The sequence below is a fragment of the Narcine bancroftii genome, chromosome 7 (genome assembly GCF_036971445.1).
Source record: "Narcine bancroftii isolate sNarBan1 chromosome 7, sNarBan1.hap1, whole genome shotgun sequence".
Lineage (NCBI taxonomy): Eukaryota > Metazoa > Chordata > Chondrichthyes > Torpediniformes > Narcinidae > Narcine > Narcine bancroftii.
This window is the reverse complement of record NC_091475.1, coordinates 206,408,777-206,480,865: the sequence shown is the minus strand read 5'-3', so window position 1 is coordinate 206,480,865 and position 72,089 is coordinate 206,408,777. Positions and strand designations below refer to the sequence as shown.

General features: G+C 43.3%; 1 protein-coding gene across 1 annotated transcript; it reads left to right on the top strand.

Moving 5' to 3' along the window:
* Positions 1–14,618: 14,618 nt before the first annotated feature.
* pnpla4 (patatin-like phospholipase domain containing 4) lies at positions 14,619–60,786 on the top strand. The gene is made up of 6 exons (XM_069892076.1): positions 14,619–14,792; positions 25,807–25,901; positions 27,795–27,930; positions 31,333–31,398; positions 55,419–55,571; positions 60,651–60,786. Exons 1-6 carry the CDS (start codon positions 14,619–14,621, stop codon positions 60,780–60,782), a joined length of 756 nt encoding a protein of 251 aa, XP_069748177.1. The 3' UTR covers positions 60,783–60,786.
* Positions 60,787–72,089: the final 11,303 nt, after the last annotated feature.

Below are 72,089 nucleotides of genomic sequence, written 5' to 3'. Positions count from 1 at the left end.
GGGATCCAATCTTTTATAAATTCTCTCATATTCTTGCCTTCTTCATCTTCCTTAAGGCCCACTATCTTTATATTATTTCTTCTATTATCGTTTTCCATTATATCTATCTTCTGAGCTAACAGCTCATGTGCCTCTTTAACTCTTTTATTAGATTCTTCTAATTTCTCTTTTAAGTCCTCTACTTCCATTTCTACGATTATTTCTCGTTCTTCCATATTTTCCACTCTTTTTCCTATCTCTGATATGACCATTTCTATTTTATTCATTTTTTCTTCTGCATTCTTAATTCTTCTTTTTATCTCATTAAATTCTTGTAATTGCCATTCTTTCACTGATTCGATATATTCTTTAAAAAAAGATACATCCATTGTCTTGCCTTTCTCTTCTTCCATTTCTTTCTGTTCTTCTTCTTCCTCTGGATTGACCATCTGTTGTTTCCTTGTTTTCTTTTTACCCTCTTCTTTCTTGTTCTCGTTATTTTCTATGTTCTCTTCCTGTTGCTGTGTTGTAGCTGTCACTCTCAGCTGTGGAGATCGACTCCGCAGCTGTTCCCCCCTCCCGTCAGTGTGTTTTTTTTCATGCGCGGTTGCGCACTTTTACTCGGCTCTGCGAGCCATTTTTGTAGTCCCGAGCCCGGGACCTCCACTGACCTGCGGGAGCGGGCTTCTCTCTCCGTGGCAGACCTCCTCGGACAGGTAAGGCCTTCACCTTCTTCTTCCGACGTTCTTTCTTCTTCTCTTCTTCCCGTTGTTTTTGACTTTTCTCTCTTCGCTGCCATTTTCTTCTCACCTTTATTTTTACTTTGTTGTAAATTTTAATCTTGTACCTTTTTGTTTTGTGCGTTTTTTTAAACTTTTCGGGAGAGGGCTGGAATTCCCTGACCGGCCACTACTCCATCACGTGACTCTCGCTCTGTCAACCTTGCTTCATAAGATTGTGTTCTCCAAACTCGGCAAATTCTTAGTAAATCTCCTCTTAGAAGGTTTACCAGGATGGAGGCTGGTAGAAAAGGGGCATCTAGAAGACTCTTAGATGCAAGAAAAATAGAGGATTATGGGAGGGAGGTAAGAAAGGAAAAACAGATATACTGGAGGAACTCAGCTGATCTCACAGCATCCATATGAGGTAAAGATATACAACTGATAGTTCAGGTATGAGCCCTTCTTCAAGGTATGGTCTCCCTGCGGTAGATATGGTTTAGTTTGTTGAGTAGGTTTCTATAGGTCAGCCCAAACTTATGGGCCGAAGGGACTGTACTGTGCTGCAATGATCCATGTATCTGTGTATCCTCTCCAAAGTATCCACAACCTTCATGTAATGAGGCAAGTGGAACTGAATGCAGTTCTCCAAGTCTGATCAGATACTTTTATTGTCATGTAATAAAACAAAAATGTTATATCACACAAAATTGCTTTTAAGTCTGCCATAAAGCCGACGAGGATTCGCCATTACAGTCAGAGAAAGAGAAGCAAGAGAGAGTCCCCCCCCCCCCCCCATCCCGACCCCACCACCTCCTCCAGAGTCACTGAGTGACCATGGATTTGCCTCCAGCTCTCCTGCAGCTGCTCAAGACTAGTTCAATTTAAACCATCGGCACTCCGAGCCACCCAAGTGGGGTCTAACCAAGTTTTATAGAGCTGCAACATGACCTCACTGCTCTTGAACTCAATACCCCCCCCCCCCGAATAACGAAGCCAAACACATATGATTTAAATTTTCTTAGTCCCGTATGGACTTTGTGAGCTTGGCTTCCGGAGTGGTATTGAACATCCAACCAGGAACTGGTCCTGACCTTTCTCTGCATTTCAAATTGAAGTAAAGTAATTTAGTAGGAAATCAAACTTGTCCTTTTAAACTACTTTGCATACATCTGAATTAAATGACTATTACCCAGGGACTGGGAGTAATGATCCAGAGACTGGAGTTGTGATGTTTTAACTGCTGGGGAATGTAACTGCAATTAATGAAGTAAGAATAAATAACTAATATCGATAATAAAGACTTTGAAACTGAAGGGTTATTTGGTTAACCTTTGAAGGAAGATAATCATTTGCCTTTGGCTTGTTTCAGTCCTACAGCAGTATTGTTTACACTTCGCTTCTGAAACATCCAAATGAAACAATTGACTCAATGACCAAACCAGAGAGTTTGCAGACACCTATGATTGCAGTTTACACAAAAAATGCTGCATGAGAAACTCAGCAAATCACACAGCGTTCTTTAATTAGCAAAGATATAAACATCAAAATAAACCCAACATTTTGGACCTGAGCCCTTCATCAAGGTGTGAGGAAAAAGCAGACAGGCCCTGGGTTAAAATGGTGGGGGGGTGGGGGGTGGTGAAGGGCAGGGAGAGGAGCATAAAGACACAGGAAAGAGGGCATAGGTGGTAATGAGAGGGGTGGGCACAAGAGAAAGAAGCTGAGGAGATGGGGAAGGGATGGCTCTGCATGGAGAGGGAAAGGGGTGGAGAGCTGGAGACAGAGGGACAGGAAGAGTGGGAGATAGAGGAATGGCCTCACGGAACCTGGAGAAGTTGATGTTAATGCCATCCGGTTGGAGAGTGCCCAGATGGTTTTGCTCCTGCAAGTTATTTGGGTTTGGCAGTGATCGGGGCCATGAAGAGACACGTCAGCATGGAAATTTAAATATGTGGCCGCTGAGAGAGTCCTGTCATTGTTGCAGACAGAGCAAAGGGGCTCAGTGCAGCGATCTCCTAGTCTGTGTCCAGTCCCTCTGATGTAGAGGAGACCACAACAGGATATTTGCAAGTGAAGCAACGAGCTGTTCAAGACCCTGGTGAGGGAGGTGTGGATTTTGGGATCAATTACAAGTGCCATTCTTGTGATCGTCATAAGCTGTGCAAGAATAAAAGAATCTCCCCTTTCTAAACTGAGTGATCCAGGTTCTCAGAATATTGTAGTAAGCAAGTTTCTTTGAATTGGGTATTATTATATTTCCCCTGATCTGTTAACAGAGAACACTAAAATGGCATGGAACATTCTAATTGTGACCTTGACAAAGTATTGCTAATGGACAAAATAGGATTTTAAATTTAGCCATACAGCACTGTAACAACCCTTCTGGCCCACAAGCTTTTGCCTCCCAAATACACCAACTAACCTGCAATCCCCATCCATTTTTGAAGGGTGGGAAGAAACCAGAGCACCCGGAGGAAACCTCCTTTGGACACAGGTGGAGCAGACTGTGACAGATTTAATATATAATTTTAATTTTTTTTTATTTTTCACTATAAACCATATTGTCCAAGATACATACAGACATTTTTCTTGAATATATACAGTGTCATTTTCTCCCCCTTTTTCCCCCCTCCCTTCCCTCCCTCCCTCACCCCCTTTCCCATTTATTTGAAGTTCAATCTATAAGATACATTAAACCCGTTAAACAATGTTGTCACTTAATAAAAATAAACAAGAAATTTTAAGTCAGTTCTTTTTGTTCTGTCATTTTAGGTGGTGGAAGTCCATGGTAGGATTTTTCTATTGTATTTCATGTATGGCTCCCATATTTCTTAAATTAGCAAAATTATTTCTTAAATTATATTATTTTTTCTAATGAAATATGTTTATTTATTTCTATATACCATTGTTGTATTCTCAAGTTGTCTTCTAATTTCCAGGTTGACATAATACATTTTTTTGTTACAGCTAGGGCTATCATAACAAATCTTTTTTGTGCTCCATCCAAATCGAGTCCAAATTCTTTATTTCTTATATTACTTAGGAGGAAGATCTCTGGGTTTTTTGGTATATTGCTTTTTGTGATTTTATTTAATATCTGGTTTAGATCTTCCCAAAATTTTTTCACTTTCTCACATGTCCAAATTGCATGAATTGTTGTTCCCGTTTCCTTTTTACAGCGAAAACATCTGTCTGATACTGTTGGGTCCCATTTATTTAACTTTTGAGGTGTGATGTATAGCCTGTGTATCCAGTTATATTGTATCATGCGTAACCTCGTGTTTATTGTATTTCTCATAGTTCTGGAGCATAGCTTTTCCCATGTTTCATTCTTTATGTTTAAATCTTGTTCCCATTTTTGTTTAGGTTTACCGTTTGTTTCCTCGTTCTTCTTTTCTTGCAGTTTGATGTACATGTTTGTTACAAATTTTTTGATTATCATTGTGTCTGTAATCACATATTTAAAATTGCTTCCTTCTGGTAACCTCAGACTGTTTCCCAATTTGTCCTTCGAGTAGGTTTTCAGTTGGTAGTATGCAAACATTGTATCGTGAGTTATATTATATTTATCCTTCATTTGTTCAAAGGATAATAATTTATTTCCCGAAAAACAATTTTCTATTCTTTTGATCCCTTTTCTCTCCCATTCTCTAATGGAAAGGTTATCTATTGTGAAAGGGATTAGTTGATTTTGCGTCAATATTAGTTTTGGTAGTTGGTAATTTGTAATATTCCTTTCTACGTGAATCTTCTTCCAAATGTTGAGCAGATGATACAATACTGGTGAATTCCTACGTTACACCAATTTTTCATCCCATTTATATCGTATATGTTCAGGTATCTTCTCCCCTATTTTATCTAGTTCTAATCTGGTCCAATCTAGTTTTTCCCTTGTTTGATAAAAATCTGATAGGTATCTTAATTGTGCAGCTCTATAATAATTCTTAAAGTTTGGTAGTTGTAAGCCTCCTTGTTTGTACCATTCTGTTAATTTATCTAGTGCTATCCTCGGATTCCCCCCTTTCTATAAGAATTTCCTTATTATTTTCTTTAACTCCTTGAAGAATTTCTCTGTTAGGTGAATTGGTAATGACTGAAATAGGTATTGTATCCTTGGGAAAATGTTCATTTTAATACAGTTTATCCTTCCTATCAGTGTTAGTGGTAAGTCTTTCCAATGCTCTAAGTCGTCTTGTAATTTTTTCATTAATGGATGATAATTTAGTTTATATAGATGGCTGAGATTTTTATTTAGTTGTATACCTAGGTATCGCATTGCTTGTGTTTGCCATCTAAATGGTGATTCCTTCTTGAACTTTGTGAAATCCGCATTATTCATTGGCATTGCTTCACTTTTATTTGCGTTGATCTTGTACCCTGATACTTCTGCATATTCCTTCAATTTATTATGTAATTCTTTTATTGATATTTCTGGTTCTGTTAAGTATATTATAACGTCATCTGCAAATAGACTGATTTTATATTCCTTCTCTTTTATTTTTATCCCTCTTATTTTATTTTCTGTTCTTATCAGTTCTGCTAGTGGTTCTATAGCTAACGCGAACAGTGAGGGAGATAGTGGGCATCCCTGCCTTGTTGACCTGCTTAAGTTAAATTGCTTTGATATATATCCATTTACTGTCACTTTTGCCAATGGCCCCTTATATAATGCTTTAATCCAATTAATATACTTCTCTGGTAAACTGAATTTTTGCAATACTTTGAATAAATAATTCCATTCTACTCTGTCAAAGGCCTTCTCTGCATCTAAAGCAACCGCTACTGTTGGAGTTTTATTTCCTTCTACTGCATGAATTAAGTTAATAAATTTACAGATATTGTCCGTTGTTTGTCTTTTTTTAATAAATCCAGTTTGGTCTAGATTTACTATTTTTGGTACATAGTCGGCCAATCTGTTTGCTAATAGTTTAGCTATTATCTTATAATCTGTGTTAAGTAGAGATATTGGTCTATATGACACTGGTGCTAGTGGATCTTTCCCTGTCTTTGGTATTACTGTAATTATTGCTGTTTTGCATGAATCTGGTATGTTTTGTGTTTTATCAATCTGGTTGATTACTTCCAGGAGGGGAGGAATTCTTCTTTGGCTTGGCTTCGCGGACGAAGATTTATGGAGGGGGTAAAATAAGTCTTTAAATGTTTTATAGAATTCTATTGGGAATCCATCCTCTCCTGGTGTTTTATTGTTCGGTAGTTTTTTTAATATCTCCTGTAATTCTTCTATTTCAAATGGTTTTATTTATTTATTTTGCTCCTCTGTTTGTAATTTCGGTAGTTCAATTTTAGTTAGAAATTCATCTATTTTGTCTTCTTTCCCTTCGTTTTCAGTTTGATATAATTGTTGGTAGAATTCCCTGAAGTTTTCATTGATCTCTGTTGGATTATATGTAATTTGTTTGTCCTTTTTCCTTAATGCCAATACCATTCTCTTAGTTTGTTCTGTCTTAAGCTGCCACGCTAGAATTTTGTGCGCTTTTTCTCCTAGATCATAATATTTCTGTTTTGTCTTCATTATGTTCTTCTCCACCTTATGTTTGTAGTGTTTCATATTTTATTTTTTTGTCTGCCAATTCTCTTCTTTTAGTTGTATCTTCCTTTATTGCTAATTCTTTTTCTATATTTGCTATTTCCCTTTCCAACTGTTCTGTTTCCCGATTGTAGTCCTTCTTCATCTCAGTTACATAACTTATTATTTGCCCTCTGATGAATGCTTTCATTGCCTTCCAAAGTATAAACTTATCTTTCACTGATTCAGTATTTATTTCAAAGTACATTTTAATTTGTCTTTCAATGAATTCTCTAAAATCCTGTCTTTTAAGTAGCATGGAGTTTATTCTCCATCTATACATTCTTGGTGGGATGTCCTCTAGCTCTTGCCAATAACAGGGGTGAGTGGTCCGATAATAATCTAGCTTTATATTCCATTTTCCTAACTCTCCCTTGAATATGGGCTGATAACAGGAATAGGTTTATCCTTGAGTATGTTTTCTGTCTACCCGAATAATATGAATATTCCTTTTCCTTTGGGTGTAGTTTCCTCCATATATCCAATAGTTGCATTTCTTGCATCGATTTAATTATAAATTTGGTTACTTTCTTCTTTCTGTAAGTTTTTTTCCCAGTTTTATCCATGTTTGAATCCAAATTAAGGTTGAAATCCCCTCCTATTAATATGTTCCCTTGCGTGTCTGCTATCTTCAAAAAAATATCTTGCATAAACTTTTGATCTTCTTCGTTAGGTGAATATACATTGAGTAAATTCCAAAACTCCGAATATATCTGACATTTTATCATTACATATCTCCCTGCTGGATCTATTATTTCCTCTTCTATTTTTATTGGTACATTTTTACTGATTAATATAGCTACTCCTCTAGCTTTTGAATTATATGACGCTGCTGTTACATGTCCTATCCAATCTCTCTTTAATTTCTTGTGTTCCACTTCAGTTAGATGTGTTTCTTGTATGAATGCTATATCAATTTTTTCTTTTTTCAGTAAATTTAACAGTTTCTTCCTTTTGATTTGGTTATGTATTCCATTAATATTTAAAGTCATATAGTTCAACATAGTCATTTCATACTTTGTTTATCTTTCCTTTCCGTTTCCTCATCACCACCTTCCCTTCTTATCCATTTCTGCTTTATTTTTTTGAACACATTATAAGACAACATTTCTAAAACATAAAATATTTCCACTATTCTCATATCTAAAATTCCTTTAACCACAATAGTCCCTCCCCTCTCTGAGTTGCCTTTTGTCCCTTGTCGGGCAACGACATCTCCCTTCTCCATTTGTATTTGCGCATTCGCGCATGCGCAGTTGCGCACTTTTGTTTGGCTCCGTGAGCCATTTTTGTAGTCCTGAGTTCGGGGTTTCCACTGACCTCAGGGAGCGGGCTTCTCTCTCCACGATGGGCCTCCTCGTATCGGTAAGGCCTTCACTTTCCTTCTCCGACGTCCTTCCTTCTTCTTTTCTTCCCATTTTTGTTTTTTTTTTCTTTGCTGCCATTTTCTCCACACTTTCACTTTCAATTTGTTCTGGTTTCTGTGTTAGTGCCTTTGTTTTTTCTCTACCTTTTTTTTTACTTTTCTGGAGAGGGCTGGAGTTCCCCTACCTGCCACTACTCCATCACGTGACTCCTGACAAATTTAATATTTTATATTGTATATGGATATGTTTTAAAGGAGATAAATTGTGGCGGGTTTTTTTTTAGTGTAGGTCACATACAAACATTTCAAAACCGATTTCATTTAAAATGCCAGAGCTCTGCTCAAGCCAGACAGTTCAGGCTCCGAGTGCCTATGCACAAGCTTTGAAGAAGGCCTATAAGGACTTCACAAGTAGGTGTTAATTGGACATGCTGTGGAGTAATGGATTAGGGTTAGGATGAACGAACTCGGAAGATTAGGTTCGGAACTCCTGTCTGTCTGATTACAGTTGGCTGTTGTAAGAGGGTCATATGGTTTTCACTGAGAGAGAGAGAGAGAGAGAGAGAGAGAGAGAGAGAGAGAGAGAGAGAGAATTGAGTACTAGAGTTCAGCAGCAGCAGCTGGGACTGGAACAGGTCAAGCTGACAAGCTTGTGGAAAAACCCCATTTTGAAGACGGGTTGTGACCTCTGAGTTCAGCCTGGTCAAAGCCCTTTTGATCTATACAAGAGGAGAGGACTGGCTGTATAATGGTTCACTTGAAATAAGGGAAACGGAAACAGTAAAGGAACTTTGTGTTGATCTGAAAGAAAGAGGTTATCATCTGGAAATCCCTGATGGGGCATGTTTCTTCGGCAAGACATTGAAATGGCTGATCTAAAGGAATCAGTTATGGGTGTCCAACGAGCAACAAATCTCTCTCTGAAAACCGACAAGAACCTTCCTGAGCGGTAACCATTTACCTTTCAAGCACCCAAGCCATATATTCATAAATGATCAATTCTGTGCACATTATAAGAATTGCCTGATACTGGTGAACTTAGAGAAGTGAGGTTGAATTGTGAACCAAAGAACTTTTCTGAACTTATATACACATATACACGTGCGCTTAGAATTAGAAGGGGGTTAAGTTAGGTTAAATAAGTTAATAGCAATAAGTTAAAGTTTGATCCTGTTTTCATGTTTAAAGATAATTAAAAGCAACTTTTGTTTAAGTAACCCTTTGTCATGGTGAATTTCTATTGCTGCTGGGTTTTGGGGTCCTCTTGGCCCATCACAATACAAACTCTTAACAAACAGCACCAGATTTGAGCCCAGGTTGGTGGTGCTGTAATAGCGTTGCAATAACCCTTATGCTAAACATGGCACTCTGTACCAAACTGATCACTAAGTTTATTTGTCACTGGGGTCAACAGCTACTCTCCTCACATTTGGCACTGTGAGCAGTCCCAACAGGTTATCTCTAATGTACAGCAGTGTAGAGAGCACAATTTATAGAGTATAGAGTTGCAATGAAAAGAAGTATCAATTGGCACCAAGCAAGGGCAGCATGAAAGCACTGTTTTTGGGTTCATTCAGGAGCCTGATAGCTGCAGAGAAGTTGACTTTAAAGCATGTTGTTGCCCGCGTTCACACGCTTGAGCCTTTTCTCCCCGATGGGAGGAAAGAGATGAGAGTGTGGCTGGAGTGCATCGGTTGCCTTTCTTGGACAGCAGGAGATGTAGATGGAGTCCATTCGAGGAGAGTGAAGTTTGCTTGATGTTCTGAGCTACATTCACCATTCTTTGGCGGTTTATTCTCATTTTCAGCAGAAAAGCTCCATCCCACACCATGATGCATCCAGTAGGTCTCCTTTTGCTGGTGCACTTGTGGAAGCTGTTGAGTGACAAGGGGGACATGCCAAATTTACTTAGTCTTGAAAGGAAGTAACGGTGTTGGTGCACTATCCGGTCCATCACAGCAACATGGTATTGAAGGCAGAGCCATAGTCTATGAACAGTAGTACAGTCCTTGGCATGCAGGAGTTCCAGGGCTGAGCAGAGAGAACATAGAATATTACACCCTTCCTACCTTGTAACCATCTATTTTTCTTACATCCACGTTACTGTCGAAGAGTCTCTTAAATGCCCTGAATGTTTCAGCGTCCACCTCCTCCCCTGGCAAGGCATTCCTGGCACCCACAACTTTCTGTGGGGGATTAAAAAACTTACCCCCGATGTTTCCCCTAAACATTCCACTTTCATTTTGTAGAGATGTCCCCTGGTACTTGCTTACCCTGCTCTGGAAAAAGGTGCTAGCTATCCACTTTATCTATGCCTCTCAGAATCTTGTAGACCTCTTTTTTGAAGTGTCATCTCATCCTTGTTCTCCTCAAAGAGAAAAGTCCCAGATCTGCTAACCTTTCCTCATCAGACTTATTTTCCAATCCAGGTAACATCTTGGTAAATCTCCTCTGCACCCTCTCCATAGCTTCCACATCCTTCCTATAATGAGGTGACCAGAACTGATCTAAGTGAGATTATTATAGAGTTCCAACATGACCTTTTGACTCTTGATTTCAATCCCCCTATTAATGAAGCCCAGCATCCCCATCAAACTGCATGGCAACCTTGAGATATGTATGGATCTGGTCCCTCTGTTCCTCCACACTGTTAAAGTATCTGACCATTAACCCTGTACCCAGCCTTCTGGTTTGACCTTCTAAAATGCTTCAAGCTAGGGAAATTGCATCTGTCATGGATCTGTTGGACGGCCAGGTAAATTCAAAGTCCAAAGTTCATAATTTATTGTTAGAATACATGCATGACATCACATACAACCAACCGTGAGATTCTTTTTCCTGCAGGCCAGGCAGAATTTCTACTTATCGATATTGCAAAGAAAAACTACTCAAGAAAAGATAGGTGCACAAGAAAAAGAAATGTAAACAAACTGTGCAAGGCAGAAAATAAATATTCAGTGATCAATAGTATGGACAGTGAAAGTCCTTAAATGAGTCTGATTGAGTTTGTTGTTGAGGTGGACAGGTAGCAACTTCAGTATGTTGGCTGCTCATCCCAAGCAGTGGGAGATATAGATGGAGTCCATGGAGGGGAGAGACGTTTGCATGATGTTCTGAGATGCATTCACTACCTTGTACAAGTCTGTGGCACCTTTGCCCATTTCCTAATGGCAGCAGCAAGTATAGAGCATGTCCTGGATGATGCAGATCCTTGATGATTGCTTCTGCTCTCCGACGGCATTGTTCCATGTAGATTTTCTCAATGGTGGGGAGAGTTTTGCCTGCGATGTACTGGGCTGCATCCACTAACCTTTGCAAGGCTTTCCATTCAGAGGTATTGGTGCCTCCATGCCAGGCCGTGATGCAGCTAGTCATGATGAGGTGATTTAAGGCAGGTTGGTAGGCTGTAAGCCATAGCCAGCATTTTAAAGCACTTCATGAATGTGGATGTCAAAAGCAATCAGTTGGTAATCATTCAGGCCCTTTATGATGGTTTTCTTCAGCATGATGGTGGCCTTCTTGAAGGAAGTAAACACTGTGGCCTATTGTACGGAGAGATTAAAGATGTCAGTGACTAACTCTGCACTTTTTTTTTACGGTATCTTGCTTGTCCAACTGATCTGCTTGCAAACCAACCACTCTCACTGCATCTTGGTACATGCGACATCAAACTTAAAAGTGTGATTCCAATTTTTATGAAGCTTCAATCTCTTTGATCCCTAAGAAGAAGAAAGATTTGACAGATTGAGCCTCCTAGAGGCCAATCTCATAACTGAATGTTGATGAGAAAATACTTTTTAAAATGTTAGTTAATAGATTGGATTTTTTTTTACCTTTAATCATCTCTAATGATCAGGGGTTTTATTAAAAATCATTAATCACATTTTAATATTCACCGTTTATTGAGTATTATTTATTCACCATCAGCTAAAATGACAGAATGTGTAATCCCCTGGACACAGAAAAGGCTTTTGATAGGGTAGAATGGCAATACTTGTTTGACTTTGGTTTGGGGTTTGTTTCCTGGATTCATTGATATATCATTCTCCCATGGCTTCTGTCCTCACTAACATTCAGTAGTCTGCTTCATTTAGATTATACCTTGGCACTAGACAGGGATGCCCTCTGAGACCGTTATTGTTTGATTTAACTTTGGAGCAATTAGATATAGCTTTTTGGGACTCAGAGGAAATTCCATGGATTTGAAGAGGGGGCAAGGTTCATAAGGTCTCTTTGTAATGGTGACGATTTGCTCCTATACATTTCTGATCCTGAGAAGTCTGTCCCCACTGTGTTATCATTATTGTTGCAGTTTAGGTTTTTTTGTGACTATAAATTAAATCTTCACAAGAGTGAGCTATTCCCTTTTAATGTTTCCAAGCCTGTTTATGATAATATCCCACTTAAGGTAGTTAATAATTTTTTTTATGTACTTGGGTGTTAAAGTTATAAAGAATCAACAATTTAAGGAAAGTGTTATCCCCTTGATTAGACAGGTGAAAGGATCATTGACTAAATGGTCACCCCTTTCTATGACATTAGTTGGTTGAATTAATGCCATTAAAATGAATGTTCTTCCCAAGTTACTTTTCTTTTTCAGGCAATCCCAACTTTTATCCTTAAAACCTTTTTTTTTAATCTTTGAATTCCAATATTTCATCTTGTATCTGGCAAAATAAGAGTCCAAGATTGAATAAAATCTTTTTACAAAAAACCAAAAGGGATGGAGGGTTGGCTTTGCCCAATTTTAGATTTTATTATTAGGCTATTAATATTTGCTATGTTACTTTTTGGATAAGTTAGATTGCCCTCTATGGACTATTTTGGAATTGAAATCAATTAATAACTTTAGTATCGTTGCTTGATGCTGCACTTCCTTTTTCTTTAATTAAACTAATATGTATAATAGCCCTGTGGTAAAACATATATTGGTATCAATTTCGCAGATTTTTTTCGACTGAAGAATTTCTCTTTATCCAATTTTATATCATTTAATTATTGTTTTTTCTCCTTCCTGGGTCGATCAGGACTTTTCTAACTGAAAAGAGAAAGGTAACGGTTGTTTACGAGATCTATTTGTTGATGGTTCTCTCATGTCTTCTGAGCAACTACCTATCTTCAAAATTCACAATTTTTAGGTATTTGCAGATTAGGAATTTTTTGAATACCCATTTAATAACTTTGCCTCATAATCAGGAAGTAGATGCTGTCGATGGAATTTTTTTCTTGCATCCCTCCTAGAATGGCTTAATTGCTCACATTTATGATATTATATCAAAATTACGTCAGTTCCAATTGATGAGATTAAAAGACCATGGGAACAGGATTTACAATTAACTATTTCTGATGATTTGTGGGAAAGGATTTTTAAATTGTTAATGCATCCTTAATCTGCGCCCATTGCTCACTCATCCAATTTAAGATTGTACACACAGGTCTAAAGATAAATTGGCACAAATATTTCTAGATGTCAGTCCTCGTTACAACAGGTGTAACAATGGGGTAGCATCCTTTGTTCACTTATTTTGGAATAGCCTGGCATTGGAATTCTATTGGAAAGACATTTTTAAAACTTTTATCTACAATTTTAGCTGTTAATTTAAACCGAATCCAATTACAGCATTGCAGTGTTGATGGAAGATGTACACCTGTCGTCATCCGATTGTCATGTTGTTGCATTCACAACGCTTATGGCTAGAAGATATATATTTTGCTTCGGTGGAAAGATTCGATTCCGCCTCCCTCTATCCAATGGATGTGTTAACCTTTAGCTTGTTTAAATTTTGAGATCAGATGTGCTATAACTGATTCGAACATTACGTTTGATAGAATGTGACACCCATTTATGAATTTTTTAAATGATTTTTAAATCTGCTTTAATAAAATATCATTTATTATTGTTTTTCCCTTCATGTCAATTATTTTTATTTATGTTACGGAACATTTTCTTGTTTATTATTGAACTTCTAATTTCTACTATTCGGTTAGGGGGTTAGGCTACTTTATTTAGTTCAAGATTAGTTTGTTAGTTTAGGTTATATATCCTCTCTACTGTGTTTATTATTTGAACAATAGAGCTGTGGGGAATCAATTACTATATAGCCACGCGCTACTCGAACACACACGTATTGTAGTCAGGTTAAGCTTTGAGTTTTATTAGGGCACAGGCCCGACTTTTATACTTGCACTGTTCCCACCATGGCCCCCTGAGCTGGCATCACAACATGCAAAACGAAAGTGGATTTTCTGCGCACGGGTACTTTTCTGCATAACAATGCCCTTCTTCCCCACACACTGTCCCTGTCTGCTGGCTGCACAGTAAGGCCAGCGCCATTTTGGGGTTACTGGCCTTGCCATTCAGCCAGCGGTTCACCTGTTGGGGCCAGTGCTGCTGCGCGGGCTGCTGGCCTTTGATTGCGCTCGCTGCCCGCAGCGCCAGCTTGATCGCTGCGGAGGTAGGCCACCACAACTGTTTGAATATGATGCATATCCATTTGATTTATATCTGTAATCTTGAATTCTATCCATTATTTCTTTTTTGGGTGCTTAGAATTAATAAAAAGATTGGAAAAGAAAGAAAGTGAGATTCCAATGATGTCATAATTTTTTTTTAACCATACAGCATGGTTACAGGCCCTTTTGGCCCACGGGCCAGTGCCGCCCAATCACATCCAATTGTCCTATAACCCCTCCCCCCCGGAACATTTTGAATGGTAGGAGGAAACTGGAGCACATGGAGGAAACCCATGCAGACATAGGGAGAATGAACAAACCCCTTACAGACATTGTGGGATCCGAACCCCAATCCCGCTCGCTGGTACTGCAACAGTGCTGTGCTGACCATAATGCTGACTGGGCTGCCCCCTGTAAAGTCTATGCCTATTTGGTAAAAAGGCCACTAGGTCACCAAGGGGTGGTGCTATTTATAATTTAACCCCTTCCGTTCTTTGTCTCTGCAGCGGGCATGATCCACCTGACTTTCAGTGCCTGTGGATTTATGGCAATCTACCACCTGGGAGCAGCAGCTGCTCTCCACAGACATGGCGGCAGACTCCTCCGTAAGGTGCAGAACTATGCTGGAGCCTCTGGTGGAGCTTTGGTTGCTGCTGCCCTTCTTACGCAACCTGAAACACTGGAGGTGAGCAAGAATGGTGCGACTCGTGTGGTCCTCATAATATCCTGGTTCCGCCACTGGTGTTTCAGCAATTCTAATTCATTTACATTTAGTTACAATAGGGTAGAAGCTGATTCCAGCCATTGAACCACATGCTGCCCAATTACACTTAATTAACCCACAACCCCATGTGTTTTTGAAAGGAAGTCAGAGCATATGACGAAAACCCACAGAGGACATGAGGAAAATGTAGAAACTCCTCATAGACAGCGCCAGATTCGAACCCTGTAATGCTGTAATAGCATTGTACTAACCACTACGCTAACATTTTGGACCAGCACTGAATCTCTAAATTTTTATAAAAACATGGACATGCAACATGGGATCAGGCCCTTCTGGCCCATGAACCCATGCAGCCCAAATACACCAATTAATCTACAAGCCCCATATGTTTTTGGAGGGTGGGCGTAAACCAGAGCACGAGGAGGAAACACACACAGACACGGGGAGAACGTACAAATTCTTCACAGACGGCTAGATTCAAAGCCCGGTTACTGTAACAGCGTTGTGCTAACTGCTATGCTAACTTTGTCGCCAATATCCTGTGCCACTGGATATAATATCTATCTCATAAATGATACATATTGCTAATAATAGTGAGTTTATTGTCATACACACAGTACAATGTTGTAATAGAGAGGCAGCGTCTACTACCTGGTGGCGCTGCTGCGCTCCTGTTCGGAGGACACACTACCTGCCAATCAGGGTGAAAGACTCACCCCAAACCATCAAGGTGACCCTTGCGATTGGCCCACCTAAATCACCAGGTGCTGCAGTCCAGGCAGCCTGACCTTCACCCAATTGGCCCAGGTGAATCACCTCAGCTGAGCCCCTGCATTTGGCTTTGAGCCATTGGCCACAGCAGCCAACGGGGCCCAGCCTGCCCCGAGTGATTGGCCCCCCCAGTACTGCCCGCAGAACTATAAAGGGCCATGTGCCCCGTTGTTCTGCCTCTTTTGGACTCCTCATGGCATGCTACACCTTTCACACTGGGTTGGGGTGAGTCCTGAGGTTAGGTAGCAAGAGCTGTGTCCGTACCGGTCAAGGGGTGGGGGCACGTGGTATCACCTGGATCCTGACTGTTGACTGTGTGTATTCATGTAATTTCCCCCAGTCTTCTGTCCGTTTCTCCCTCGTTATTTACCCCTTGCATATTATCTATGTGTGTAGAGGTTTGCCCAACATATTGAGCCTGTCTTCCTGTTTGCATCCCCGAAATAAATGTGTGGTTTGTACCTCAACTTTGGTCTGGTTCTTAACCTGTGGGACCCATATGAACCCTGACAATAAATGTACATATGCGTTTGAAATTTTTGCTGCCGCAAAAACAGGTACCATGTTACAAAATCAACTTCAATAATGTGCATTAAATTACTGGACAGTAAAAATAATAAATATAAGAAAGCTAGATAATGAATTTATGGTTATTTACGTTTACAGTAATGAACAGCATTTTAGTGGCGCAGATGGACTTGTGTCCATGATTAGTGTAAGAAGGGGAAGTTCAAAAGCCCAATAGTTGTTGGAAAGAATCTCCTTGAATCTCGAACTACTGGTCTTCAGGCTTCTGTACCTTCTGACTGAGAAATGAGGTGGTGACCAAGGTGATTGGGGGGGGGGGGGGGGAGGTCCTTTAAGATGTTGGCAGCCTTCTTGTAGCAGAAGCTTTCAATAGATGGGAGGTCAGAGCCCGTGATGGTCTTGGCAAGATTTGTTGCATTCTGTAGTCTTCTGCATTCCAGAACATTCAAATGACCTCACCAGGCTGTGATGTGATCTGTCAATATACTTTCTACGGTTCATCAAAGGGAGTTTGTTGACATGCCAAATCTATTCCGGCTTCTCAGAATGTTGAGGCATTGGTATGCCTTCTTCATGATTTCCTCTATGTGCGGTCTTCGGGAGAGGTCTTCCGCTAGGTGGACTCCCAAAAATTAGAATTTACTGTCATGAGCAAGTCACAAAATTCATTGTTTTTTTGTGGCAGAAACATTCATTTAAACCACCTTACCAAAAAAATAAATAAAATAGTGCATGAAAAGTCAAGAGTATGGTAGCAGGGAAGAAGCTGTCCTTGTGCCACTAAGTGTTACGCCTCTCCTTTTCCCCAATGATAGCAGAGTGAGGAGGGCATGACCTGGGAGGTGGGGGTTCTTGAGGACATCGAATGCTGTAGATGCCCTCGATGGAGTGAAGTCTGGTGCCTCTAATGTTGCAGGCCAAGTTAACAACCCTCTGGAGTTTATTCTTGTCCTGAGAGTTGGGACCTCTACACCAGGCAGTGATGCAGCCAGCCAGAATGCTCTTCACGGTCCACCTGTGGAAGTTTTCGAGAGTCTTCGGTGACTTAAAATTAACTACCCCTCCCCACCCCCTTCCCATCAATGCAGACAGGTCTCTCAGCCTCTCCTTCCTAAAGTCCACAGTTCTCCCTGGTCTTGGTGATGTTGAGAGCAAGATGGTCGTTCTGGCTCCACCCAACCAGATTCTTGATCTCCCTCCTGTATTCTGCCTTATCGAATCCCGTTGTTTGGCCAACCGCAGACTCACAGATCTTGCTTCCACCCTGACCTTCCATGATGCCTGTGTGGTCTCATGGAGCCGTACAGCACGGAAACAACCTTTCGGCCCATTGAGACTGGACTGACCAGCATCCAAAGTGCAAAGTTATTGTCAGAGAAAATGCATGGTATTGCATACAATCCTGGGGTTCATTTCCTGCAGACATGGCAGAATTTCTAATTACCAGTGACTGTAAACTACTCAATAAGAAAGAATTGTAAACAAGAGACATGTAAACAAACTGACTGTGCAAATACCATAGAACATTACAGGACAGAAAACAGGCCCTTCAGCCCTTCTAGTATGTGCCAGTCTAATCTGCCTTGTTCCATTGACCAGCACCCATAACCAGAGCCCTCCCAACCATGTACTTGTCCAGATTTTTCTCCATGTTAAAATTGAGGCTGCCTTCACCACTTCAGCTGGGAGCTCATTTCACACTCCCACCGCTCTGTATGAAGAAGTTCCCCCAAAATTCTTCCCCTTTTACCCTTAAACTATGACCTCTGGTTTATATCTCACCTGCCCTCAGTCAAAAAAGCTATGTGGCATTTACTCTGTCTATCCCCCTCATAATTTTGTGTACCTCTGTGGTCAGAGTGCTGTGAAGAAAAACCACACAGAAGCTGCGAGCTGGAACTCTGTGAGAACTTATCAATATGACTTCCGTGATCCTTTACGGACCCCCCCCCCCCCCCACCCTTCCCCCCAAAACCAGGACCATTGTGATGTCAACCCAGTGCGAGCCTGCACCTCTGTGATCGTTCTGCTTGTGGATCAGTGCAGCCCGCTACATTTCTATCAAATCTCCCCTCATTATTCTATGCTCAAGGGAAATCAGAAATAAATATTCAGTAATAAGTAATGAGCAAAGTAGGAGTCCATAAATGAACCTCTGATTGAGCCTTTTGTTTAAGAGTGGAGGGGTAGCAATTGTTCTTGAACCTCAAGGCACTCGTCTTATGGAACCTGTACTCCCAATTTACACCATATCCCCACTTTCTCACCAGATTCTACTATTCACCTGCACACTAGAGACCAAATGGCGGCACGATTGGTGTAGTGGTTAGCGCATTCCCTGCAATTGGGACCGGAATTCGAATCCCACGTTGTCTGTAAGGAGTTTGTATGTTTTCCCTTTGTCTGCGTGGGTTTCTCCAAGAGCTCCAGTTTCCTCCCACCATTCAAAATGTACCGGATGTGTAGCTCGTGGGCTGAAATGGACTATAATCGTGCTGCATGCCTAAATTAAAATGTACCGGGTGTGTAGCTCGTGGGCTGAAATGGACTATAATCGTGCTGCATGCCTAAATTAAAATGTACCGGGTGTGTAGCTCGTGGGCTGAAATGGACTATAATCGTGCTGCATGCCTAAATTAAAATAGTTGTCAATTTGAGACTCAATATCAAATTCAACACCTTGGGTAACACGTTCTGTCTAAAGAAATTCAGCTGATCCCAACATTCCTTATTTTACAAATGCACCGCAGAAAGTATCATGTCCACATGCGTCACAGCTTGGTGCAGGAACTGCTCTTTGTAAGACTGCAAGTAACTGCAGCGTGATGTGCAGACAGCTCAGGACATCACTCAAACCAACCTCTTCTTTATCTTCATCTCGTGCTGCTTGAAGAAAACAGCTAACATGATAAAGGACACATCCCATCCCGTCACACTCTTCTCCCCCCACCTCCCCTTCCATGAGCTTGAAATGTCCAGATTCAGGGACAATTTTTTCTGTTATCAGGTTCTTTTTTTTAAATATTTTATTTTTGATTTTCAAAGATTAATCGATTCAGACAACAATACACTTTCTTTCAACACATATATAACACACAGAGTCCATTTTTCGCCTCCCCTCCCCACCATGCCCCAATAACACCGAGAATAAAATTATATAAATTATACAAAACATGACCACCCTTGCAAAATATTAAAGAAATCCCAGGTACTTAAAGGATAAGTAACAAAAAAAAGAGAAACGAGCATGTTGTCTGCGACACGTCCCACTTCTTTGATCCTAATTGTTTCCTGCTGGGATGGTTTGTTTCATTTCCTTTATTCCAAAGGGGTGAATTATATCTGTGTACCTATGTGTTTCAGATAAGGTTGCCACACTTTTAACGAATGTGTCATATTTCCTCCTTAAATTGTATGTAATTTTCTCCAGGGGAATACAACTCTGCATTTGCGTATTCCATCGTGTAATATTTAGTTGGGAGTCAGAGTTCCACGTGACCGCGATACACTTCCTGGCTACCGACAAGGCGACCTTCATGAGCTGAATTTGGTAGTTGAACAGTTTAAAACGCACATCCATAATGTTTCCCAGAAGGTACAATACCGGATCCTGTGAAAAATCTACCTTTGTAATTTCTTTCAGAATGTCCCCCAAGTCCTCTCAGAAGGATCTCACCTTTATACCCAGCCAGGTTGATTGGATAAAGGTTCCAATCTCCATACCACACCTAAAGCACATTTCTGAGATTTCTGGTTTGGATTTATGTAATTTCTGTGGTGTGAGGTACAGTTGATGCAGGAAATTGTATTGCACCAACCTGTACCTGGCGTTAATAACGGCTGTCATGCTGTCCAGACACAAATCTGACCAGCACCACTCATGGATTGTTATGCCCAAGTATGATTCCCACCTTTCCTTTGACCTGAGTAAGCCTGGCTTCAGGCTCTCACTTGGAATATGAAATACATTGTAGAGATAAACGTGAACATTCCCCCTTCGAATTAGAATCCCCATGTCATTACACATGAACAAGGTTTAATGGGTCAAGAGGATTTTGGGAGATATCCCCCACCTTTAATCCAATACACTGACTTATTCTTTGCCATGTCTGAAGAACGTGCTTTAGTATGTAGTTATCTGTTTTTTTAAAAATTAATTTAGTGTCCCATTTATATATAAACTCAGTTGCTATCTTTTCACCTATGTAGTCCAATGTAGTCCAATTTGTGCCCAGGGAGGAAGGGGCCCCCCTCCCTCAAAGAATTAGGTGATAAATCTCGCGAAGGAATCTAACCAGGACAGTGCGGGATAGTTGTTTTGGATGTGGGGGACCGGGGGTGGGAAGCGTGAGAGACCGGTGGACTCTTTCTATTTCCAATTTGTCTCCAATGTTATCCCTCCCCAGCTCACTTGGGATCCATTAAAAAAAAAACCCACCAGGTCTCTTTCCTCCATACCCTCCTTCACTCCCACACTCTTGAGGTTATTCCTCATACTGTAATTCTCTAACGTCCTTTTCCTCCCCCACACATCCATTTCATTTTCCCTCTTATCCAACCTTTCCCCCGTTTCTGTCACCCTTTCTTGTTTCTCCTTAATTACCCACTGGCCTACCACCATTGTTTTCAGTGTTCTTTTTATCTCGCCAATTGCCTCCATTATATCCCTGGTAGAGGGCATCAAGCCCTCTACCTCCTTTTCTTTTCTGTCCATCTCTGTTCAATATACTTCTCTTTCCCCCATGTTCTTCCTCCTCCATCTTCCTCTTCCTCCTCACTCTCCGACATCGAGTCTCTTGACCCTTCGTCTATCCCTCCTATTCCAAAATCTTCCTGGCCTCGCTGCTCCTGCCACCCGCCAGGCCCAATGCCTCAAACTCTTGACGTAGCTCCGTTCTTCCTCCTCTTCTCCATCTTCCTCTTCCTCCTCACTCTCCGACATCGAGTCTCTTGACCTTTCGTCTATCCCTCCTATTCCAAAATCTTCCTGGCCTCGCTGCTCCTGCCACCCGCCAGGCCCGATGCCTCAAACTCTTGACGTAGCTCCGTTCTTCCTCCTCTTCTCCATCTTCCTCTTCCTCCTCACTCTCTGACATCGAGTCTCTTGACCTTTCGTCTATCCCTCCTATCCCAAAATCTTCCTGGCCTCGCTGCTCCTGCCACCCGCCAGGCCCGACGCCTCAAACTCATGACGTAGCTCCGACCCCAGGAAGAAACAGCCTTAAAAGGTAGGTCTCTTGTTTTCCTGCTGGCCCATGGTATTTCTATTGCTATCACCATCTCAGTCTCAGGTCAGTCCCCTTGTCCACAGGCCTCCACACTGTCCATGCCTGACAGCACTCCTGCCACCTCGATTGCAGTTCTCCATCAACCTCCTCTTGGGTCACCTCCACCAAGGCTGCCCTCGCTCAGCCTTCTGGGTGAGTTCTCCTCCCGATGGGTGCCCCGAGTTTCCAATCCCAATGCCTCTGGGAAGGCCCACAGTCGGCCTCTCCTTCCCAACCATGAGGTGAGTTCTTTCCATTCTTCATTTTTCCTTTCCCATTCTTCTTTGACTTTTTTTCTTGTGTTATCCTTTTCCTTTCCTCATAACTTTTCGAGGGATCTTATTTTTTCTGTCTTTTATACTTCACTATCTCAGGAGCTCTAGAATCCTTCTATTACCCTTCTTCTGTCATCTTGGATACCCCCCCCCCCAGTTATCAGGTTCTTGAATGGACCTCTCATTGGTAAAATTAATGACTTTGTACTGTTTAACTTTATACCCTGCACTTTGTTGTATATGCCAGTGTAGAGAACTATCCTCAAAACTTAAAAACGTCACCTCAAAATTGGGTTGCCCTATATGCTAGGTCTAAAATCTAAACCTTGATAGCGAAGTCTCAACACCTCTACCATCTTCACCCTCACCCTCCATACCCTATCCCCATTCCACCAGTTCTGAATCAAGTGTCTCAACAGGCCCAAGGAGGACTCTACCACGTTTCTTTCACTGACAACCCGACTCATCTCCATGCAAATATCCCAGTCAGGCCCTTGGCGCACCTTCCTTGCGCTGACAACCCTGACTCATCTCCACGCAAGTGGCATCAGTGAATTGAATGAGTGCGCATTGAGGGTCATGGTTAGTTCAGTGGGCAAACCTGTGTGTGTGTTCAACGAAGTCTCAGTGCTCCCCCACAGGATCCATTCACCCAGTCTGACAGCCTTCAGCTATGTACCGGCTCTAAACGGCCTGTTACAAGAGCCAATGGCACTTCATTCTTAAATTTGCTTATAAAATTAAAACCTTTACAGGGTAATTAGGAATTAAAATATTGTGACAGCATCATTCCACTGTTCAGTGGTCAATGCCAGACATGGGGATGGATCATCTTAAACAAAGAGTATAGCTGAAAACTTACAATTTGGGTGGAAAATCTGGGGGGGCGGGGTTGTGTCCTATACACAAATCATCCTATCACCAGCAAATACGGTATATTCTGCACGTTTTGACTTGCTACAACACTACACCCTGCACTTTTGTTTTATTATTGTACTATCTGCCAGATTTAAGTAATGGGTTGATTCGCTGGATAGCACACAAGTCAAAGTAGCAAAAAAAAAGCTGCTGGAGGAACTCGGTGGACTGAATAACGCCAGTGGGATTAAAAGACTTCACAAATTAATGGGGTTATAAGTTAAATGAAAAGCTTCAGGGTTCCAGCCGAAACGTTGACCATTTGTTTTCTCCCGCTGATGCTCCTCTACCCTCCAGCTCATGGGCTAGAATCTGGAGCAAAAATAAAAGGCATGGAATCTGTGTCACCATCAGCTAATCCTACATTAATCATTTTTTAATTAATGACTCACATTTTATCATCTCGTAATTTATTACATACTGTTGTTATTTATTTTCTTAATGAAGTTCCTGTTCAGCTGGAGCTAGTAAGAATTACGGTGTGTATGTACATTGTCCAATAAATATAAACTCATTACCATTAACTCCTTCCAGAATCGAACACTTGCCCACACTCTGGGGGAAATTAGTGGCCAATTAACCTGCCAATCTGTCCCTGCTGTCTTAGATGACCCATTTCCTATCCATGAAATTTCACCTTTCTTTGCCATTGTCCCAGGTCTCCTGCTGCCAATATCTTGACCCATGCCTTTTCTATCTCAGGACTGCAAGTTGAAGTGGTGAATGCCGGCTTAATTTTAACATTTAAGAAAAATTAGACAGGTATATGGATGAAAGGTGTATGGAGGGTTATGGACTAGGTGCAGTTTACTGGTCAGAATTATAGTTCAGCCAGACCAGAAGGGTCGAGGGTCCTGTTTCGGAGCTGTAATGTTCATAGTCCTAGAGCTCTAAAGGAGGCTTTTCAGCATAACTTGTCCATGCTTGTCATGTCCAAAGGTCGATGCATGCTCTGATAAAGCATTATGCTTTGGCTTAGCCTGGCTCAGTCCTTTATTCTCAGCCAAAATAATTTCTACATGACTTGATCAAACTTGTGCTTTATCCTCAATATGACCCATATCATGTTTGAGATCTTTGTACTTGCGATGATGGCTTGGTCTGGAATTAAAAACTAATCTCGAACATTGCAGCAGACAACAAGCCCTTTGGCCATGATGTTGTGCCGACGTATATAAACCCACTCCACAATCCAAGCTTCTCTATTTCACACCCATAATCCTCTATTTTTCTTGTATCCATGTGCTTGACTAAGAGTCTTTTAAATATCCCCATTGTATGAGACTCCACCACCACTGCTGGCAATGCATTCCAGGCACCCACTACTGTCTGTGCAAAAATACCTAACCCTTACTTCTCCCCTAAAGGGTGGCACGGGTTGGCATAGCGGTTAGCGCAACGCCTTTACAGTGGCAGTGATTGAGACCAGTGTTCAAATCCCACGCTATCTATAAGGAGTTTGTATGCTCTCCCTGTGTCTGCGTGGTTTTTCCCTTGGGGTTCTAGTTTCCTTCCACTGTTTGAAACGTACCAGGGGTTGTAGGTTAATTGGGTGTAAATTAGGCAGCATGGATTCGTGGGCTGAAATGGCCTGTTACTGCTGTATGTTTAAATTTAAATATAAACTTACTTCTCCTCACCTTGTACAGATATCCTCTGGCGTTTGCTACTCTGGCTCTGGGATAAAAGTGCACCCAACCTATGTGTCTCATAATCTGAATAGAGGGATTTAATATTCCATGGTTAGATTTTACTCCAACTGATGATAATCCCAAAGCATTTTTGGCCAGTCTCACTCCTTAATTATTCTGTGGCTGAAGTGATCAAAGTCTGCTGACCAACTCTGAACTTGCACCAAGACCTGTCACTCATTACTTCTACAGCTGCTGATCTGCGCCAACTCCCAGCATGACAAAGCTCACAGGCACAGCTTGTTCCCTTCTTTTTCCACAAGGGCCTGTTTCAGTACTGTATCTCTCCATGAAATTTGCATGCAGTCTAGTTCAGTCATTCTCAATGGGAGCCCTTATGACCCCCCCACCCTCACTCGGGACCACAGCACATTTAAGTAAAAGCCTTGTTTGCTTTTCACCTCACATATCATAATTTATTTTCTTTTTCTTTACAACATCATCCTTTCCCATTGTTCCAAAAAGAGCAACCAAAGTCTCTCCTCTCTTACATCTATCACAGCAAGTATTTATATCTTGCATAAAAATGAGATTATTTAACTTTGGACATGTGTGCTCTATGTACAACTTTAAATTGTAGTAAACAATGACAAGCAATTAACGAGGAATTATTGACCAACTTAAAAATTAAATACCAAACTTCATCTGATATTGAAAGATTTAAATCCTCTTCCCACGCACTTTTAATTTTAAATAACGTGCCTGTCTTAAGCATAGTAACTTATCATATAGATATTAAACCTTTAGGAGAAGGCTACAAGGCAAAAAAACTCATCCACAAAGTTTACATCAGGAGCTCCAGATAAATCAAAAGTCTGAGATTGAAGAAAATGCCAAATTTGCAAATATCTAAAGAATCTAGTAATTTTTAATTTTTTATGTCGTCAATAGGAGAGAAATATGAAAGAGACCAAAATTTACTGCTTCACAGGGAAGGGGGCCCATAAACTGTAAGTCAGTGGTTTTCAAACTTTTTCTTTCCACTCATGTCCCACTTTAAGTAATCCCTTTGCCATCGGTGCTCTGTGATCAGTAAGGGATTGCTTAAAGTGGGATGTGAGTGGGAAGGTTGAGAATCACTGCACACGACCCAATTGTTACTGAAATATTTTGCTTGAGAAAAATTGTCATTGGACCATTTCCTTTGGAGTTTTGAAACTATGCACATAACGTTAATTAAGTACGATTCAAAAACATTGGTTTTCAAAGTTTTTCTTTCCACTCACATCACACCTTAAGCAATCCCTTACTAATCACAGAGCACCTCTGGCATAGGGAATGCTTAAGGTGGCAAGTGAGTGGAAAGAAAAAGTTTGAAAACCACTTCTTTAAGCAGAGTCCTCAAGAAGGCCATAGCTGAAAAAAGGTTGAGAATGGGTGGTCTAATTCTGATCCATTTGGTATCATTGCATTAGTATCATCCTTAACTGCTGGTAATCAGGAGGTTCAACATCTTCTTGAGCGAGCTCCCTTAATTACTAGAATAAGTCTGTTTAATTGTTTTTTCTTCTTTTCCCACAATCAGCAATGTAAAGAATTTACTTACAAGTTTGCAGCTGATGTCAGGAGACAGATGTTTGGAGCCATAACCCCCGGCTATGACTTTATGAAGCCACTTCGGTAAGACACAAAAATCAGGAAGGACAGGAGTGGGCCATTCAATCCCTTGGACTTACTGGGCTGTTCCTCAGCTTCATTCTTTGCTGAGCTTGGGGTGTTGGATTATAACGGCATGTCCTGGGTAAACTTGTACCTCTCACTTTGTTCGTTTTAGATTGGTCACAGTGTTTGAGCTACCGAAAGAAAATAGACACACACACACCGAGAGCAGTTCAGTTTATACAAATGTTTATTACAAATTCAAAAGCTAATTTCAAACTACCATATGCAGGCCCTTCCCAATTATACTTATCAACGCCTGGACTGGTCCCAACTGCCGAGGCGAGGCAACGACTTCACACTTGTAGTAGGTTGTCGGGGCGCGGGTAGCAGCTTCTCCACCTCCCCCGACCGAGACGTTGGCCGGACTCTAGAAGTTCTTCTTCTTGCTGAGAGATGTTGCCACCTCTTGGAGAGTCTCTCCCTTCAGTAGCGGGACCATGGCTTATATTATCCAAAAACTGCTTACCCAAGCACCTATTCCCAGCACGGTAAGAAAGATAAGTGAGCAAGCTAGAATACCTAGGCTTCTATTGAATAACATAATTTTCAGCTTATCACTTTGAATACAATAGTTTATTTTGCATCAAGGTTAGGTCTCTGACAGTCTGTGACCAAAACAAGCAGGAAGGTTAAATGTTCTTGCTACACAGATGTCCTTTTAAGTCAGATAACTGCATCTCTGGCCCCTCGGTGGAATTGAGCTTATGTCTGCTGATTCTAAAAACAAGCAGGTTCTCAGCCTTGCAGAAGCAGAGGCTGCAAAAGTAAAAAACACGGTTTAAATCTTCCATTACACGGCAGCCAACTCAGAATGTGAAAATGGCGAAGGCATTTGCAGTTCACCAACGTGCTAAGGAAACTCAGCAGGTCAGGCAGCATCCGTGGGAAGTGAAAGGCAGTCGACGTTTCGGGCCTGGGCCCTTTGTCAGGAGTGTGGAAAATCAGGCGATTTTCAAATTTAATATGAATACAAAAAGCTAGTATGGAGGTCACGTGAGGTGTATATTTCATTTTATATCAAAGGGCACTTCTAGTAACAGAAGAACAGACTGAAGGTGATTGGATAATTTCCTTGTCACTCAAGCCAGGATGTTGATGATTGGATAATTTCCCTGTCACTCAAGCCTCGAGACTCCACTGTTGTAAGTGAATGAGATTGATCGAGCCTCCACTAAATTCATTTTACAAACAGAGCTGTCTGACTCTTATTGGGAGAATTTGTTGAAGTTTAAGTTGCCCAACTCTTTAGGTAGACTCATGTCTGAGTAATGCCCCCCATCTCTTTAAATGTCTGAGTCCCCTCCCCCTACTCTTTAAGTAGATTTACAGTATGTCTGAATACCCTCCCCTAATCTTGAAGTGACTCTGTGTGAGTAAAGTCCCCCACCAATCTTTAAGTAGACCGTTGTCTGAGTAATGGTTTCCTCACTCTTTAAGTAGACTTAAGTCTGAGTAAAGAAACAAAACGCTGGAATCTTGAGCACACAACAAAAAGCTGGGCGAGCTCAGTGGGTCAGGCAGCATCCACAGGTCAGTCAATGTTTTGGATCAGGATCCTTATCAAGACTCAATATTTAGCCTCGATAAATGACCGCGACCTGAAACATTGACCATTTCCAACCATGGATGCTGCCAGACTCGCTGAGACCCTCCAGCTTCTCGTTGAAGTGAGTTAGCATTCTTTGTTATACGATGGATTGTCTTTCGCAAGCCAGACCCCCTATCCAACCTGCTCCCTGTGCTGAACGACTGATGAAATCTGTCAGCAAATGTTGTTCATTAGATGGTAGAATTTATTCAGGCTGTGAACACGACAAACAGATACTGTGATTAGCTGTTTTTCCTTTCAAGGAATGGCATGAACTCGATACTTGCAGCTGATGCGCACCAGAAAGCCCATGGTCGCCTCCACATCTCAGTCACAAATGCCAAGACTCTAAAAAACTGTTTGATCTCATCGTTTCCTACCAGGGAGGATCTCGTGACGGTAATTCAACTCAGATAGTGTGTGAATGGATATTTGAAGATAAAGAAATCAGATATTTGCTTGTAAGCTGGGCCTTTCAAACTGCCTCCACTTCAAAATTTTCCAATGGAACATAGAATATTACAGCACAGTACAGGCCCTTCAGCCCATGATGTTGCGTCGACCTATATAAACCTCAGCAATCTAAACCTTCACTACCTCACACCCATAACTGTCTATCTTTCTTGCATCCATGTGTCTGTCGAAGAATCTTTTAAATGTCCATTTCATACCAGCCTCTATCACCACTGCGGCAATGCATTCCAGGCACCCACAACTCTAAAAAATCTTACTGTGATGTCTCCCCTAAATCTTCCTCCCCTCACCTTGCTTCATAAAATACGTTCCCCAATCCCGGCAACATCCTGGTAAATCTCTGCACCCTCTCCAAATTTTCCACATCCTTCCTGTAATAAGCTGACCAGCACTGAACACAATATTCCAAGTGTGATCTTGGAACAGCTTCTTCTATATATCATATTTTGTTCTCCAAACAGTTTTAATTTAAATCCACCTGGGATATTGTAGAACAATTAGATCTTGTCTAAAGTATGAAAAATTGCTTTTCCCCCTATTGAAATAACCAGGATTTCAAAAAATAAAGTAATTCAGAAGTTTCTAAAATAATTTCTGACCTATTTTTAGTTAATAAGAAAAACATTCCCCTCTGTGCTAACCTGTGCTACAGGTACCACATCCCATATTCAAACCGCTTGGGACCAGACGTTGTTTGGTTTTTGGGTTTTTCGGTTATCAGAACAAAACTGAAAAAAACCTCAAAAACAGCACAGTAGCATAGCCGTTGTCGATTCCTGTCTCCTCCCCACCGCTGCCGCCAGTCCCCGATGCCTCCCCACCACCACCACCAGTCCTGACTACGGTCCACACTCCTGCCCAGGAGCCATTTCTGGCCAGGAGTTCAAGGTCCCACTTCTGCCTGGGAGTCCGAGGTCCTGATTCTGCCTGGGAGTCCGAGGTCCTGCTTCAGCCTGGGAGTCTGAGGTCCCCACTCCTGCCCGGGAGCCCGAGGTCCCCACTACTGCCCGGGAGTCCGAGGTCCTGCTCCTGCCTGGGAGTCCGAGGTCCTGCTCCTGCCTGGGAGTCCGAGGTCCTGCTCCTGCCTGGGAGTCCGAGGTCCTGCTCCTGCCTGGGAGTCCGAGGTCCTGCTCCTGCCTGGGAGTCCGAGGTCCTGCTCCTGCCTGGGAGTCCGAGGTCCTGCTTCAGCCTGGGAGTCTGAGGTCCCCACTCCTGCCCGGGAGCCCGAGGTCCCCACTACTGCCCGGGAGTCCGAGGTCCTGCTCCTGCCCGGGAGTCCGAGGTCCTGCTTCTGCCTGGGAGTCCGAGGTCCTGCTCCTGCCTGGGAGTTCGAGGTCCTGCTCCTGCCTGGGAGTCCGAGGTCCTGCTCCTGCCTGGGAGTCCGAGGTCCTGCTCCTGCCTGGGAGCCCGAGGTCCCACTCCTGCCTAGGAGGCTGCTCTCCTTCATGATGCTGGGACAAAGGATTCATCCAACTGCTTGCAGCTGGGAAACAGTGGCTCGCAGTTTGTAAGCCAAGTGCAACAGAGGGTAAAGAAGAAATGGAAAGAGAGAGGGGAGGGAGTTACCTGAAACGAGGACAATTGGCGTTCATGTTCTCCCCATGAGCTGCCTGGCCTGCCGACTTTCACCAGTCGCTCACTGATGGCTTGAGATTCCAGCCTGCTTGTCTGAGCCGACATCCAGCCATTCAGCGTCTGTCTTCCCAGCTCGTTCTGAGCTCTATTGTTAACAAATTGGCGCCAACAGAGCAGCAGAGCCAAACACGGGCAAGTCAGGTGGTGAATTTTTTTCAACATGTAACGTCATGTTGGCACTTTTTGGTTTTCAGAACGTCTGATATGGGGTACTCAACCTGTGCTAAAGTATTTCAATCCTCCCTATTCTACCGAGGTTAGTCATTCCTTCCTTGAAAGATGTCAAATACTCTCATTGTGATGGCCTTGTGTGATTTTTTTTTCTTTCTTTCCATTAGAACCAAAGAACCATAGAACATTATAGCACAGAAACAGGCCTTTTCAGGCCTTCTAGTCTGTGCTGAACCATTTTTCTGCCTAGTCCCACTGACTTGCAGCCTGTCCATGACCCTCCATATCTCTCCCATCCATGAACCTGTCCAAATTCTTCTTAAATGTTAAAGGTGAGCCCACATTCACCACTTCAGCTGGCAGCGCTCAGCACTTTCCACACTCCCACTGTTCTTATTTTAGTTTATCATACAGTAAGAAGGGTTCTTCTGTGAGCAGTCTAATGTGTCAACTCTAATGTACATGTATCTGCATAAGGTAAAGGATATATAACCAATGTTTCAGGCCTGAGCCCTTATCTTGAAGAAGGTGGGTGTATGGAAGGGGCTGTCAGAGGAGGTGGTTGAGGCAGCATTTAAGAAATAAATGGATATATACATGGATAGGATGAGTTTAGAGCAGGGTTTCCCAAATGTTTTCTTTCCACTCGCATACCACCTTCACTTATCCCTATGCCATAGGTGCTCTGTGATTAGCAAGGGATTACTTAAGCGTGGTGTGTGAGTGGGAAGGGAAGGTTGAGAATCACTGCTCTAGACCCAATTGTTACTGAAATATTTTGGTTGAGAAAAATTGTCATTTTCCCATTTCCTTTGGAGATATGAAACCGTGCACATAACGAGTCAATTAGGTACGATTAACCTTTTTCTTTCTACTCACATACCGCCTTAAGTAATCCCTTACTAATTATAAAGTACCTATGGCGTAGGAATTACTTAAGGTGGTATATGAGTGGGTTTGGGAAGCCCTGGTTTAGGGATTTGGCCCAACATAGGCAGGTGGGACTAGTGTGCATGGACACTTGGGTCAGCATGGGCAAGCTGGGTTGAAGGGCCTGTTTCCACATTGTATATGCATATGCTCTTGCCAAACATCAGCTACTCATTCATCCTAATCCCACATTTTTGTAATTCTCCCCACATTCTCATCAGCCCCTCCCTAGATTCCACCACTCACTACACTAGGACCAATTAACCCTACCAACCCGCACATCCTGGAAGGAAGCCAGAGCAGCCAGAGGAATCCTAGACAATCACAGGGAGAACGTGCAGACTACACATGGGGTCAGGATTGAACCCGAGTTTCAGCAACTGTAAGATACTTTTGGTCCACTTATGTTAACTCATTTGTGTTGTCTTTGTTGTATTGGAAAGAGGAAAGAGCTCATGAGGATATGTGACAATAAGCAGAGGGATTGAGTTTAGAGTGGCATATTACCTTGCATTAATGCCAGCAGGGCCTGCAAAATGAACGAAAATGTGAATCTGTCGATTTGCCTTTGACTTTTGCTATCTCTTGCAGGTGCTACTCGCTAGTAGCTTTGTGCCATTCTATGCTGGGATCAAGGCTGTGAAATACAAAGGAGAAGTGAGTACAGAATTCGCAAATAAATGTTGGAAATAGCCAGCAGATCAGCTAGCACCTGTAGAGAAAGGGACAAGAATTAAGGTTGCAGGCCTATGAGCTTGAGAAGGTGTAAGATGCAGAGAAAGAGGAGGGGCAGAGAGAAAACTGAGTAATGCCTGTGAATGTGGAAGATAGGCCAGAGCATTTGACTCAAAATGGGTGATGGATATGCGTGAAAGAGGGGTAAATGCATAAATGGACGATGACTTAATTCTAAAATTTTAATTAATTTTAATTTGGAGCTATAGCACCGAAACAGGCCCTTCCAGCCCATGAGCCCGTGCCGCCCAATTAACCTAGCAACCCTGTACGTTTTGGAGGGTGGGAGGAGATCAGAGCACCCAGGGAAAATCCATGCAGGTCACGAGAGGAGACGTACAAACTCCTTACAAAAAAGCACCAGATTTGAACCAGGGTCGCTGGTGCTGCAATAGCGTCGCATTAACTGCGATGACGTAGGTGTAGATGGGGAAATAAATATAAGATGACCTTTCTCTCTGGAGTGTGGGAGGCAGATGGATGACTTTATAGAGGTACTTAAAATCATGAGGTGCATAGATAAGTGAATGCCGATGTCTTTTTACCCCCTTCAGGTAGGGGAGTACAAAACAAGAGGGTATACAGTTAACCCTTTGAACTCCAGCCATTTTTAACCGTTCATAATACAGTACAACTCCGATTATCCGAAATCGGATTCTCCAAAATCCTCAGTTATACGAAATTAAAAAAAATTTTTGGATGAACAAGGATATCTGAAACAAATCAGAAATCCTCATTTATCCGAAACATTTTCGGAGCCGAACTGACCGGGGATGAGCTCCCATCAATGGCAGGAGCGGACCTCGGGTTCCCATGGGGGAAGCAGCAGACCTCAAGCTCACGGCCAGAAGGGGAACCCTCGGGCTCCTAGCATGAGCAGGGCTTCGGTGGGGAGGTGTTGGTGATTGGCGCGCCCAGCATTTTTTTTGGTGAGAATTAAACATTATTTTAATGGTTAAAAATCCATTTTATTGTTTGTTGTTTAAACACTGTTGCAAGTGATTTGCTACTGGGCTGTTCGTAAAAAAAATGACCAGTTCTGTGAAAAAAACATTTATCCGAAATAGGCCCAGAAAATCAGAGTTGTACTGTATATATTCCGGACTAGATCCATGGGTAAACTACAGTACAAACACCCCCAGTGTGAACCAGCTGGTGGTTGGTATAAAAACAGTCCTGGAAAAATGGGACACGGAGTATATGCACTTGTTGGTAGTCCCTGAAAACAGGGACATGGAGTTCAAAGCGTTAAGGTGAAAGATTTGAAGGGGACTTGAGATGGGAATTTTTTTTAAACAGAGAGTGGTGGTCGTGTGGAATAAGCTGTTAGAGGAAGTAGTAGAGGCTGTGACAATGACAACATTTCAGACATGGATAGGAAAGGTTTAGAGGACCACATGGAGGAAAATGGGGCAACCTTTGATGGACAACTTGGTCACCAAGGACAAGATGAGCTGAAGGAACTGTTTTCTAAATTTAAATTTAGACAAAGAGCATAGTAACAAACTCTTCCAGTCCATGAACCCATGCCACCCAATTATCCCAATTAAACTACAGCCCTCGTGAAGGGTGGGATGAAACCGGAGCACCCATAGGAAACCCATGCAGACCTGTGGAGAACATCTAAACTCTTCACAGACAGCATTGTAATAGCATTGCACTAAACACTACACTAATAATCCTTCAAACCATTAACCAGACGATCAAATGTGCGAAATTAACAGCAGGAAAAAGGAGGGAGGGGGGAAAAAACCTGGCAAAAAAAGCTGGAATTGTTAACGATTAGAAATAGCTGAAGTGCTTATTCCCGAAAGCCAAGCCAAAACGAACGGCAATTCACAAGATGGACAGTTGAGGGCAGAAAGGCAACAGTTCTGAAGTGGAGTAGAACACAGAAATCTGCAGTCGCTGTGATTATAGTGAAAACACACATTTCATAGAAATGCTGGAGGAAGTCAGCCAGTCTTCCAGTGTCCATAGGAGGTAAAGATATATTGCTGACAGGCCTGGGCCCTTCCTCAAAATATAAGCAAAAAGCAGGCGGCCATCCGAATAAAGACTAGGGAAAGAATGGTGGGGGGGTCCGGACCAACAAACAAAAGGTGTTAATTGGATATGATAAGAGGAAAGGTGAGAATTGATTTGGCTCCATGAAAAAAGACAGAGGGAAAAAGGAAGAGAGAGAGTGATAGATCTAGAGGAAAGGAGACAGGGATGGTGGTTGGGGAGGGGGGTAGGGGGTGGTATGAAGATAGAGGGGGAAGTTTTAATGGAAACCAGAGAAGTCAGTAGAAAATAAAAAGATAACTTTTGGTGGTCCTGGAATATCTTAAGGTTATGAAAATACAGGAAGCTTCAAGAGCCTGATGAGGGGACAAAAAACTGATCTTGAACATAAAGTTGTCGGACTTAATGCTTCTGTGCCTTCTGCCTGAAGTTAGCAGTGAGAAGAGATGGTGAGCACAGTGAAGAGGCTCCTTTAGGATGGTGCCTCCCTTTTTGAGATCCCAACACTTGTTCCAAATTCCAAGGCTGTTCATTGCATGGAGAGCACCAATGGAACTAGGAGGGGCCTGCTGGAATTTCTCTGCAGTTGCAGGACTCTCCTCTCAAATCCAGCAGGAAGTTATGAAGGAGTCCATCCACAAATTCCAACCTTATTCACTTGTACTGATCGAGTGAAATTGTTGCTTCCCCCCGCCCCCCACCTTCCTCCCACGTTGTTATTTAAATGTCCAAGTTGCTATATGTTCCTGAGCTCAAGTCAACTGATGGATTACTGCTATAAATATAAGAATTGGAACATCGTGTTGAAATTTTGATGTCATACAAGGAATATTAGATTAGCACAGTAGAGGTCCTTGGTGCTGCAATGATGTGCTGGCCCATATAAATCACCTCCACAATTGATCTACACCACCCTCCCTCACAGTCTATAACCCCCTATTTTTCTTCAGATCAGGTACTATTTATTGTCATGTAACAAAACAGAAATGTAATATTACACAAAATCACCTTTAATCTGCATAAGGCAGACAAAAATTCCCCGTTAGCGTTGCCCAGCACCCCTTACAGTCAGAGAAAGAGAAACAAAAGAGTCCCTTCAGAGACACTGTGGATTTGCCTTCAGCGCTCCCGCAACCTCCGCAACCACACAGACTCCTGCTCGATTAATCCGCAACCCGAACTCCAGATCCAAACCTCCAACATGATGAGAAAGGGAGGATAGAACACTGCATCACAGTACAGACCCTTCAGCCCTTAATGTTCTGCTGACCAATATATTCCGACCAAAAAAAAACCGAAACCCTTCCTACCTTGTATCCTATTTTTCTTTCATCCATATGCCTGTCTAAGAGTCTCTTAAAGGTCCCTAACATTTCAGCCTCCACCACCATCCCTGGCAAGACATTCCAAGCACCCACAACTCTCTTTTTAAAAAGCTTACCCCTGATAACTTCCCTAAACTTTCCTCCCTTCACTTTGTAGAGATGTCCCTTGGTGTTTGCTATTCCTGCCGGGGAAAAAGGCACTGGCTGTCCACCTTATTTATGCCTCTCAGAATCTTGTAGACCTCTATTAAATCTCCTCTCATTGTTCTTCGCTCCAAAGAGAATTTTTTTTTAGCTCTGCTAACCTTGCCTCATAAGCCTTATTTTCCAATCCATGTCCACATCCTGGTAACTCTCCTCTGCACCCTCTCAATAGCTTCTGCATCCTTCCTATAACGAGGTGACCAGAACTGAACACAATACTCTAAATGTGATCTCACCAGAGATTTGTGATGTTGCTACATGACCTGACAAACTTTGTTTTGGTCACCTCGCTGCAGGAAGGATATTATAAAGTTGAAAAGGTTACAGAAGAGGTGGGCAAACTTGTGCCAGGATGAGGGAAGTTGAGTTGAGATGAAAAACTAGTCCTGTTTTCCTCGCCGCGTTGCAGTTTGATAGCAGCCTTTTTGAGGTCGATCAAATCATGTTGGGCATAGATAAAGTGAATGATGACAGTCTCTTTCCTAGAGAATCTAAGACAAGAGGGCATAAGTATAAGGTGAGGGGGATCTGATTTAGAAGGGACGTGGGGAGAGATCAGTTCTTCGCTCAGAGAGTGGTGGGCACGTGGAACAAGCTGTCAACATGCTGTAGGCAGGTACGTTAGCTTTCTTCAGAATTAGAATCAGAATTTATTGTCATGAACAAGTCAAGAAATTCTGTGTTTTGTGGAAGCATCACAGTCCAAACATATTATACATATTATAACCATCTTACAACACTACTATAAAAAATAAAATAATAATAGTTCATGAAATATAAGGCAGTGTCTTTGGTTCATTGATCATTCAAGAATCTGATGGCAGCGGGGCAGAAGCTGTCCTTGTGCTACTGAGTGCCTGTCTTTAGGCACCGGTACCTTTTTCCCCAATGGTAGCAGAGTGAAGAGGGGATGGCCTGGATGGTGGGTGTCTTTAAGGATAGAGGCTGCTTTTTAAGACACCACCTCATGTAGATGTCTTCACTGGAGTGAAGTCTGGTGCCTGTGATGTCGTAGGCCGAGTTAACAACCCTCTGGTGTTTATTCTTGACCTGAGAGTTGGTGCCTCCATAGCAGGCAGTGATGCAACCAGCTAGAATGCTCTCCATGGTGCACCTGTAGAAGTTTACAAGAGCCTTTGGTGACATACTGAAACTCCTCAGATACCCCACAAAGTATAGCCGTAGGTGAGCCTTCTTTGTGATTGCATCAACCTGGAGGCTCCAGGAAAGATTCTTGGGGATGTTGACACCCATTATTTCACTTTATGAAATACTTGGAAAACTCCATGAATGGGAGGGGATTGGAGGGTTTGGGCCTAATATGGACAAGTGGGACTAAAGCTGGAGGGCTCTTTGGGCTGTAAGACACTGACTATTTGAACAGTGCAAGTGCTCATGACAAGAGAACAATATGTATTCAAATCAAATAAAGAATACCATTGAAATCATACAACTAGCATGGCGGTTAGCATGAAGCTATTATAACTCCATCGATGCAGAGTTGAATCCAGCGCTGTCGTTAGGGGGTTTGTACGTTGGGGGGGGGGGGGGGGGCGGGGGTCTGTGACAATTTTGTCCGGGTGCTCCAATTTCCTCCCACATTCCAAAGAAGGAATGTTAATTATTAATAGGTCACATGGGTGTAGAACCAGAGAACACTAAAACACAGAAAAAAGGCCTGCACACTTAGTCTGCGTCAAACTATCCTTGCCTAGTCCCATAGGCCTGTACTATATCCCCCGTACCCCTCCCATCTATGTACCTGTCCAAATTTTTCTTAATGTCAACATTGAGCTAACATTCACCACTTCTGCAGACAGTTTGTTCTACACTCTCTGGCTCAAGAAGTTCCCCTTAACTTTCCACCTTTCATCCTTGACCCATGTCCTCTAGTTCTTGTTTTACCCAAACTCAATGAAAAAGCCTGCTGTAACCCTCATCAATCTGTATTCAAAATTGAGTGGCTTGGGCTCATGGGCCAGAAGGGCTGTATCTCTGAACTAAAAATTAGTGAACTTTTTCCAAGTGAAAGGATAATATGTCATGCAGATCGCAATGCAAATAAGAAGTTTGCTTTTTGTTACATGCACGGAGGTACAGTGAGAACGGTTGTTTTGCAGGCAGTCCAGCTAATCAATCCACGCTTGTTACATCAATGAACACAATGCAGTTACATGATCAAGTCAAGTTTATTGTCACCTGATTCCACAAGTACAACCCGACGAAACAGTGTTCTCCGGTCCTCAGTGCAAAACACGCAGACACACAACCAGACATAACACACACACAGACAAGCAATACATAGGCAGGACAAGAATTTCATCTATACAAAATAAAAATATAAATATCGTTTGATGAATATGAGAGTCTCGGATGGTCAGTGTGAGCAATTCCTTTGATCATTCACCATTCTCCCTGCCCGTGGGAAGAAGCTGTTTCTCAGCCTGGTGGTGCTGGCTCCGATCCGCCTGGATCTCTTCCCCGATGGGAGTAGCTGAAAGATGCGCTGTGGAAGGGGTCTTCAATGATTGTGCACGCCCTCTTCAGACAACAATCCCAGTAGATCACATCATGGGGTCTTATGGTCCTGTGGGTTGACTTCTGATCCATTTCTCTGCATCAACCATTCCACATTCTGATGCAGCCCGCCAGGACACTCTCAATAGGACTCCTGTAGAAGATTGACATGATGGTGGCTGGTAGCCTTGTCTCCTTCAGTCTTCACAGGAAGTGCAGTCGCTGTTGCACCTTCCTGACAAGTGAGGAGATGTTGTGTATCTGCAATAGGTCACTAGTTAAGTGGACTCCTAGGAACTTGATGCTCTCTACTCTCTCCATTACAGAGTTATCGATGTGTAGTGGAGGGTGATCATTCCAGGTCCTCCTGAAGTCCATGATCATCTCCTTTGTCTCAATAACGTTGTTATTCAGGCACCAAATCGTGAGATTTTCCACCTGTAGCGCGACTCATCGTTGCTGACGAGATCAGCTACTGTTGTATCACCTGCAAACTTGATGACACTGTTGGAGCTGGATCTGGTGATGTATTCGTGGGCCAATAGCATGGACAGGAGCGGGCTGAGCACACAGCCCTGAGGTCTGTTAGAACAGAGCAAAGCCCACATTATTTTACGAGTGTGATGTTCGTTCAGGACATTTTGTGTTTGATATCAAACTCGTGAATCACCTTTCTGTCGGGAAGAGGGTGTGGCTGGAATAGGATAGATCTTTTAACACGTTGGCTGCTTTCCGAGCCAGCGGGAAGTGTAGACAGTCAACAGAGCGGAGTATGATTCAATATTTTGTTTGTTAAATGTGCTTTTTATGATGGGACCTGTGTCAAGTCTACCGTGCCAGTGCAGGCAATTTATTTTGTCACAAAATGGGATTTAGCAGATGGTGACACAGTGGCAATAGCTGAGAAGGTAGGTATGCATTTTTGTGGAGAATTCTGTCTTTGCATTCAACATCGTGTATTGCTTTCTCATGGAAAGAAGCACCAGGTTACAGAGAAATTAATCTGGGAATAGGATTGCCATAGATTTGATGGGCTGAAATGCCTCTTATTGCATAAGAGATAGAGGAAACTCTTCCAGGCCCTCTGCACAGCAGCAATAACGTGCATTTAAATTGTTCAATTAATATAAATTGTAGCCTTGGGTGTTTCACTGGAGAGTTGGCAGAAATAAAATTGATATTGAGCCTGGCGTGAAATGTTTTGAGCAGGAACTGAATGACTTCAGTTTTAACAAGGAGGAAGTTGGAAAGGAGAGTCTGGTTCTGGATGCTGAAGGAACAGCCTCGATAGCACCATCAGAGGAATGCAGAGGAGCCGACAACCTTTTGGATCTAACTAGCTTGCAGCTTGAAGTCCAGTGCCTGCACTCAAAAAAAGTTCACATTGATTGTCAGAGTCCGCACACGACATTGCATAGAGCCCTGAGATTCTTTTTGTTTCCTGAGGAACAGGCAGAATTTCTATTGCCAGTAACAGTAAACTGTTCTCAAAGAAAGGAGGAACTGTAAACAAACTGACTGTGCAAATACAGATGTAGGTAAAAATATACAGAGATGCACTGAGTGGTGTGGATCCTTGAAGATTGCTGCTGCTGTCCGACGTCAGCGTTCCACGCTCAGTGGTGGGCAGAGATTTGCCTGTTATGTGCTGGCATTACCTTTTGCAGATCTTTTCATTCATAGATGGATGGTGTTCCCCCTTGGCACTGCCACAGCACCTAGTTGTGCCCGTCAGAGTACAATTTCCAGTCTTTCCCTTTTTCAATCTTTTTTTATTGGTTTTTATTATAAATACAGTACAATGACGTAAAGGTAACAAAACTGAAAATATATATTCAAACAGTATAAACTCAGCCTCCGCCCCCGCCCCCACCACTGGACTGGACGAAAGCAGAAAATACATCAAAATATTATATATAAAACCCCGTCTAACCTTCTCTATTGGAAAAAAAAGGAAACTAACCAAATAAAATCTGAGCAGCTTATCCTGAGGGTCACATCTATATTTGTAGTTTTTGATTCAGACCGTGAATCAAAAAACAAAGATAAGACAATATCTCATCTGGAAGAGTGAGTACATCTAATCACGTTAAAAACATTTATAATCAAATGCAAATAAGCCAAGTATCTTCAAATTTCACCGATGAATCAAATACGTGACATCTAATTTTTTTTCTAAAACAGGACATAATATGAGAGAACCATTGAAATACTGTTGGAGGTCTAGAGACTTTCCATTTGAATAAGATGGCTCTTTCTCTTTCTCTTGCATTATTTCCTCAAAAAAAATGTTGAGGTTCATCAAGAACTTCCCATCATTGGTATCCGTCTTTGTTTAAATCAGTGGCCCTGAAATGGGCCACTCATAATTGAACACAACATTTATAATGCCTCGTGCAAATTTAAAGCGCTTATGACGTTTTGGCTTTACGATCACCTTGCTCCCGAGTGCAAAGACGCACTCTGACCCCAACAGGTCCATGTCTGCTATCAGGCAGAGGAAGGGTGCAGTCAGTCCCTTAATGCAGTGCTTCCCAACCTTCTTCCGCTCACAGGCCACTTTAAATACAGTTAAACCCCAGGTGTCCAGAAACAAGCAACCGACAGCCTCAAGTAACCAGCAAAAAAAAGGGAGAGAGAAATAAATAATTAAAACAAGGAATAAAATTATAGGTAAAAAATATGTAAGTTAAAAATTTTGAAAGTAAATTTTCTGTGATGTAACACATAAACCCTTGGTGAAGATGGGAGCAAAGATTCAGCCAGGGGAATGCCTGGATCGTGCTTTGCTCATAGCAACTGTTTGAATAAAGCTTGATTAAAATTGCATTGCCCAGGGTGAAAAGCTGGTTGGTGCCGCTCGCCGTTGGGCTGACTCCTTATCCCAGCTTAGTAAGAGTTGCCCCAATCAGAGGCTTTAGAAGAGGGGGGGGGGTTAATTATCTAGAATGTTATTGTTAGTCTTTAGGTGGCTCTGTGGAGGGGGAAGAAACAGTTTTTCAAATCTTCCAGTTTGCTTTCAATATAGAACTAAACTGGTCACCCAGACACCAGATCTTTAATGTTGTTGTTAAGCAGGAAAGTCTGCGGTTGCGGTGATGGTAGTGCCACGCACAAACGCGCTGGAGAAACTCAGCAGGTTACGCAGTGTCCATAGGAAGCAAAGGATAGCCTACGTTTTGGGCCTGAGCCCTTTATCAGGGTTGTTGAAGAGCTCAGTCTCGAAACACTGGTTACCCTCAACTTGCACATGACGCTGAGTTTCTCCAGCACCTTTGTGTAGTGCCCAGCAATCACAGCATCTGCAGACTTTCTTGTTTCATTCCATTCAGCTGCTCCACTGCGAAGACTCTTCGAGGGGCACCTAACCCGAAGAAGTCCCCCATACCTTGACAAAGGGCTCATATTAATTAAGATGTGTTCTCTTCCCCCCCCCCCCCCCACGTCTCAATAAAATGCCCCTACCTGAAACGGTGACCTTTTACACCCACAGATGCAGTCTGACCCACTGAGTCCCTCCAACAGCTCTTTGCTCAAGGACCCATCATCTTCAGCCTTTTCTCTTCAGACATAAACTGCTGCTTGAGGCAATCTGAATGAAAGTTAGTGCAGTAAGAAAATATTAGGGAATGGAAAATGAGATAAATGTAGGTCCCAGCTAATTAACACCATGCCGTACAACAAAGACTTAAATACAGTCTTGCTTAATGCTTGCTGTAGGATATTTTGACAACCACGCTCAGTAAGTTTTAGTTAGACTTGCTGGGTGTGTTATCAGCTTTAAAAATCTTCAACTGCATACACATTTTGAGAAAGTAGCTTCCTTTCCGATAAAGAATGTGATAATGTGTGAAAGAGTTTTAGTCTTCTGATGTAGATAGCAAACCGTTATTTTGGTTTAAGATGTAAAGATGATTAATCAATGTGAAACCAAGTATTTTGCAGTGAAAAACGTTCATGATTGAAGGAGAGCGCTGGGGCCTTTCTGTAGCCTTCTGAAACTGCATTGTTTTTTGATTGTTCCGATCAACGCGCTATCATCCTCTAAGTCTGCCTCAGGCTTGATTTTAATATCTTTGAAAAAAATGGACAGATACCTGGATGGGAAGAGTATGGAGGGATTATGGCCCAGGTGCAGGTCAGTGGGAGTAGGCAAAAGAATAGTTTGGCGCAGACTGGAAGGTCAAACGGCCTGCTTTCTGCACTGGAATATGTAACAAAGCTACAACACTGATGACACAAGTTGTGTATCAATGGTTAGCACATAAACTTCAGAGGTTGAAGCTGTACTGAAGAATCTCAAACATAAAACATTCAGACAGATGCCCCCAATTCAGGCATTTAACAATTTTGGATGCATTTTCATTGTCTGTTGACAATTTATTAACCTGTAAAATGAACTCTACTCTTTCCATCGATGCTGGCTGACCTGTTGGAGATTTCCAGCATTCTCTTTTATTTTAGGTGTCCCAGAGCTGCTGTGTTCTGTATTCTGTGTCCTGGCGTGAATTTTTTTCCGATCTTTGCTTTTTCTTTTATTGACTCTGCCTTCACCTTGTGAAGGTGGCCAGCCTTTTAAAGGACCCATCCCACCCCAATCATGCTCTCTCCTAACCCATACAAGAGACACGAGTTTGAAAGTCTGCACCACCAGGTTCAAGGGCAGTTTCTTTTCTGCTGTTATCAGTCTCCGGAATGGCCCTCCCATTAGTATAATAAGCACCGTTTAACTCTACTTTTCTCTTTTACACTGAAGCCTGAACTCTTTGAATTATTTTTATTCTTGCACTAACCCACTGGTTGTCAACCTTTTCCTTCTCACACATCACCTTAAGTAATCCCTTACTCACCCCAGAGCACTTATGTTAGTAAGAGATTACTTCAGGTGGTATGTGAGTCGGGGAAAAAAATGGTTGAGAACCACTGAACAAAACGGCTTTGCTGTATAAAGGTTGACTTGCCTAGACAGCTCAAAACAATTTCTTCATGTGACAACAACACAATTCAATTTGTCTCATTTACTCCAGACAGGTAGGTGTAATGAACACATCTTCACCACTTTCTCACATCCAGTGGCACCACCACCTTTGTTTTGCCATTCTTCTCGAAGCTTCCTTTGCACTCCTACCTCTCTGCTCATGGCTCACCGACCTGAAGCATTGCATTGTTTCTCTCCAGGCACAGATCCCATCTGGCCCTCCGAATGTCTTTAGCAAGTTCTGAAGAAGGGTTTCCACCCAAAATGTCAACAGTTCATTTTTCTCCCACTGATTCAGATCAGATTTATTGTCAGAGTACATACATGATCTCATCTACAACCCTGAGATTCTTTTTCCTGTGGGTAAGGGAAAATTACCACTTATTGGTCGTGTAAAAAAAAAACTGTGCTAAGAAGATATGTACACATGTAAACCAATAAAGAAATGTAAACAAACTGACAGTGCAACACAGAGAGAAAAAAATCAATAAAGTGCAAAAGTGAGAGTCCTTAAATGAGTCCCTGATTGAGTCTGTCGCTGAGGAGTCTGATGGTGGAGGGGTAGCAGCTCTTCCTGAACCTGGTGGGGCAAGCCTTGTGACACCTGATGGCAGCAGCAAGAACAGTGCATGTGGAACCTAGAGGATCACTGCTGCTCTTTGACGGCAGCATTCCCCGTAGACGTTCTCGATGCCAGGGAGGGTTTTACTTGTGATGTCCTGGCTGTGTCCACTACCTTTTGCAGGGCCTTACCCTCCGGGGTATTGGCGTCCCCGAACCAATGATGCTGCTCAACCTGCTGTGTTCCTCCAGAAAAGTGATTTTACCTCCAGATTCTAGCATCTGCAGTTTTGGCCTTCATGTCAACCCAGTTTCTGTTTCTTTTTTCGGTTACAACATGAAACAACGCTGTCTTCTTCACAGACCTAGCCTGCGGGGACCTCTTTGAAATGTCCAGGTCAATACTTAACTCCAACTAATATCTGGATAAGTGCCTATTGTTGCTTATGGGGCCTGCTATGTATGGGTTGATGGGCTTCCCGTGAGCAGCAGCATCTAAACTTAAACATATATGAATGAGTGTGTTGTTTATTTTCACGTGTATCAAGATACAGTGAAAAGCTTTGTTTTGCATTCTCTCCAGGCAAGTCAACCCGTACTAATTTGCAGTAGGTAATTTAAATTTTTTAAAAAGACATACAGCGCAGTAACAGACCCTTCCGAGCCCGTGCCACCTAAATACACGAATTAATCCTTAGCCCCAGTAAGTTACGCAGGGAAGGAGGAAACCGGAGCGCCCACTGAACACTCACGCAGATACAGGGAAGAACATGCAAACTCCTGACAGACGGTTCCAGATTTGAACCCAGGTCGCTGGTGCTGTATAGTGTCACACAAACTGCTTTATTAGTGCAATGATATTACAAAAGTGGAATGTTATAATAAGGCATGGAGTGCAGGATATAGTGCTATCAAGACAAAATGCAAGGGGTAGAGTTAAACAGTGGAAGGATATCTTTTCCCAATTTAAGAGTCTGATAACAGCAGGAAAGTAACTGTCCTTGAATCTGGAGATTCGTGTCTCCAACCTCGAGTACCTTCTACCTGATTGAGGGAAGAAGAAAAGAGTGTGAGCAGAGTGGGAACGTGCCTTTTAATGTGTGGGCTGAGTGCCTGTGTCAGCAGAATCAATGAAGGGGGAAGATGCTTTGTGCAATGCCCTGAGCCACGATCACAACTTCTTGTGGTTCTGGGCAGAGAAATAAAATGTGAAGCAATCTGGTAAGCGCTGAGGTGGTGAAAGTCACTCTTTCTTTCTGCTAGAAGGATTTTAAGAACACTTTCCTTAATCACCTCTTTGCCTATATATCACATTGAAAAGAAAACCCATCAAGGTGCCTTCTCACACACATCAAGCCGTGGTAAGCCTCATCCATTCTCAGGAAACCCATCAGTTCTTCCTCCCTCCAGTCTTGGCTTCTTTCCATCACCACCTTACTTAAGTCTTATGTGACCAAATATTCCTTTATAAAAAATTAATTTATGGGTTGCAAAGGGCTACTGTCTCATCATTTAAATGGGTCAGTGGGTCACGAGAGTTGATGACAGTGCTGCATCTCTGGGTTAATGCAGAAGCTCTAGTTATGATGTTCAGAAACTGGATGAATAGTTTCTCGGTCACTGTTAAAGACACTTTTGTTTCTTACTTTGTTCAAGCTTATTTATCATTCAGTCGTACCAGTGCAGCCTGACAAAACAGCGTTCTCCAGTCCATGATGCAAATCTGTGCAAACGCACATACAGCCAAACGATAGATATGCGCAGAACCTCTGCTCTCCTGAGTCCGTACCGGTGGCAATGCCACCATTTTGGAGGATAGTATTCCATGATGGAATGTCAGGACAGACTTGATGGGTCAAACAGCCCAGTTCCACTCCCATGCTTTGTGGTCTTATGGGGATGGATGGGGTGAGTGGAAACTGATATGTGCTGAAGAGGCATTTAGACACGTGAACAGACAAATGATGGAGGGATATGGATTGCATGCTGGCAGATGGAATTAGGTGTTATGGTCAGCAAAGACGTGGGCTAAAGGGCCTGTTCCTGTGGCTTACTGATCTTTGTACATCTAGATTATTGGTCTAATAACTTCTCTGAATTTGGTTCTATTTCTGGCACCCCCTCTGCTCCCAGTGTGGATAGCCAGGAGAACTCTGCATCTTTAGTAACCTCCATTCTCGAACCACTAACTATCTTTTGGAAATATTACACTGCCTTCCCTCCTTCAAATCTAAACATACCATTACCCTCCTCCCAATGTTTCCTTCTTTGGATGCCCAACTATTGTCTGTCTTCCTGAAAAATCAGCTTCCTTACAAGGGTGAAATAGAGAGCACACTGTAGAGCAAAAAGTTGTTCAGATCAGGGGAAGGTACAGTTCATTAGGGGCGGCAGGGTTAGTGTAGAGTTTAGCACAACGCTACTACGGCAGCAGGGACCCAAGTTCGAATCCGGCGCTGTCTGTAAGGAGTCTGTACATTCTCCCCATGACCTCCCACCTCCGGTTTCCTCCCACCCTTCAAAAACTATGGGGGTTGAGGTTAATTGGTGTATTTGGGCTGCACCTGCGCGTGAGCTAGAAGGGCCTGTTATCATGCTTAACTCTAAATTTAAAAATGATAAAACAAAATTAAACATATCCTCTGTTTAAACATTTTGCACCAGTCTGATTCTTAATGAAGAAACTGTGATTACAAACATTACTGCAATAAAATCCCTGGTATCTGGCACATATGGGAATTGGTAGACGCCGGTTAAGTGTATTTTCTGGTTGCTTGAGACCTACTCTTTCAATGTCTAACTAATACACTTGCATTAAGAATAAACAGTTTAAAAGACAAAAAAAATTATACTGTACTTACACTGAACAAAATTCACTTGCATAAATATATAAACCTTAAAGCATTTTACTTTATTTTCAGTCACATTTAACTGTCGCTGCATCTGCAGGTTCCTCCCCCTCCACAGAGCCGCCCAAAAGACGAACAATGACATTATACATAATTAACCCCTCCCCCAAGTTTACACGTAAAGACTTTGACTAAGAGGCAACTCTTACCAAGCAAGGAATAAGGGTAACTTTAACAGAGTCACCCCAACAGCGAGCGGCATCAACAAGCTCTTTATTCTGGGCGACACCATTGCTGCTTCACACAAATTTATTCAAACAGCTGCTACAAGCAAAGCACAACCAAGGAAGGCCCTCCGCTGACTGAGTATTTGCTCCCCAAAGGTTTATGTATTGCTTCAGAGAACATTTACTTTTTACAATTTTAAACTGACATTTTTTACCTGTTATTTTATTCTTATTTATTTTAATTTTTACAATTTATTTTCCTTGATTTTTTTCTTTTTGCAAGTTGCTTGAGGCTGCTGGTTGTTTGAATTCCAGATACCAGGCAGGGGTTTTACTGTATTTGGTTGTAAAGCTTCTCAGACATTCCAACAGTACAGATGGTCCCCAACTTACGACTGTAATAGGGACTGACAAATTGGTCATAACTTAGATTGGTCATAAGTCGAGTTTGCCCACCGTGCACGATTAAACAAAACCATAAATAAATTTTTTAAAGATTTTTTAACTTTAGAGCTGCTGCAGGGAGTGGGGACTTCGGGCTGCCGCGGGGAGTGGGGACTTCTACATACAGTACTTTTAGTACACTATATGTACTTGTACAGTAGTTTTAATAAAATCTTTTTAAAATTTCAGTCGTATGTGTGGGTAGACGCAACTCGCCCAGGCCGGAAGTCAAGGACTACCTGTACATAAATGAAAGTTCTTTCATTGTACATCAACAGCATTAATAAAACAAGTTGCTGGAGGAACTCAGTAGATCAGGCAGCAACTTTGAGGGAAACAGACTGTCAATGTTTGGAGTTGCAACCCTGCATCAGGACTGATAGGGTAGAGTGAAGATTGCCAGGATAAAGAGGTGAGGACGGGGGGGGGGCGGGGGTAGGGGGGGGCAAGAGCTGGATCCAGCTGCATACAGTTTGCTGGGCATTACAGAAAGGATGTGAAAGCTTTGGAAGGGTGCAGAGGAGATTATCTGGATTGGAGAACATGTCTTATGAGACAAGGTTAACAGAGCTAGGGCTTTTTTTGGAGCAAAGAAAGATGAGAGGTGACTTAACGGAGAGCTACAAGATTATGAGAGACATAATCACATTTCACATTTTCATCTCACTAAATCCCACTGTCCTGGGATAGGAATGGGGGGTTTGGCTTTTCACACTTGACCACTTCTAACTGGGTCACCGAATGCCTTTGCACTTGCAAGGAACCATGCCCGGGGTTAGGTCTGTTCTACCTTCTGTTGGTGACATCATGACACATCAAGTGATGGTGGACCTGTCCTAAATCCTGATCGATGTATTATGATCTTATATTTGAACAAAATTTTTTCTTTGGCTTGGCTTCGCGGACGAAGATTTATGGAGGGGGTAAAAGTCCACGTCAGCTGCAGGCTCGTTTGTGGCTGACAAGTCCGATGCGGGACAGGCAGACACGGTTGCAGCGGCTGCAGGGGAAAATTGGTTGGTTGGGGTTGGGTGTTGGGTTTTTCCTCCTTTGCCTTTTGTCAGTGAGGTGGGCTCTGCGGTCTTCTTCAAAGGAGGTTGCTGCCCGCCAAACTGTGAGGCGCCAAGATGCACGGTTTGAGGCGATATCAGCCCACTGGCGGTGGTCAATGTGGCAGGCACCAAGAGATTTCTTTAGGCAGTCCTTGTACCTTTTCTTTGGTGCACCTCTGTCACGGTGGCCAGTGGAGAGCTCGCCATATAACACGATCTTGGGAAGGCGATGGTCCTCCATTCTGGAGACGTGACCCATCCAGCGCAGCTGGATCTTCAGCAGTGTGGACTCGATGCTGTCGACCTCTGCCATCTCGAGTACTTCGACATTAGGGATGAAAGCGCTCCAATGGATGTTGAGGATGGAGCGGAGACAACGTTGGTGGAAGCGTTCTAGGAGCCGTAGGTGATGCCGGTAGAGGACCCATGATTCGGAGCCGAACAGGAGTGTGGGTATGACAACGGCTCTGTATACGCTTATCTTTGTGAGGTTTTTCAGTTGGTTGTTTTTCCAGACTCTTTTGTGTAGTCTTCCAAAGGCGCTATTTGCCTTGGCGAGTCTGTTGTCTATCTCATTGTCGATCCTTGCATCTGATGAAATGGTGCAGCCGAGATAGGTAAACTGGTTGACCGTTTTGAGTTTTGTGTGCCCGATGGAGATGTTGGGGGGCTGGTAGTCATGGTGGGGAGCTGGCTGATGGAGGACCTCAGTTTTCTTCAGGCTGACTTCCAGGCCAAACATTTTGGCAGTTTCCGCAAAGCAGGACGTCAAGCGCTGAAGAGCTGGCTCTGAATGGGCAACTAAAGCGGCATCGTCTGCAAAGAGTAGTTCACGGACAAGTTTTTCTTGTGTCTTGGTGTGAGCTTGCAGGCGCCTCAGATTGAAGAGACTGCCATCTGTGCGGTACCGGATGTAAACAGCGTCTTCATTGTTGGGGTCTTTCATGGCTTGGTTCAGCATCATGCTGAAGAAGATTGAAAAGAGGGTTGGTGCGAGAACACAGCCTTGCTTCACGCCATTGTTAATGGAGAAGGGTTCAGAGAACTCATTGCTGTATCTGACCCGACCTTGTTGGTTTTCGTGCAGTTGGATAATCATGTTGAGGAACTTTGGGGGACATCCGATGCGCTCTAGTATTTGCCAAAGCCCTTTCCTGCTCACGGTGTCGAATCATGTGCAGTATGAGCTCTTCGGCCCCTCTTGTTGTGGTGACCTCTGTAAACCTTTATAAGGGGCTGTAGGAAAGTGCGAGCAATAAATAGCAATAGTGGACAATTTTTAAACAGTATGGGAAAATTGGTGGAACTATCATGTATAATTTAAACAGTGTGGGAAAGTTGGTTGTACTATCGCATACTATTTATACAGCGTGGAAAAGTTTGTAGCACCATAGCGTAAAATTTACATAGTGTGGGAAAATTGGTCGCACTATTGCATACTATTTGTAAATGCCGTGGGATAAGGCGATGGTGGACCTGCTCTCCGAGAATTCCATGCGGCAGGGAAAGAGCTGTGTGCCCGGCTGCATACATTGAGCATTCATGGAGGGGTTTCTCTGCTGCATGGAATTATTGGAAGTAAGGTCTGCCATTGCTTTCCCCTCGATCTTTATAAATTGTTCGCTATTGCTGTTTATTGCTATATTTTCTTCTCTTTCCCCCCCACTGTGACTACCCATGGCAGAGTTTATACCTTAATTTTAATCTTTTCTTCCTGCACACGCAAAAACTTGGGTGGTCATTTCAATCTCACAATGCAATTACTTCATTTCACACTTGCCTGATTGCAACGCCGGTGTCCGCGGACGCTGGGGATTGTACTTGGGGTCGAGGCCGTCAATCCCCGACGTGAGATTGTGGTGAATGTCTGCCAAGCTGCCTGTCTCCCCTCTGGCGAGCCTTGCTGTACTAACGTTGGCTGTGCATTATCTACTATTAAGGATATAACTGAATTGGCATCTATTGTCTTTCATTATTGTACGATGAGTTTCTGTGAATAAAATTGAAGTGCCAGTTGATGAAGTAGACAAAGACGATGTGGTCAAACAATAATCATGGCTTTTATTAAAAGAAACTCATGGTACAATAATGAAAGACAATAGAGGCATATACAGTTATATCCAAGGGGAGTGTCCTTAACTGTAGAGATAATGCACAGCCAATGGTAGTATAGCAAGGCTCGCCAGAGGGGGGTGGAGACGGGCAGCTTGGCGGACATTCACCACAGAGGTGATGTCATCTGATGCCAGCGTTGAGCTGATTTTGCTTTTACACTTGCCACTTTAAAGGCTGATTTGATTCCTGGGATCACATGCAAGTGTGAAAGGGGCTCTAGATACAGTGGGCAGCCAACACCTGGGGAAAACACTGAAGGACGTCCGGTAAGTGGAGAAATGTTTAGGGGAGAGGTCAGGGGCAAGTTTTTTTTTAACACAGAGAATGGTGGTGCTTGAAATGTATTGCCAGGGGTGCTAGTGGAGACTTGTGCAATAGGGACATTCAAAAGATTCTTAGACAGGCACATGGATGGAAGAAAATTAGGGTTATGGGTGTGAAGTAGGGATTGGTTTAATTATTGAGTAGGTTTACATAGGCTGGTACAACATGGCGGGCTAAAGGCCTGCACTGCACTGTAACGTTCCATGTTGCTGGTCGAGGGAAGGTTGGAGATAGCAATACCCATTTGAGGTATAGCTTGAATCTGTTGATTATAGAATCTAATAATAGAGGGAACCAGATAGGGGTGGAATGATGGCCAGATGGGAACAGTGTGAGGGAAGGGATAGGAACTCGGTGGGAGCAGGCCAGATGGAGTGTGTGAGAGGGCCATGGGAGAGAGAAAAGGACAGAATGAGTGACCTGATTCATGTGAGAATGAAAAATTCCAGTCCAGTGTCAGGAATTATAGTTAATTCTTCCTGTCAAATCCACAAATCAGTGTTAACTGATTCTACTTTTTAGGTGATGCATTTCTGGAAGGTCAAACCGGAAGGCTGAGTACAGGGTTAATGGTCGGATACTTAACAGTGTGAAGAAACAGAGGGACCTTGGGGCCAAAATCCATACATCTCTCAAGATCGCTGCGCAGGTTGATAGGACAGATAAGGCCTATGGGATGCTGGGCTTCACTAGTCAGGGGATTGAGTTCAAGAGTCGTGAGGTCATGTTGCAACTCTACAAATCTCTGGTTGGACCACACTTGTGTTCAGTTCCAGTCACCCCATTGTAGAATCAGAATTTATTGTCTTGAACAGGTTATGAAATTTGGTGTTTTGCGGCGGCGTCACAGTGCAAACATTGATATTATAAACCATCTTTCAACAATGGTATATTAAAAAAAATAAAATAGTAGAGCATGGAAGTAATGCAGTAAAGGAAGGATGTGGAAGCTATCAAGAGGTTGCTCGGATTGGAAGTTATGAGGCAAGGTTGGCAGAGCTAGGACTTCTCTCTTCGGAGTGAAGAAAGATGAGAGGTGACTTAAAAGAGGTCTACAAGATTATGAGAGGCCTAGATAAGGTAGAGAGCCAGCGCCTTTTTCCCAGTGCAGGAGTAGCACACACGAGAGGATATCTGTACAACAAGGAAGGTAGGGGATAACTCGGGGGAATGGTTAATTTAACACAGAGAGTTGTGGGTGTCTGGAATTCCTTGCCAGGGTTGGTGCTGGAGGCTGGAACATTAGGGGCATTTAAGGGACTCCTTGACAGGCACATGGACAAAAGAAAAATAGAGGGTTATGAGGCAGGAAGGGTTTAGTTGTTTTTGGTACAGATATATAGGTCAGCACAACATTGAGGGCCTCAGGACCTGTACTGTGTTCTAGGTTCTAAAATGTCTTGTGGCCCAACAAATGATTGTAATAACTCAATTTAAGGTTTTTGTGAATGCTTGACAATTCAAGTGCAAATCAACTTTAGAAGGGTTTTCACAGTCACAGAGCAAGTTTATCAGCGAGGCCTAAAGCCACCTTTGGAGAAGCTCTGATATTTCTAAAGGCACATCAAGTGATCCCTGAAGTAAGGCTATCTCGATGCATTATTCCACCCAGTTTTTCTAACTCTTGCCTGAACTCTCATTCTGATTACGTGCTGCGTGGCTCACTGGCAGCTCTTCCACCTCAAAGTCACAAGCGTGTAGTTCTCACTCTTGGTCCGGAGACTGGAGCAGAAAATTCAGGCTGACTCTTCTGGGGGAGTGCAGAGTTTGTTCCCCCAAGGCACAGATTCTCCCACAGGTCCTCAGAGAGGGCACAGAAAAGATTCACAAGGATGTTGGCTGCATTGGAAGGCTTGTCAGGAGAGATTGGGTCTGTTTACCCTGGAGTGAAAGGGGTTAGAAGACAGGTTTATATAAAAGTAATGGGAGGCGTAAGCAGGGTAGATAGCCAGTGTCTCTACCCCATGTTAAGGCTGTCTAAATCTATGGGGTAGAAGAGAGGGAGGAAGTTGAATGGTGATCTGAGAAGTCCTGTTGTCAAATGCAGAGAATCTATTTTTAAGTTCTTGGGAATCACTATCTTGGAGGATCTTTCCTGGACCCAACACATAAATGACATCATGAAGAAAGTAGGTCAGCGCCTCTATTTCCTCAGGAGTTTGCGTCGGAAACCCTGGCAAATTTCTACAGATGTGTGGTGGGTGGTGTGCTGACTGGCTGCGTCACAGCCTCGTATGGGGACACCAATACCCCTGAGCGTAAAGCCCTTCAAAAAGTAGTGAACACAGCCCAGGACATCACAGGTAAAACCCTCCCCACTATCGAGAACATCTACAGGGAACACTGCCGTGGGAGAGCAGCAGCAATCATCAAGGATCCACAGCACCCAGCAGACGCTCTCTCCTCACTGCTACCATCAGGAAAGAGGTATCAGTTCCACGACTCGCCCCACCAGGTTTAGGAAAAGCTGCTCCCCCTCCACCATCAGACTCCTCAACAACAAAGTCAGGGACTCATTTAAAGGCTCTAGTGCACTTTATTGATTTTTTTTTTCTCTCTGTATTGCAGAGAGGTTGTAACATTTCTTTGTTTAAATCTGCCAGAGATGGTGGATGAGGCAAGATCAGGTACACCATTTAAGAGGCATCTTTACAAGGGCTTGACGTAAGAGAGATATGGAAGTAAGGGCAGGCAAATGTGATTTGTACGTGCACACACACACACGAGTGAGGTGGACTGAAGAGCCTGCATCTATGGTGTTTTATTCTCTCACTCTAATTTCAAAGAAGACCACAGAGTTTATTAATCCCCTGTGACTATAACAAGGTGTAAAAACTCAATGGTGTGGAAACTCAACAGTCAAACAGCATACTTTATATATAGCAAAGATAAAGATCAATGCAGGCAGGCGTTTGAACCCACTCCCTCCACCATTTTGCTCAGGTGCATAACCTTGATGAAGGGCTCAAGCCCGAAACATTGACTATGTATCTTTATAATTGGGACATAAAGTACACTTTCTGACCTGCTGAGTTTCTCCACCGACGTGCTTGTACTTCAGTCACAGTGTCTGTAGTCTTTTGCATTACTCCTACCATAACAAGGTGGATTGTTAAAGGAGATATTCCCATGGCAGAAATTGGTAGATTGATGGTATCATGGTTAATTAGTTATCTCGCAAAAAAGCGCTTGCTGAATTTCCTATGTTACTGCGTCCAGTGAAATTATTTTCATGTAATGTAGTTCAACAGGTCTCGGGGCATTGCAGAAAGAGCACAATTGCAGTGAACAGAGTTTGCTTCTGGCTTTGGGGTGCTGTTCGTGTGGGTTTCTCCCAGGTGCTCCAGCTTCTTCCCACATCCGAAGGATGTTCTGTCTATTCAGTTAATTGGCAAATGTAGATTGCCCCATGTGCAGGTGGGAGGAAATGGGGAAGGCAGTGTGCATAAGAGAGAGAGAGCACAAATCACAGGGGAACATTTGGGGGAAAGGGAACGCTAAACGCAATCTGCTGGTAGAACCCAGCAGGTCAAGAAACATCAGTGGGAGAATGGACGGCATTGGGAACCACTGGATAAATGTAGAAGAGAAGCTAGTAGGAGAAACACCAGCTTGAATGGTTGCTGCAGAGAAATGGATCGGAGGTTAATCCACAGGACCATAAGAGTGGCAGAGAGGATCGCTGGAGTCTCCCTTCCTTCCGTCAATGTGATCTAGCAGAATCATTTTTTATTTTAAATTTAGACACACAGCACAGTAACAGACCATTCAGCCTATGGCCCCGTGCTAGCTAATAACACCCAAATGACCTACAACCACCGGTCCAGATTGCAAGCGCTGCTACAGAGTTGCGCTATCCAGCCAGATCGTTGTCTGAAGAGAGCGTGCAAAATCATTTAAGGACCCCTTGCACCCCGTACACATCATCTGTCGGCTGCTCCCATTGGGAAAAAGATGCAGGAGTATCAGCACCAGTACCACCAGGCTGAGGAGCAGCTTCTTCCCACGGGAAATTAGAACCATAGAATGCTACAGCACAGAAAACAGACCATTCAGCCTGTCTAGTCTGTGCCGACCATTGTTCTGCTAGTCCCAATAACCTGCTCCCATTCCATAACCCTCCAGACCTCTCCCATCCATGTATCTATCCAATTTATTCTTAAATCTCAAAATCGAGTCCGTACCCACCACATCAGATGGCAGCTCATTCCACACTCCCACCACTCTCTGAGTGAAGAAGTTCCCCTTAATGTTTCCCCCTTTCACCCTAAAGCCATATCCTTTCATATTTATCTCTCCTAATCTCTGTGGAAAGAGTCGACGAGACTCTGTCTATACCCTCATAATTTTGTTAACCTCTGTCAAATATCCCCTTATTCTTCTTCTTCATTCCAAGGAATAAAGTCCTAAGGAAACTGCTAATTCTGACCATCTGAGATCTCATGTTTATGAAACAATATTTATTTATTTGTATAGATGAATACTTGTCCTGCATATGCATTGTTTGTATGTATGTTATGTCTGGTTGTGCGTCTGCGCGATTTGCACCGAGGACCAGAGAATGCTATTTCGTCGAGACATACTTGTGCAATCGGTCTCAATTACATTCTTTGCCATTCTTTTTCATCTACTGATGCTGCCTGATTCGCTGAGTTCCTCCAGCAAATGGTTTAGCTTCAGATTCCAGCAATGGTTGCCTGTAATCTCCTGCACGTCTGCTGGAACGGGATTGGTCTGAATCATAAAATCGTGCAGCCTGGAAACAGGCCATTCAGCCCAACTCCTCCATGCAACCAGCAGACACCATACCATGTCCAGGACTTTCTGTGCCTAAGAGATTGTCGTGCTCATTGACAAACCTGACCAGGATTCAGATGGGCCAAATGGCCTCATACTGTATGTTGAAAAATTATCAAAATGAAATAAAGGTTATGAAATACAAGTCTTTATTCATGTGAAGTTCATTCTGAGAGTCAACTACCTATAAACTCATTAACCTAGTTGCTACTTTTGTAAATAAAATGGACAGATCTCCATTATTTGAAATGGTTACAAAACCATTTTAATATCTAACATCTTAGAATATCAATTCTAAGCAGATGTGAGATATTGTAATGATTTTGTCACCAACTATACATATCCTTTTAGTTCTGCATTGGTTTGGCTATCAAAACGGACAATCTGAAGAAAGGCCGTCATCCCCACACATATCTCTCTCTGCAGATCATGTCTCACATTTGCTGATTTTGTATTTCCACCATCTAGAGCTTTTTGATTTTTGGTCAGTCTTGACTTGTTCTTAAATGTTTTAAAGGTTTTAATTTTTAAACATGCTTAAGTCTTGGATAGATGGGGGATTGACCAACCGGCTTCCGATCTTATCCAGTGGAAGAACCATTACTGTGTCCCCTTTCAGTGGAAAATTGGACATCTGCCCTCAAGATGATGACCAGAACAATTGGTACATCACAGTTGCAAAGCAAGATTTCATTGTGAGTACTCTTCAAACTGTATCTGCTGGTAAAAAATGCTAAAATGTTGGAGGAACTCGGCAGGTCTTGCAGCGTCCATAGGATAATCTTCTGCTGCTTAGATTCTTCATGGAAAGTATTTTCCGTATCCGTTTTTTGTGCCATTGAGATGCATATGAGTTTTTTTCTAATACATGGTCATTTGTAACCAACACAACTTTAATGGTGCCAATGGTATTCTAGATTCTGAGCTGGCCTCTGGTTTAATTTTTGATTGAAGCGTTCTCAGACTGTGCTGTGGATGATCTTATTTTCTGCTTTACCCCAGATTCAGGACTGGCCTCAGAACATATCTTTATGTCATTTAGAGATACAGCACAGTCACAGGCCCATGAGCTCACAGCATTCAAATACACCCATGCAACCAAATCACCTACTAACCCCAAAGTCTTTAGAATGTGGAAGGAAACCAGATCACCCAATGGAAACCGACATGGACATGGAGAGACCGAACAAACTCCTTACAGATGGTGGCCAGATTCAAACCTGGGTCACTGGAACTGTAATAGCATTCCACTAACCCTGCATCCCATGGTCAGATGTCCCCAGAAAGTTGAAACTTTGTGCTTCATCATATTCTTCACGTTCATTGTAGGTTCCAGGAATTGAGGCAGGTTTAAATCCAATTCTCTTCTCTGATTGAAGGTCAGGGATACATCCGTTGGATCTTGTTGTACCAATACCTGAAGGAGGAAAATAGTTATGATAGGTGGAAAATATCCTGGGGGCTCCATGTCGACGCAATCATGAAGAATGCTCGCCAGTTGCTATACTTCTTGAGGAGTTTGAGGAGATTTGGTATGTCACCAAAGACTCTTGAAGATTTCTACAAGGGTACCGTGGAGAGCATTCTTACTGGTTACATCACTGTCTGATACAGAGGTGCCGATGTTCAGGACAAGAAAAAAACTCCAGAGGGTTGTTAACTCGGCCTGCGTCATCACGGGCACCAATCTTCACTCCATCGAGGACATCTACAAGAGGCGGTGTCTCAAGAAAGCCTCTATCCTCAAGAACCCCCACCACCCAGGCCATCAGGAGGGAGGTACAGGAGACAGAAGATGAACACCCAACAGGAGAAAAACCGCTTTTTCCCCTCTGCCATCAAATTTCTAAATTGGCAATGAACCACAGACACTACCTCACCTTTTCTCTTCTTTTGAAGTATTCTAGTTATTTATTCATTTAAATGTAATTTCTAAGGACGGCATGGTTAGTGTAGCAGTTAGCGCAACACTATTACAGCGCCAGTGACCGGGGATCGAATCCTGTACTGTCAGTAAGGAGTTTGTACGTTCTACGTGGGTTTCCTCTGGGTGCTCCAGTTTCCCTACCCTTCAAAACGTACTGGGCATTGTAGGTCAATTGGGTGTATTTTGGCGGCACGGGCTCTTGGGCCGAAAGGGCCCATATGTTTAAAGAAAACAAATTTTGTGAAATGTTCCTGACAATAAATTCTGTTTCTGATCCTGACAAGACCTGATTTGGAGCCCAACATCTGATGCCTAATCCTTTTCACTTTGGTGGCAGCATTCTCTTCAGGCACCCACTGTCCAGCTAAGAATAAGCCGATTGCATTTCTCATTCTCCATTTTTCAAATTGCTGTCAAATTGAGCTTTTGGCTTTTCCTCCATGCTATTTATTTAAAAAAAAATTAGGTAAATAAGCATACAGTGCATCTAGAGGCAGAGGTAGCTTGTGGACACAAGACCCAAATTCCTCATGGTAGCAGTTACGATAAGGAGAACCTGTTGGCTTCATCACTTCATCTTCTTGTCACTCATTCCTGCTGCTGACATCTCTACTAAGTTCAGAGATATCTCAAGGCTGCCTCTCAGTTGATAGGGTAACATAAGAAATGGGAGCAGGAGTCGGCATCCAGCCTGTCGAGCCGGCTCCACCATTCAATAAGATGATGGGCTCATCTCCACCTACCTGCCTTTTCCCCATACCACTATGTAAAAATCTATCCAACCTGGTCTTAAATGTATTTACTGAGTCGACTCCACTCCTTCAATAGGCGGCAAATTCTACAGATTTACCAGCCTCTGGGAAAAGCAGTTCCACCTCATATCCATCTTAAATTTACTCAATCTTATCTATGCCTTTCATAGTGTTATATTTCTGTAAGATCCCCTCTCATTCTAGATTCCAGTGAGTAGAGTCCCAGATGACACAATCTCTCCTCATAGGCTAATCCTTCATCCCTGGGCTCAACCTGGTGAACCTCCTCTGCACCGCCTCCAAAGTCAGTACATCCTTCCTCAAGTAAGGAAACCAGAACTGCACGCAGTTAGTTGAGAGATTGAGTTCAAGACTCGTGGAACCACAGATCACTACAGCACAAAAAAACAGGCCATTCGACCCTTCTAGTCTGTGCCAAAATATTTTTACGCAAACCTCATTGACCTGCACCCAGTCCATAACCCTCCTGACCTCTCCCATCCATGATTCTATCCAATTTATTCTTAAAACTTAAGAGTGAGCCGCATTTACCACACCACATGGCAGCTCGTTCCACATTCTCACCACCCTGTGTGAAGAAGTTTCCCCTAATGTTTCCCCTAAACCTTTTCCCTTTCACCCAAAAAACACGTCCTCTCATATTTATCTCTCCTAATCTAAATGAAAAGAGCCAACTCGCATTTACTCTGTCCATACCCCTCATAATTTTGCAAACCTCTATCATATCTCCCCTCATTCTTCTATGCTCCAAGGAATAAAATCCTAATGTTTAATGTTTTCCTTTAACTCAACTCCTGAAGACCCAGCAACATCCTCGTAAATCTTCTCTGCACTCTTTCAATCTTACTGATATCCTTCCTGTCGTTTGGCGACTAGAACTGTACACAATCCTCCAAATTTTGCCTCACCAATATCTTATGCAACCTCACCATAACATCCCAACTCCTATACTCAATTTTTGAAGGCCTAGATGCCAAAAACCCTCTACCTTGTGAGGTTATGATGCAGCTCCTTAAAATACTGGTGAGGCCATACTTGGATAATTGTGTTCAGTTCTAGTCACCTCGTTGCAGCTTGGGGAGTGTGCAGAGGAGATTTACCAGAATATTGCCTGGATTGGAAAGCAATCACTTTGGAGTGAAGAAGGACGAGAAGTGACTTAATAGAGGTCAACAAGATTATGAGAGGCATAGATAAGGTAGACAGTCAGCACCTTTTCCCTAGGGCGGAGTTTAAAAAAAAAACAACCCAGAGGACATCCATACAAAGTGAAGGGGAGGAAAGGTTAGGGGCGACGTCAGGGGTAAGTTTTTTTACACAGATTTTTGGGTGCCTGGAATGCCTTGCCAGGGGTGGCGGTGGAGACTGGTACAAAAGGGCATTTAAGGGGCACTTGGATGAAAGGAAAATAAAGGGTTATGATTTGGGGATGGTTAGTTTTTGTTTGGTATATAGAGGTCTTCACAACATTGTGGTCCAAAGGGCCTGTACGGTGCTATAAAATTCTGTTTTATAAACAATTTTTTAATCTACGTATAGCACATGCTATAGACAACAGAGAGATAACTTATGAGAATTATCCTTCCCTCATTTTTAAATTTCCCATTTTGTGGGTGTTAACCCATCCTTGCAGAATGTGAATTACAATTTACGATTATTTATCACATTATATCTAGTGGAGCGAGAAGGGTTCTTCTCTAACATTCCTACAGTCATGTAAAGAGCACAGTTTACAACATATTGGGTTACAATGAAAGAAAAATCGATGAGCTCCATGTAAGGGATGCATGAGAGCACTGTCTTTAAGTCTATTGGTACGTGCTTTCACACTCCCAATCTTTCTCCCCGACGGGAGTAAGGACAATGTGATGGGCCCTTCAATATATTGGCTGTCTTTCCCGTGCATCAGAGAAGATTCCTTGTCTTATTGGGATACAGTAAAATCCTCAGCATCTGGCATCAATGGGGATTGCGGTGCCGGATATGTGAATTTTCCAGTTGCCTGAGACACACTCTTACAATGCCTAACTAATGCACCTGCTCTAAGAGTTAGATAGAGCTCTTGAAGATAGCAGAATCAAGGGATATGGGGAGAAGGCAGGAATGGGTTACTGATTGTGGATGATCAGCCATAATCGCAGTGAATGACGGTGCTGGCTCAAAGGGCCGAATGGCCTGCTCCTCCACCTATTGTCTAATGTCCATTAAGAATAAACAGTTTCAAAAACAAAAGACAGCGTAAAATGTAAAGTAATTTGGAAAAAAAATTAGTAGTCCTTAATTATGTAAAGTTCAATTTAATCAGGTAATTCCTGTAACATAAAATGTGAATTTAAATTTGAACCCCCATTGTAACAGCGTGGCATTCACTGAACCACCATCACAATGAACTCTCCCTACCCCAAGTTTACAGAACAAGTATTACCAATGTACTTAATACAAATAAAGACCATAAGCTATAGGAGCAGAAGTAGACCATTTGACCCATCGAGAGTATTCCATCATGAGCCGATCCATTCCCCTGCCTTCTCCCCATCCCCTTTGACACCCTGCCTATTCAGGTTCAAGAGACTGACCACTGTGGGGGGCCAAGAACTGTTCTTGAACCAAGAGGTGCTGAGGCATGATCACCAAGGTCACAATGGTTGACAGGACTCTTACTAGGCAGGGATAGGTACCCAAGATGAACGCTTTGGGGGAGTTGGCCCATCAGCGAGCGGCACCATCCGGCTCTTGACCCTGGGTGCCGTCATTTTATTCAAACACAACTTTTTTTAAACAGCTGCTGCGGGCAGGTGGGCACGACCGAGGCGATCCACCAGCTGAATGTTTGCTCCCATCTTCACCAAGGGGTTGTGTGTTGTTCAGGAAATATTTACTTTGAAAGTTTTAAACATTTATTTCAATTTTTATGTATTCTTATTTTTATTTATTTCCCAGTTGCTTGGGTAATTGAACTCTGAATACCAAGGATTTTACTGTATAAATTAAAGGGCATTACAACAATATGTTTTCTCATAATAATTCCTTTGCTTTTTTCTTTCCTGCCACAATCCCCTGCATTTGCTCTCCAGTTTTCTATCGCAAATTTTGTCCGGGTCAATCACGCATTGTTCCCACCCAGTCAAGGGAGGATGGAGTCTCTGTATCACAAGGGGTTTGATGATGCCATGATGTTTCTACAGAATAAAAATTATTTTCAGTAATTCATTTTAACTAGTCTTTTTGTTTTGATGTGTGTAGACTTTGACGCAAATCAAGGAAAAATAGATTTGAGACCTGAAGTGAAACTCTTAATTTTATCAAATGGCTGTTGTAATGGAGACACTGTCAATAACAGGCCTGGTATTTAACACTTTTTCATTTTAGACGTCATTTTTTTAAAAACAGCCCAGTAGCAACAGCAAATCAGTGGTATCAATGTTTAAACAACAACAAGCAACAAGGAAAGGCTTTTTAAGCATTAAAATAATGTTTAATTTTCACCAAAAAAATCCTGGCCGCAGCCAATCACCGAGACCTCCTAACCACTTCTGCCAATCCCCGACACTTCCTCACCACTGCCGCAGATCCCTGGGGAGGCTTTCAGGCCCAGTGGAACACTCACTGAAGAGTTGACGGGCTCTCCAATCACTGGAGCTCCCCACGCCCGAGCCCCAACTCCAAATCCTCCCCTAGGGAGCCCGGTGTGCGTGTGCGGTAGTAGGCAGAGGGGAGAGTTCGGAGTCGTTGCCGGGAGCTCCAGTGTGCCAAGGAAGGGGAGGGAAGGGAATGCCACTGAGCCTGAGGGTCCCGCTCCTGCCCGGGATTCCACTCTCCGTGATGACGCCAAGTCGAGGAATTCAAGGGAGGGTTGGAGAGAAAGGTCAATAAGGAAAGATAAAGAAGAAATGGAAAGAGAGAGGGGAGTGAAGTGCCAGTTGATGAAGTAGACAAAGACGATGTGGTCAAACAATAATCATGGCTTTTATTAGCAGAAACTCATGGTTCAATAATGAAAGACAATAGATGCATATACAGTTATATCCAAGGGGAGTGTCCTTAACAGTAGAGATAACGCACAGCCAATGTTAGTACAGCAAGGCTCACCAGAGGGGAGACAGGCAGCTTAGCCGACATTCACCACAGGGAGGGAGTTACCTGAACCAAGGAATGTCCATCATTCCAGCAATTTGAGTGAATTTTATTTCAACCTGTGAGGTCAGTTCGGCTCCAAAAAAAATTTCAGATAAATGATTTGATTCAGGTTTATCCAAAATTGTTAAAAAAAGTCAGATAAATGAGGATTTTGGAGAATCCGATTTTCGATATTCAGAGTTGAACTGTAATTTCTCACATAAAGTGCTCTCTGTGCCTTTATTGGCCACGGGCCAAGCCATTAGTGAAGGCATCAAGCCTCATATTGAAAATGTAACTGAAGTTGTTTCAAAACTAAATTATTCAGGATTCTGTTACAGTCATGTAACAGTACCGGTGTTGGTGCTGTGCAATTTCTCAGCAAAAGGAGGTGTGAGGCTCTCCTCCCGTCCGAAAACCTACAGGTCATCCTTGGGCAAGGTGTCGTACCTGCTTAGCCTCCCAATCAGGGTCACGTGAAGCCATGGATTGCAGATGGTAGATGGTTTTTACAAGCAGATTCTACAAATCGGAATTTATGGTTGTAAAACTAAAAACTTTGGGCAGATGAGTCTGCTGATCACTGGCCAGGGTTACCCATCCAGTGTGGACACTGCAACTGAAGAAGGCAATAGGAAAACCATAGAATAGAATAGAACCATAGAATATTACAGGACAGGAACAGGCCTTTTGGCCCATCTAGCCTGTGCTAAGATATTCTGCCTAGTCCCACTGACCAGCACCCGGACATACCCCATGTACCTGTCAAAACTGAGCCTGCATTCACCTCTTCAGCTGGCATCTTGTTCCACACTCCCACCGCTCTCTGTGTGACGTTCTCCCTATATTCCCTCTAAACCTTTCCCCTTTAACCCATGTCCTCTCATTGGTATCTCAACTACCCTCTGGGGAAAAAGCCTTCCTATATTTTCTATCTATAACCCTCATAATTTTGTAAAACTCCCCTCCTACACCCCAGGGAGTAAAGCAAAAGCCTTGTTTAATCTTTCCCTGCAACTCCATCCTTCAAGTCCCAGCAACATCCTTGTAAACCTTCTCTGCGCTCTTTCAATCTTATTGTTATTGTTCCTGTACTTCAATGACCAGAACGGCTCACATTACTCCAAATTTATAGCCTCACTGATGTCTTAACAACTTCACCGTAACATCCCAACTCCTGGACTCAATGCTTTGACTTATGAGAGCCAATGCGCCAAAAATCTCTCTTTGCAACCCTATCCACCTGCGTCGCCACTTTCAGGAAATTATGTCACTTCAGTATTTTTCCCCTTGTATAATCATGAATTCAACATCGACCACGGTCTCAGCTCAAAGATGGAGCCTTCGCCAAAGAAGAATAGGGGAGGCAACAACTACAATTCGGAGGGTCAGAAGTCGTGATGGGATGGAGAAATGTGATTGCCCACGCCGAATGGCAAGGCACCTGAATGAACAAATAGTACAGAACGTAGTATCACATGAAATTGGCTTATGCCTGGAAAGAGTCGCCATTAGTGTCACTTGGCACCCTCTACAGGAGAAGCAAAAGAGTTTCCAGCTCTCCCGCAGCCCTCTTGCTGATACACAAACTCCTGTTCTATCCATCGGAAACCCAAGCTCCAGATTCAAACCTCCGACACAATCAGGATTATGTCCATTGTTTCAATTTTGTTGTGAATGAATAGAGTGTTATCAAATGGCCCATTTCTGCAATGAGGACAAATCAAATCAAGCAAGACGCTAGAGAAAATTATAAAAAAACACAACCTGCTGGAGGAACTCAGCGGGACGAGTAGCGCCAGCAGGAGATAAGGAATGGTCGCCGTTTCGGACCGAAACCCTTCATCAGGACTGAGAATGCAGAGGGGAGATGGCCACAGTGAGGAGGGAAGGATTGAGGTCGTGACAGGCCCAGTGAGGGACTGGTGAACCAGGTAGGATGGGTAGGATGGGAGGGTGAGGGCTCCAGCTGGGAGAAGGAAATTCTTTTGGAAATGTTACCCATGAAGTTATATTTGAAATGTTTAAATCATTGTTAAATCTATTGTGCGTTTATTTTCATGGTGCATTTGCAATTCCTGTCCATATACAGAGCAAACTGCAAAAATGAGGCATTAACAATTGGCAATGAGGAATTGGGAAACTGCATTAAAAGACATGATAATAGACAAGCAAAGCCTAACGGCCAAAGATTTAATCCATAGTTCACCATGTTTATAGATTAACTGGTGTCTTGAATCTATGCTTTTAACTATGGCTTGATGAAAAGAAAGGTATTAAATGAAAAAGGAATGAGTACATGGTTTCCAAAATGAATCAGCGAGAGAGAGAGAGAGAGAGAACATAGAATATTACAGCACTGTAGAGGGACTATATGGCCCAAGGTGTACTGACCAATAGAAACCTACTCAACAAATTAAACCTTCCCTACAACCCTCAATTTCTTTCATCCATGTGCCTGTCTGGGAGTCTTTTATATGCCCCTATTGTACCAGCCTCCACCTCTGTCCTTGGCAATGCATTCCAGGTACCCACTATCTTCTGGAAAAAAAACCTTCCTCTGACATCTCCCATAAACTTTCCTCTCCTCACTTTGTACAGATGTCCTCTGGTGTTTGCTATTCTTGCCCCAGGAAAATGGTGCTAGCTATCCATCTTATCTATGCCTCTCATAATCGTGTAGATCTCTCATCCTTCTTTGCACCACAGAGTAGTTCTGTTAACCTTACCTCATAAGATATGCTCTCCAATCCAGGCAACATCCCAGTAAATATCCTCTGCACCTCCTCCATAGATTCCACATCCTTTCTGTAATAAGGCTACCAGAACTGAACACAATAATGCATGAGTGGTCTAACCAGAGTTTTATGGAGCTGCAACATTACCTCTCGACTCTTGAGCTCAGTTCCCCGATGAATGAAGGCTAGCACACCATGAGCCTTCTTAACTACCCAATCAACGTTTGTGGCAACCTTGAGAGATCCCTCTGTTCTTTCACACTTTAAGAATCTTGCCATCAACCATGTACTGTGGCTTCAAGTTTGACCTTCCGAAATGCATCACCTCACACTGACTTGGATTGAATTCCATCTGCCTCTTCTCCGCCCAACTGTATGGAAATGCAGCACAAAAACAGGCCTTTCGACTCACCGAGTCCACACTGACCATCAATGACTGATGTAAGCTTTCTATATTAATCCCCCTTTTTACCTAATGTTCTTGCATTCTTTTCAAAACCCCCTGCTCCCCAAATTCTACCTCTTACCAAGGACAATTTATGTATGTTAGCAAGTCGGCCATCCCATAAGGTTTTGTGGAAACTGAAGCAGCACACTGATATGCCATAGACAAGGACTAGTCAAGTATTATACCAATACTGGGCTTTTATTAACAGACTAGAACCACCTCTAAACTGGCCGGTGGGAAAGCATCTCCATCTGTAATATCAGTAGGGTGGAGTATCTCTACAGCCATAGCCAATAGCAAGCGGTCAGTATAATACGCCCCCCCCCCATTACATCACCACAGAGGCGACACCCATATGACCTCTGGGAGAACGTGCCAACTTTATACGGAGAACATTTTTTAAAAAAAAGGTAAAGATGCAGCAAGGTCACAGGCCAATGGCCCACAAGCCTTGTGCCATCTAAATACACCCATGTGACCAATTAACTTACTAACCCTATGTACCTGAGGGTGATGAATCTGACAGGCGGTTGTTGAGGCCAAGCCATTGGGTGTATGTAAGGGAGAGATTGATAGGTTCTTGATAAGCCAGGCAATCAAAGGTTATGAGGAGAAATCTGGGAAATGGGGCTGAATGGGCGAATGGATCAGCTCATGATTGAATGGCAGGGCAGACTCGATGGGCTGAATCACCTATTTCTGCCCCTACATCTTATGGTCTTTGGAACGTGGGAAGAATCCGGAGCACCCAGAGGAAATCCATGCAGACCAGGGGAGAATGCACAAACTGCTTTGAGGCCAGCCTTGTGCTGTGAGGCGGTGCGTTTACCAGCTCCGCCACTGTGTGTTCGCGCCCTGCTGCAGCCATTCCGGTGAAGGGGCTCCAAGTGCAGCTTCCAGAGACCCAGGTTCATTCCTGACCTCGGGGACTTGGAGACACTGCAGAATTCAGCGAAGGAGCTCACAAGTATCGATAGGGAAAGGTGACCTCTGCGTGGGGCACTGCCTCAACACGGTAGCTGACATTAAGGACCCCCATCACCCTGGTCACAACCTCTTCTCACTGCTACTTTCGGGCCTGAAGCCTGAAGACCAGCACGTCTAGGTTCAAGAACTATGTTACACTAATCAGGGACTGCTCTGACACCACAAGAGTACTGTCTCCATTATTGCATCATTAGCTTTACACTAGGATAACTATGAATATTTATTATCCATCAATGTTACTTACTTATTGTCTCTTTTAATCCAATAAACATTAGTTTACTATTATAATTTTTCAATATAAGTACCTCTTTGATTGCAAGTAAGAATTTTGGTGTATCTGTGCACTACAGTGTGAATGACAATAGATAGACTGCAAACATTAATTGAGCAAGAAAATTCAATAACAAAAGCTTTAAAAGGAACATCAAAAGGAAATGATTAGCAAAAGTTAGTGCGGGCCCTGACAGGAAAGATTTCAAGTTCGTTTATTATCATACAATTGTACAATTAGAACCTGACAAAATAATGTTTTCTAATCCTCGGTGCAAAATCATGCAAGCATACAACCAGACATAACACATACAAATGTGTTAGATGGAAGGCCAGATCCCAATTGCACTTGGCCCACCTCTAGCCACACTCCCCCACTTTCTTGACCACCATCTCAGGAGACAAACACCTGACAGACATCTTCTGCAAACCCACCAATCCTGACAGCTACCTCGACTACACCATTTCGCACTGTGCCTCCTGTAAGGATTCCATTCCTTCCTTTCATTACCTCCGCCTCTGCCCAGGCAGCATCGACTGGTCACAAAGCAATGCACAAACAGTCTGGAGAAACTCAACCAAGTCATGCAGCATCCGGTAGGAAGCAAAGGATAACTATCGTTTTGGGCCTGGCCCCAGGAATAAGCAAAAGCAGTTGCCTGAATAAAAAGATGGTGGGGGGGGGGGGGGTGAAGAGGAGGAGAAGAGGAAAGAAAAGAGAGGGGGAGGAGTACACATAGGTAAGAAAGATGGACAAAGGTGGATTCAGGTGGAAGAGAAAAATAGATGAGAAGTGACGGGGTGATGGTCAGATAGGAGAAGGGAAGGGGGTGTGGAGCTGGAGGAAAGGAGATGGATGGGGAAAGAGATGTACAGGGGAGGGGATTCATGGAAATTGGAGGTTGATGTTAATGCCATCTGTTTGGAGATTGTTCTTCCAATTTGCAGGGCAGTGCATGAGGCCACGGACAGATATGTTGGTATGGGAATGGCACATGGAATTGGAAGTGGTTCGTCACTGGGACATCCTTGCTGTTGCAGAGGACAAAGCGAAGGTGCTCAACAAAGCAATCCCCCAGTCTGTGTCCAGTGTCCCCAATGTAATGGAGACCACAACGGGAGCACCAGATATAGCAGAGGACCCCAGCAGATTCACAAGTGAAATGTTGCTTCACTTGGAAGCACTGTTTGGGAATCCCAAATGGTGGTGAAGGTGGAGATGTGGACACAAATGTAGCATTTCCTGTTGTCACAGGGGTAGGTACCCACGGGGGTGATTAGTGATTAGAAGTCTCAGGGGGAGTAGTCCCTATGGAAAGCAGCGAGAGAGAGGAGGAGAGGGGAGGATGTGTTTAGGTGTGGGATCACATTGTAGGTGACGGAAATTGCGGAGGATGATATTTTGGATATGGAGGCTAGAGGGGTGATAGGTGAGGACGCGGGAATCCTGCCCTTGGTGCGTCTTGGGGCGGAAAGAGACAGGGCAGATGTGAAGCCCTCATGTCTCAGGGTGTCAGGCAGGGAAAGGGCCAGACAGTTTTTTGTCAGGACCCTTGATCGAGACTAAACTGGGGACAGGGGATAGCAGGCATGGAGAGAGGTGGAGGGGAGAGGAGTAACCTAGAGATGCTGGAGTACTGGATAGAAGAAGAGAGGTGGACGGATCAGAATTTCTGCTTTCCACTTTAACAAAGTGAGACAGTAATTCTCCCATTTCTACTGAGTTTCTACTGAGTTTTTTACATTTTGATAAGTGCTGATTGATGTATTACCGTCATGAACAGAGTCTATTTATATAGTGCTCTCTGTCTAATAAACCATCCTTTTCAAATACGACATTAGATTCTGGCTATGTTTAGAACATATTTTCCACATCCACCCCCAAGGGCAGTCTTGTAAAGAATTGTCCTTTGAATAATGGCTCTTGCTGTCTCAATGCATCTTGACAATGCTTCCATTTATATACAAGTAAGCTTTGCACTCTGCGATTGTTTTAAAAGTCAAAATGCTAAAAGTAATTATAATTAAATTTTAATCTTCCTATTGTTATATATTGCTATCTTCATAAAAATTTCAGGTTGACTGGAGCTTCAGAGACCAGGTTTGAGAGTGATCATTTGGCTTGTTGGCTCATTCTGCCTTACTGTGATCGAGGTAGTGATGTACGGTTATATACTCATGTAATAGTTGATACAAAGGCGGACAGCAACCTCCTTTGAAGAAGACCGCAGAGCCCACCTCACTGACAAAAGGCAAAGGAGGAAAAACCCAACACCCAACCCCAACCCACCAATTTTCCCCTGCAACCGCTGCAACTGTGTCTGCCTGTCCCGCATCGGACTTGTCAGCCACAAACGAGCCTGCAGCTGACGTGGACATTTACCCCCTCCATAAATCTTCGTCCGCGAAGCCAAGCCAAAGAAAAAAAGAGTTGATACCATTAAAAATTGACCACCCTATTTTTGGCCCTGGCCGCCCACCCACCGGAACTCCTGACACCCCGACTGTGGACCCTGGCACCCCCGGCTGCCCGAACACCAGAGCTCCCGATGCCCCGGCCACAGACTCTCTCCCAGGCCCCAGCTGCCTGCTCATCCAAGCTCTCGACATTCTGAACACAGACTTACCCCCTGATCCCGACCACCCGAGCTCCTGACACCTTGAACGGCGCAGGTATTTTCCACAGTCAAAAGTTGTACCCCCCCCCCCCTAAATTTGACCCGATAAATTGGACCCTAAACTCAACTAGTATATAAATGAGTATGTTGGGTACTTTTGGATTCTTGAGTGAATTTTAGCTCCTCAAAATTATGAATCATGAAATAGTTGACCCCCCCAAATTTGACCTGAAAGATTGGTCCAAAAGATTCGACTACTACACAAGTATATCTGAAGGCAGAAGGTACAGAAGTGGCGTGTTTGGCGTAGAAGTTGGCGCAATGTTGTTACAGCGCCAGCGAATGGGACTAGGGTTCGGATTCCGGACTGTCTGTAAGGAGTTTGTTCGTTCTCCTCGTGTCTGCATGGGTTTTCTCTGGGGGGTTCAGTTTCTTCCCACCATTCAAAACGTACCGGGGTATAGACTAATAGGGTGTAAATTGGGAAGCACAGACTCATAGGCTGAAATGACCTGTTACTGCACTGTAAATTTAGAAGCCTGAAGTCCAGCATCTCTGGATCAAGACAGGTTCCTGTACCTCCCTGTACAACCATAGCAAGAACACTATTCCAAGTCCAAAGATCTTATCTGCACTATATTTTAAAAAATTTTAATTTAGAGATACAGGCTTTTCCGGCCCATGTGACCCATTAACCTAATAACCTGAATCTGCAGGAGACATCTACCACATCCGGTGCTCCCGTTGTGACCTTTGCTGCATCAGAGGGACTGGACGCAGACTGGGAAGTCGCCTCATTCTGTCCGCTGCAAAAGTGGCGATCTCCCAGTGGCCAACCATTTTAATTCCACATGCTATTGCCACTCTGGCATGCCTATCCATGACTTCATGACTGCAAAACTGAAGCTACCTGCAAATTGGAGGAACACCACCTAATATTCCTTCTGGGCACTCTCCAACCAGATGGCTTCTCCAATTTTCATTGAACCCCTTCCCGAATCTTTCTCTTTCCCTATCCTTCTGTACCCTTTCCTCCAGATCCCCATACCCTCCCCTTCCCTCTCCACTCAGAGAGCTATCCCCAACCTCTATCACATCTCGGCATTTTTCTCTTCTACCCCCCCCCCCACACATACTCTGGCCCTTCCTGCCAGTAGCCACCGAATTCATCATCATGGATGAAGGTGTCTAGGGTAAGTTTTAGTCCATCTCCTCATACCGCACATAACACAACAAGGGCAGGCACAGGACAGAGCGCAGAGTTTCAGAGAGAGATCAATTGGAACAGGAGCAAAGCCACCACTACTTGTAAAAACACAATGTGCTTTATAGAGCAAAGGGCTTGAGCCTTTCATCAAGGTGTGAACAAAATGTAAGCATGCCAGGTGGATGTCAGGGAGGGAGGGCCACACATTTAAAGGGGAGGGGGATGGCTCTGTGAATGGAGAGGGAAGGGGGTGGAGAGCTGGAGGAGAGGAGAGAGAGAGAGATGAAGGGCTCAAGCCCTTTATCTTTGCTACATAAAGTCGACTGTTTGACCTGCTGAGTTTCTCCAGCCTCGTGTTTTCACTTCAATCACGGTGTTTGCAGACTTTCCCGTTTTACTCCACGCAAATAACTAAATTATTTCACGTCAATCTAATGAATTAATTATGAACATTTTCAGGGGTTTTAACTGATTTTTCTTTTAATTTAAATTTTCATTTTTTGAAGTCGTGAAATTTACTTGATCTGTTTTTAAATAAGATTTAAACATCTGTGTACGCATTGAAGAGGCTGAGCCTCTCCCTAATTCCCCTTTTGGGAAGGTGGCGAAGAGCTGCCTTTCTTCGACCTCTGCAGTCCTTGAGGTGCGGGTGCACCCACATTGCTGTGAGGGAGGGAGGGCTCCAGGAAGGGACGTCCCAAGCCAGGGTGGTGGAGGTCTCCCGGCCTTTCCTCTCTTGACATTCACCGGGAACATTAAAAAGGGACTCAACGAATGAAGAATTTCCTTCCTGAACGCTTTTGGGCGTATTTAATGGATTTTGGGCTGATCAAGAAAATCACCTTAAAATGTATCTTTTTTTTTAGATATAACCTATTTTTGTAATTTCCTGTCATTTTTAACATGCTTTAAGCTCACAAAAGCATGAAGATTCAAGTGCTTTCACACTTGGACTTGTTCCCTGCAGTCAGTGATAAACATGGTGAAAAGTTTCACCAGGACGTTATGGAGAAGTGGTATCAGGGCAACGGGAATTCGTCTATTGTTGGACACTGACTCGTGTAATTACCAAGTGCTGCATATTGTGTGTGGTCCGTGGTCTGGAGAGACGCTGTCTGGTTGCAATCAGGTCATAATATACTTGTATTGGTGGAGTGCCCTGTGCTTTCGCTGCCCTTGTTCTTCCAACTGGTGGAGGCGGTGGGTTTGGTCCAAACTTCTGCTGCTGCCCTGAGTTGGGTATTGCCCACATGCACAGAGATACAGCCACAACTCCCCAGGCAGTCGGAAGATCGTCCCCGCGCTCCTGATGCCATTTCACAAGCTGAAGAAAGTTCACAGTAAAGCTGGGACGAGGATCAGCCGTGACAAGGGGTGCACTTAACGCGAACACGACAGGCACGTCAAATTTAACATTTAGATAACAAATAACGGGTCTCCAGTGGGGACCTGGAACATGCTCCAGTCACAGTCTCGGAATGGGAGACACCTGAGAGGCTGCAGACCCTGGAAGCTGAATCTATTTGCTGGAGGGGTTGGGGGTTCGAGAGATAGACAACAGACTCGCCAAGGCAAATAGCGCCTTTGGAAGACTACACAAAAGAGTCTGGAAAAACAACCAACTGAAAAACCTCACAAAGATCAGTGTGTACAGAGCCGTTGTCATACCCACACTCCTGTTCGGCTCCGAATCATGGGTCCTCTACCGGCATCACCTACGGCTCCTAGAAAGCTTCCACCAACGTTGTCTCCGCTCCATCCTCAACATTCATTGGAGCGCTTTCATCCCTAACGTCGAAGTACTCGAGATGGCAGAGGTCGACAGCATCGAGTCCAAGCTGCTGAAGATCCAGCTGCGCTGGGTGGGTCACGTCTCCAGAATGGAGGACCATCGCCTTCCCAAGATCGTGTTATATGGCGAGTTCTCCACTGGCCCCCGAGACAGCGGTGCACCAAAGAAGAGGTACAAGGACTGCCTAAAGAAATCTCTTGGTGCCTGCCACATTGACCACCACCAGTGAACTGATATCACCTCAAACCGTGCATCTTGGCGCCTCACAGTTCGGCGGGCAGCAACCTCCTTTGAAGAAGACCGCAGAGCCCACCTCACTGACAAAAGACAAAGGAGG

What these genes read in the sequence shown, in the direction of transcription:
- pnpla4 (XM_069892076.1), top strand. Translation starts at nt 14,619, where the DNA reads ATGATCCACCTGACTTTCAGTGCCTGTGGATTTATGGCAATCTACCAC. An exon ending in CTGTGAAATACAAAGGAGAA is followed by an intron (nt 31,399 to 55,418) that starts GTGAGTACAGAA and finishes AACATGCTTAAG; the next exon opens with TCTTGGATAGATGGGGGATT. An exon ending in TTGCAAAGCAAGATTTCATT is followed by an intron (nt 55,572 to 60,650) that starts GTGAGTACTCTT and finishes TTTGCTCTCCAG; the next exon opens with TTTTCTATCGCAAATTTTGT.